General features: G+C 48.0%; 2 non-coding genes and 2 pseudogenes across 2 annotated transcripts; 2 read left to right on the top strand and 2 right to left on the bottom strand.

Annotated features, from left to right (window-relative positions):
• Nucleotides 1–23,681: 23,681 nt before the first annotated feature.
• Trnak-cuu (transfer RNA lysine (anticodon CUU)) lies at nt 23,682–23,754 on the bottom strand. The gene has a single exon. It is a non-coding gene; the product is annotated as a tRNA-Lys (tRNA).
• Nucleotides 23,755–23,834: 80 nt separating this feature from the next.
• On the bottom strand, nt 23,835–23,907 carry Trnak-cuu (transfer RNA lysine (anticodon CUU)). Its single transcript has one exon. It is a non-coding gene; the product is annotated as a tRNA-Lys (tRNA).
• Nucleotides 23,908–39,328: 15,421 nt separating this feature from the next.
• LOC144175513 (uncharacterized) lies at nt 39,329–45,462 on the top strand (annotated as a pseudogene).
• Nucleotides 45,463–49,404: 3,942 nt separating this feature from the next.
• On the top strand, nt 49,405–51,083 carry LOC144173506 (uncharacterized; annotated as a pseudogene).
• The last annotated feature ends 21,006 nt before the right edge of the window (nt 51,084–72,089 follow it).

Raw genomic sequence — 72,089 nt, 5'->3', positions numbered from 1 at the left:
GCATTCTTTTCGAAAATGAGGATAGTTTAGTATCTTTTGCGTCGGTTCAACCTATCAAAACGTTTACAAGTTCTTCTATTCTTCTTGTACAAAACGAAAAAGAGGAGAACGTGGAGTGCGCCTAGGCGTCCAGGTTTGTCAAAAGACGCCACCCCGGTCACGCGAAACGTTAAAACATCCCCGCAAGGAACTGTCACGCCCGGCGTGATAGCTAGCCTATGAGAAGCGGCGAGCTTCCAAACGAAACAATGTGAGATGTTGCCTACCTGGACACAACTTCTAGCACAGCGCGAGCGCAAGCGAGATGCCGGTGCAGTGCGCGAGTTGGCAAGAAAGCCGAAAACCACCCGTTACAGAAACCAGAGATTCGTACCGTCATGGCCTATTCTAGCCGAAATATGGCTTTGGTTTCGAGTCTGTTTACGGTTTTGTTTACGCAGGGGTCGGAAAGGTAGAGCTCTGACTAACGATTTTTTTTACATCCCTTGATTTGAAATCAACCAACTGCGAAGAATTCGTTTCGTTTAAGCGGTAGTTCCGTTTAACCGATTTCGGTTTATCGGGATTCTGCTGTACAGTCGGTATGCGTGCATGTTTCGCTTAAGCGGTAGTTCGGTTTAACCGATTTTGGTTTATGGATGTTCTGCTTTACTGTCGATATGCGTGCACGTGAGCTTGGCGTCTATTTACAGACCACTCGCCGAGACCGTTACAACTTGGCAATTCTAGCCCAATTGTCTGGGTTCGTTGTTAGAAGTGGGGAGAGCAGGATGACGCCCTTCAGTATACCCATTCCGAAAAAATTGGCCGTGCATCTGCTCCTTTCGTTGCAACTGTTGTCAAATAACGATAGTCTTTGTAGACATTTGCCAAGGCAATGCCCCCTTTTGCTTTCCCGCTCATCTCTCATGCTCTTCCTGCACCGTCAGGCTCATCCCCAGGTAAACACACTAAAGGTTTGCTCCAGGCGATTGGAATTTACCGCGTTGCACTGCTACAGGCCGGGTTCCTCGATTCCAGCGCTGCAGTACGACGGAGACGCGCTTGAATCGAGGCGGCCGACTACAAGGTTTATAGAACCACGTGGCCTTGCTCCATGTGCGTTCCATGCAGAACGTGTAACCTAGCTAGTGGAACCTTCAGTTACTGTTGCCGCGTGATTTTTCATTTGCCACCAGGAGGTGGCGCGGGCAACAGCAGGCGACGGTTTTCTGCAGTAGATGTAGAATATCATTTGCTATCGAAAAACCAAGCATCTGTAAATTTTTTAATAAAGGAACACTGCAAATATCCCTTGTGTACTAATTTCCTGTCTTATATTTGCGTAATTTCTTGTTCTTGTTCAACAAAGTTGACAAGTATAAACATATAAACCGGGCTTAGCCGATTACATTTCACTGTGAGTATATAAGACTATTGCGCAGTATTTATTTTACTGTGGCCGGGTGGCTGAATCGAGTCACAGACAGACCAAAGTTTCTGGGTTTAAGTAGCCCAAGAAAGACTATCGCCTTTAATAAGCCTTTCCTACGGCGAACGCTTACAGCTTTGAACAACAACCTGTACGGACGTGTAGGAACCACGGATTTTCAGTGGCGGGGAACTTTCCACGGCCTCCAGCACTGGCTTTCCTCGATAGCAATCACATCAAGTAGGGCTGTAAATGTTCCTCAATGAGAATATTTCGGTTGGCCCTCCTGATCCGTATTGCAACCTTCCTAAGGCTGCTCAGAAATAGTTGTTTACGCAATTCAGGGCACCTGCCCGTTCTGTATGCCCCGTTATCTGAATGAAATCTCCTGCCTCACTATGGAATCAATCGCCATTAAACGCTGTTTCTGGCAGTAGAACGTGCCTTTGTTTCTCGTTCAACTACTGCAAATCGATTGGTTCGGTATAACTACAACTAAAAGCTCAGAATTAGGCGACAGATTTGGTCACGCTTCCCAATGTACAGCAGAGGCAAAGATGCCCTCTTTAGACAGGTCTAATTTGTAAGGGGTCACTCACAAGAAGCGCTGTTGCGGATTGCTAAGAACCCCGACCGATTCACTTTACCGATGGCCCCCGTGCACTTCATACCGCTCATACCAAGATCTGCGCCATATGTCCACCAGGCTCCTCTCCACCTTCTCTGTGTTCGGGTAGTTCTCAGATCTGCCACCTCGGGGTTCGTAAAGTGATATAGAATTCACTAAGCTTACCCCCGGCGGCGAAGCATCTTACCTGCATTTTTTTGCGACAGTTCTTTTTAAACCCAGTGTTCTAGCATTGGGGCTTTTATCTTTGGGTCACCCATCGCGTGTCCACGAAATTCCGTCTACGCATTATTGTCTATTTTTAGCAGTAAGGGTCAAGCTGCATTTAGATACATGTTACGTAGACGGTACCCGAACGTAACGGTGCGGAAAGTTGGCTTTGCTGTGAAGCGAGCACTTGTGCTTCACCGCAAAGCATGCTGTTTGGTTGGGCTTCTTTGCGCTACTAAAGCGCCATGTTGCAAAGCCGAATCTGCAAAACCTGTATTGTTTGGCAATACTTCGGCCCATCACAAAAAAAAAAAAAAAAAAAAAAAAAAGATGGCGCAGTTTGCACTAGCGGGCAAGGCTCGAGAAACACCAGAGCTGGCGGCTCCTCTTCCTTCTTCGGACACTCAGCAGCTGCTCCTCACGAGGATTTCCGAACTTGCCGCTGAAAGTTCTCTATGACTGGCAGGCCCGGATCGTCGTTTTGTCTGCAGCCTTTCACGTCTCTCCCAAAGTGGACCGCGTTTGCACGCTCCAGAAGCAGCGGCAACCGACTTCGCGAACTCGGCGTCTGTGCTTCCACCTTCAGGCGCGAACGCGCTTGAACTGGAGAGGATAGCAGCAGCACGCGAGAAATCACGCCACGAACGCTCAGCAGAGTGTTCTCGGTGGTCCAGCTGCCGACGGCGGGTGGCTCTCACGAAGCGCACGCTCAAGTGTGCTCACTATTTTTCTTGGTATTTTTTGCGAGCTCCTCACGTGGCGCAAGCCAACGCGCAAGCTTGGGCGACGACGCCGGCTGCTCCTCCCGAGGCGCACGCTCATGTGCACTCGACTGGGCTTAGTTTTCTGGTAACGCTCGACGGCGGAACTAAAAATTATGCCCACCTTCCCTCGCGGGAACCCTGTCTAGATGCGACGCATCGTGGGTTTCCCTCGGCGTTTCCGTTGGGTTGATTCTCCCATCGCGTGAAACGTGCCGTGAACGCGTACGATGCATTTCCGTCTACTACGGGGTTCCCGCATCCCGTGCACGTCGCTTTGCAGCCTCATCGTCGATGGTGCCAGCAGTTCTGTTATTGGGCTGGCCGGTGCTTGTTGCGGTTGCGCCGACCATCGCGATAGCAGGCTTGTTAGTCTCCATTCAAAGCAGCGTTGGACATCGGAGCACCGGCGCTGGAACGACGGAGCGGAGCGCCGCAGGTACCGCGTTGTATACCGCCGCATAACGGTGAGGGGAATGAGAGAGAGCAGCGCATGCGCTTGCGTTAACCGAGCGCTAGCGCGCGCCGACGCACAGCTGGTATTGCGAGGAACGAGCGCTAACCCGCAGATAACGCTGCGGTGAGAGCGGCGGAGAGCGCATGCGCGGCTGGCGCGGACAACGACGACGCCGGATGGATGGAGGGATGCATGCATGCATGGACAAGGTGGGTGATTGAGATGCGTCGCATCTAAAAGCTTAAACAGTTCTGCAGTTAAATAAGTTGCCCAATGTACATCTCGCCCTACCCCACTCGTCCCCCGACCCGTCAGACGCTATTCTCTTTTGTCAGGCTGGAAATTCCTGCAGAGTAGTCGAAACATTCTACGCTATGGGCAACTTACCGTTTAGCAAACCCTTGAGCCTATTTGCCCTTACTTGAGCTCAAAGGGGTGATTGAATCGTAAGCCATTGAGCTTTACGGAGACCTTTTTTAGTTGTACGTGTAATAGATTGGCTGGCAAAGGCGGCAAGACATCGTAGTGGGCTGCCAGCTAGAACTATTACTGCTAACGTGCTCATTTGACAAGTTTTCGAAATTTTAGGTTATGCAAAAGGTATACTGCCAGTGTTCCGTGTATTTTTCATGTCCGTGAACAAAGCCCCTATGTCTCTAGGTGTCGTTTAAGCGTGAAACAGCGCGTATCAACATTATTCATAAACAATTGTCATAATTGAGGCAACGAATGAGCACATAACTGATATTAATAGACGTGGGATTGGTTATTCTGAAAGCAAATAAAAAAACACGGTAAAGGCCGCTCTGAAATACAGACGAGATAAATGTAAATACTAAAAATGATTTTTCCTGGAGCTTTTCCACCACCAATGGAAAGAAAAGTCCCAACATATGGCCCTGTGCTAACTGTGCGAACGCGGTAACATTGAATTGAAGAATTTAGCAAACTTCCGTTGTATCCATTAAGAAAACAGGGAGAGGGGTATAGGAGAACGCGAATGGGCGAAGAAAAAATGGGGTTACCAGGCCGAGGCTGCAAAAGACTACCGTCATTTTACATTTACAGCGAAGCAGGCAGACTAACGGCTAATCATTGAACCAACTTTTTTTCTGATGATTTTTTTCCCAACCCCTGTTTCAGCGCACGGCTTCTGCTACTATTTTCGCGGCCTTCAAAATATTCTACGGCTCACATCTAACTCCTGCTTCCTTACACGTGGAAGCTCTGAAACATATAAACACAGAACACTCTCTCACGGTGGTAAGAAAAGCAGGGGCAAAAAACCTTTTTTTCGTACCCCTGCACCGCTAGGGGTGAGACACCGGTTAGCAGTCCTACTAGGAGCGTGTTCTCTATGTGTCGAGGGAGGAGGACCTCCCAGTAGGCCTCTTCCATTAGTGTCAATGAGGTGGCCCCGTGTCCGCTTCCAGGTTAATCCCTCGAGGTTTTCTTCATGCGTGCGCGGGCCGCCTCTGGGGTCCTCGTGGTCGTCGAGCCACTTCTTTCAAGTGGCTGGGCGGAAGGGAAGGGTGGCGCTGTCGGGGGTGGTTGCTCGTAAAAAGCGCGCGCACTCGCACGTGTAGCGTTTCGCGTGGAGGATTCACCATTCCCTGCAGAGTTGGGAGAGGGAGGAGGTTTTCTTCTCATTCTTTTTATTGAGACGTCTGCTGCGCGGCACCTAGGACCTGCATTCCCAACTTGTTGATCGAAGCAACCAAAGAAATATATTGATGTGTGTGTTTGGTGTGGGGCGAGCACAGCAGCGAATTTTTTTGGTGTCTTGCTTATTTTTACACGAACTGGGGGTCGGTCGCATTCTTCCGGCAGCCGGGATTGAAGGTCGCGCTCGCAGAAGAGTGAGTGAACCGCCGCATTGCCTTGCATCCTTTGGCGGCCTGTGAAATATAGCGGAGTTAGGCGGATACGCATGACAGAAAGCTGAGGTGCTTTTCAAGGTCCGTTAGTGTGCATGTATAGATATTGTAACGAGAAGACAAGGAAGTGGACTGTGCAGCCTAGTGCGATGGGCATCTTACACCGACGAAGACGAAGATGGTTGGCGTGGGGTTATCGCTCGTGCTGTGATGGCCGAATTGTAAATAGCTTGCATCTCTTTCTATAAATAGATCACTTCAGCATCGTCCATGGTTCATGTCATCCGTCCTACCGCCACGTAACATGTTTTGGTGGCGGTTGCGCTTCTGATCCCCTTCGTAGACCTCAAGCTACGCCCGTCTCGGTTTCTGAAGCGACCACCTCAAAGATCAAGGATCGCGTCGGTCCGCCCCAGCCCCGGTGAGCCATTGGCTTGCGCATTCCCCAGCCGGGTGTCCCCTGCCCGTGATCCGACGAGACCAGCCGACCTGACTAGCCGCGACCAGACCAGAAGCCGACGACATTCCCCTGCCCAGTTCTCCGGCGCGATTCCAAGAGCTTGAGGTTTCTTCGTGGCGTCGGTGGCATCGCTGTTCTGGGGCCCATCTTCATGAACCGATCAGCGTCTACAGTGGCGGCAAGGACTTCACTGTTTATATTCATTTCATCTTCACCGCACGGGTTCATTGACTGTGACCTCGACCGGGACGGTCGTTTTTGATGGCGGGGGGATATGTAACGAGAAGACAAGGAAGCGGACTGTGCAGCCTACTGCGATGGGCATCTGACACCGACGAAGACGAAGATGGTTATCGCTCGTGCTGTGATGGCCGAATTGTAAATAGCTTGCATCTCTTTCTATAAATAGATCACTTCAGCATCGTCCATGGTTCATGTCATCCGTCCTACCGCCACGTAACAATATTGACGCACACAAAAAATGCAGATTAGCGATTGCAGCGCCACCGCTACCGAATACACCACCGGCTGCGGACTCGGTTTGAAGCATCCCTCTCCGCACGCAATCTGGTGTCCTCTGTTCTGAGGATCTGTCTCTGCGCATCGACAGCGCTTATTTCTAGCTGCCGACATGCCCGATCTATATTGCTCGCTCAATGTTAAGTATGAGCACGCAGCCCAAAAGGGTGGCCGTTGGGTTGTGTGCCACTAAACTGTGAACTTACCGCAAGGAGTGTGCTACGTCCCTATATAGAGTCCCGGAATCCAGACTCTTGTGCTCAACTACGCATGCAGTGCCTACGCGAAACACTGTACGTGATCCCATATGTCGGATCTCGTGTAATGAAGTCTGACTCGAGAGTTCCAGTGCAAATTTAATTGGTTTTCGACTCTAACGTACGGAAAACGTACCTTTTCAGATAGGTTGAGTCGCAGCTAAAGGGCTACATGCGTGATTCCTATGAATATTACCATTTAGTGTCAGTTCGGTAAGCTTAAGATTGGGTTCGGTTCATCAAGTAGGCCACCTTACACTGCAATCCATATCTCGCGTGCATGCCGTGATATCTTTTGCGGTTTATTGGTGCTCGTGAATCTGGTCCTACGGAGCACCAGGCCCCGTTAGGTTATAACAAAGCAACAACTACGTCTACAAATTTACGCTTTGAGACGTTGTTGGTGTAGGTACTGAAACAAATGTCAGCGGAGCTCTCAAACCCTAAGGAGAATCCTTGGGGACTCTGTTGAACAGGACCGGCGGGAAAATCGATCCTTGCAGTACTCCCATGTATGGTCCGAAGCGCCATCACCAGCGGCTATTATAGGGGCGAAGCCCCTTAGGGGCTGGGGCTTCTGACGTCTCATGTTTTCGTCGTCGTAATCGTTGTCTCACGCGGACACGGTACTGAAACACCGGGAAACTCGTTTTCGCCTCGCGCTAGAACATAACGCGTACTAAAAAAATCACCGGGACATTCGTTTACGCATCGCGCTAAAGAGCTTAATGCTTCAAAGACACCCAAAACGTTCCGCGTGTAATTATTGCCGCGCTTGCTTCGCGTTTTCTGCCCGCCTCCGTAGCTCAGTGGCTAAGGCGGTCGTGCTGCTGAGTCCAGAACGCGGATTCGATCCTGGTTACGGTGGCTTCCTTTCATCGGAGGCGGAAACCGAAAACGCTCGTCTGTCGAGGTTTCTGATCACTTTAAGGATCCCCAGGTGGTGAAAATTAATCGGGAATACCCACTGCAGACTACCTCAAAGCCCAGGTGTAGCCGAATTCGGACGGTTATTGATTGATTTCATTGATTGCTGGGTTTAACTCGCCGACGCAACGCAAGCGAAGGGGCGCGCCGTAGTGGTGGGCTCCGGATTAATTTTGACCACCTAGAGATCTTTAACGTGCGCCGAAACCTCGTATACACGGGCGTTTTTGCTTTTCGCCTCTATCAGAAATGCAGCCACCGTGGCCGGGAATCGAACCCGCGTTCTGGTGCTCAGCAGCGCAACGCCTTAGCCACTGAGCCGCCGTGGTGGGTCGGCCGGTTATATTCCAAAATTTCCTTTGTGTCTGCTGCTTGCTAGTTTCAGCAAGACAACTTCCCGGCTTGAGTTCTCAGATACCTTGTTTTCGGATACCTGGCTCTACACTTATCAGTTGTGCGCTGCTCTGGTAGTCATATGAGCATTTTGCTTGATCGGGAGCATGCAGTCGTCGTCATACCAATATGCACCGCCAAGCGCGCGTTGTTTCGGTGCAGCCCCTCACTGACGTTTATCGTTCCTATTATAAGGTGCTACACTACCATTGTCTCTGCTATTGGCCAAAGCATGACCTAAGGAATATCAGGTGGAGATGCTCAGGGTGGAGATGCTCAGGGGGGCGGTTTTCCCAATTTGGCATAGGCGTCGTGGTAGTTTCTTTTCCTTTATATCCTTAAGAATTTCTATGTGACCTCAACGAGAAAACCCGCGTGCCCGTCTGTAGAGCTTGGTGTGTCAGAATTTCGGGGCATGCAGAAATGCTGTTTGTGGAAATGCGCTGGGGCCTCCATACCTTCACACCAGATTTCTAATATTACCCCTGTGAAGATGTCTTCCCAGTAGCATATGTGTATAGTAGGGAGGCCACCTTTGGTGGGGCAAGGTGCATAACGCTCCGTAAGGATACGTGGGGACCTACAGAGGTAATTCATACAAGGCCCTAGGGTCCTCTAGGCTCCTACTCATGCTTAAATGGCGCCTGAAGGACCGCCTTGCCGGCAATGCTTGAGTGTAGGAGAAGGGGGCTCGGCGTATAGGAGAGGGGCTTAAGCATTTATCCGACCGCCTCCAATAGGGAGTTTCCGGAATTTTTAGGGGCGAAGCGCCGTATGACCTCCGGCTGTTGGCGCCTTGTCATCGTCGTCGTAATCGTCGCCGCAATCGTCGCCTCATGTAGTCACGGTACTAAAACACCGGGACACTCGTTTACACCTCGCGCTGGAGCGCTTCGCAACGCTTACTAAAAAAATGGCTCCAATCGACGCTGTGAAGGTGGTTGGAAATTGAAGCTTTAAATGACACCCACAACAAATTCCCATGCGACGTCACTTGAATTCACACACGTGTCTCTACAAAGAGTAAAACCAGAGATTCTGCCGGCCTTTACCTGGAATTCGCGGGCGCGGCGTCCCGAACGCAGCAGCAGCGTCGGCCACAGGCGGGCTAAAGCGGCGGACGCCGCCGCTGTAGCCCGGCCGTCAGTCGGGAAAAAGGTAAAATTGGCCGCGTATCTGCTCCTTTCAGTGCAAATGTCTTCAAAAGACGATAGTCTTTGTACACTTTTGCCAAGGAAATGCCCCCCCTTGATTTCCCGCTCCCCTCTCATGCTGTTCCTGATCTGTCGCGCTCGTCCCAAGGTAAACACACTAAACATTTTCTCTAGGCAATTTGAATTTACCGCGTTCCACTGCGACAGGCGGGGTTTCTCGATGCCAGCGCTGCAGTACGGCGGAGACGCGCGTGAATCGAGGCGGCCGACTTCAAGGTTTATAGAACCGCGTTGCCATGCTCCACGTGCGTTCCAAGCAGAACGTGAAACCTAGCTAGTGGAACCTTTCTTTGCTGTTGCCGCGTGATTTCTCATATGCCGCCATGAGGTGGCGCGGGCAACAGCAGGCGGTACGCGTTGTTGTGCATTAGATGTAGAATATCCTTTGCTATCGAAAAACCAAGCATCCATAATTTTTTTAATAAAGGAACACTGTAAATATCCCTTGTGTACTAATTTCCTGTCTTATATTTGCGTAATGTCTTGGTCTTGTTCAACAAAGTTGACAAGTATGAACATATAAACGTGGCTTAGGCGTTTACATTTGGCTGTGAGTATATAAGAATATTGCGCAGTAAGCATTTTACTTTCGCCGGGTGGCTGAGTCGAGTTACGTACATACATACAGACAGACAGACAGACCAAAATTTCTGGGTTTAGTAACCCAAGAAAGACAAAAACGGAGAAGAGCGCCTTTCGAAGGGTGAGACAGCGGAACCCTGTCATTCTGATGTGCTAGTTTGGTGCTATTCCACAGCACGACACAAGCGCAGACACCGAAGCGATTCGGCATGTGAGTTTAGTGATACCCATTTATAGCGATTTAAACTAGTCGCTTAAGTAAGTTTCAGAATTGCGAGAATCCTTAGGGAACTCTTATAATCGCTATTTATCAGAACCAGTTGCTCCTTTAGCCTTTTGTAATACCTCTTAAAACACAACCGAATTGGTATTCACCAATGTAGAAAACGGAGTGCCATTCGTGGCAAGTGGTGCGTAAAGGGTAGTGCTTGTTTAGCGGCCAGATGTCTGTATGTGGTCGCTACATTTTGTTTTCGTGACCTGCAAATCAATCTGTAACGTATCTTTGCCGTACGACCACTTAATTCCGTCGTGTCCCGGATACCCAGGAGGTGCTGTCGAACAATTTAATCAAGCCTTGCGAAGGAAGCGCGCAATGGAAGCGAAGCTGCGCCTAAACAGGCCCAAAACAACCGACGCAAAAGCATACACCGAAGCCGTACCGCCGACGCCACCGCCGGCGAGCAGGCACTTTCGCGCGGGGAACGCTGGGTAAATTCACCGCGCCATCTCTAGTGTGCCCCGCAAGTGAAACCCTCCGCCCACCCTTCGTCCCCCCGCCGCCGCCTCCGACGCGATGGGAGTTTGTTGTCCCGCACGCCACGAAAGAACCGTTGGCTGGTAGAGCTGGAAAGCTTTGCTTTGAAACACCGGGACACTCATTTACGTCTCGCACTAGAGAGCTTCCTGGTCCAAAGACAAAAGACGTTTATGGCAAAGCTGTATACCCGTACCCCCCCCCCCCCCCCCCCCAACGGTTTCCTCTCCGTTTGCAAAAGCGCCAAGGCGCCAAGAATACACTTATACGCTGTATGTTTCGCCCCTCACCATGCTTCGGTTTAGTGGAGATGGCCCGGAATTCTTTTTTAGAAAAAACTCCACGTGTCCTTCCCCTATATTGAAAACGTATGAGCGAAGGAAAGGGGAGGATTCTTCATGGTAGTGTACAGGTATACCCCGCGCGGTGCTAGGCTTTTCACTTTACATCCGACCTAAAACGCGATAATTATCGCGATAACTTCGCGAAGAAACAAAAGCACAAATAAAATTAAAACAATGCGCTAATAAAATGCACACAAAATGGTGTTGAACAGTCAAAGCATTGATTGATTGATTGTGGGGTTTAACGCGCCGACGCAACGCAGGCGATGAGGCGCGCCGTAGTGGAGGGCTCCGGATTAATTTTGACCACCTGGGGATCTTTATCGTGCGCCGAAATCTCGTACACACGGGCGTTTTTGCTTTTCGCCTCCATCAGAAAAAACAGTCAAAGCAGCTGTCCTGCCCAGTGACTCGTAGGAAAACAATTCTCAAACCCCGCCAAGTCGTTCGTGTGTCACGGGGCCTCAAATATTGCTCCCACATATGCATGCGGGAGTCCCAACAACCTTCGCGCTGTCCCTCGCGCTGTCGCAGACGCGCACAAGGCGCCCCCTCCCGAAGGCTACAAACAAAACATAAAGGCGATTCAGAATGCATGATATAAGGTCATATTTCTTGCGATATCGATCATCAGGAGCTGCCGATGTATTACTCACCCACTGTAGCACATTCGCAACAAGATTCCACCGCAAACTTCCGGGATGAAAAATCTGACTAACTGTGCCCAGTTACTTTTAGTAACAGAGGTAACCTGCCGTTTATTATTTGAATGCGCTTCGCTGTACCACAAACCATTGTGATTTCACATCTGATTTATTTTTTTGGTTTAGATAAGCAGTGATACCTTGACCAATATAATTGTATTCATGTATTTCATAAGCCTTAAGTGATTATGTAGCACATATGTACGGTAATCGAATAACTCTTCATGGTCACTGATCTCTCCGAGTTCGTCTTCGCAGCATATACTTACCTCGCGTTATAACCAATGTTTTGGTGTTTTGGTGATTTCGTTAAGGAAAATATCGTCCACTGCTTCTCGGCTAGTTACCATATCTCTGCATGACGACCGCAAATGTCCGGGTGTACTCCGAAGGTCACCCGTCCTGGTTTCTCGCCTTTCTAATGTAGAGAGTCCCATTCGAGCCTGTAGCTATACAATGATCTAGTAGGTATTTTAAGGTCTCTGTACTGAAGCATCTCCACAGAAAAGGCTTTCGTGTTGCTCAGATATCAACTGAGGGCTGTATGGGGTTGTGTTTGTTCTCATGAGGGGACACGTGTTGCTGCTATTCAGGTAGTGTCCTGCCTTACCGTCGTATCAGCTAATGCAGAGTCGTGATCAGTCATCATTTACGGAGTCACTGGTTTCCCAGGCTCCGACGTTTCTTTTATGTGGGGCGCTTGAGAGGATACAATGACACGCCTCTCATGAATGATTACTGTACGGTAATCAATATCAATATCACTAAGAAGCCTTTCGAGAATTGCTACTCAGGCATCCTCGGAAGCCTACAAAGCCCTTGGAGACTCAAACGGCTATGGTTTCAACGACAGTATTTACTGTGGTCTCGATGAGGCGATGCATGAGGTTACTATTGGCCGTGATTTCACGCTGAAAGTGCGGGACACGCGACAGCGCGATTATTTGACGCTTGTTTCTTTTAGCGGCATTGCTGGGAATGATGAATGCTTATTCATTAATGATTAATGAATAATAACGCAGCTCTCACACCCAAGCAAGCTCTGTAGACACAGTTTAGCGGCTGGAATGGTTTTTAGGCAGTACTGCAAGAAATCATATGCATCAGGATATTGAAATCTTTATATGTACCGCACATGCACGTTTTCTGGTTTAAACAACATGCCCACTTTTGCCCTTGCAGAAGAAGACCAAATTAATCACGAGCTTTCGATTAATTGATTGATTGATTGATTGATTGATTGATTGATTGATTGATTGATTGATTGATTGATTGATTGATTGATTGATTGATTGATTGATTGATTGATTGATTGATTGATTGATTGATTGTGGGGTTTAACGTGCCGACGCAACGCAGGCGATGAGACGCGCCGTAGTGGAGGGTTCCGGATTAATTTTGACCACCTCGGGATCTTTAATGTGCGCCGAAATCTCGTAAAAACGGGCGTTTTTCGCTTTTCGCCTTCATCAGAAAAGTGGCCGCCGCGGCCGGGAGACGAACCCGCGTTCTAGGGATGAGCAGCGCAATGCCATGGCCACTGAGCCATCGCGGCGGGTATAGTTCCAGCTTTTCAATCGTATTTTGCAAAATGGATTAGGCGCACACTGAAGCTCATTAAAGCAGGTTTTTTTTTTTATTACGCGGGCACTTTACAGAAAGCATGGAACAAATTTAAGGAATTATGAAATGCGTGAGAACATAAAGTAAAAAAATCACATTACACTAAAAAATATGCATAGAACTCGAGGGAATACAATTTCAGGAAACACAAAACAAAGTATTTAAAACAAATATCAGAAATTATGAAATGCCGCAAGAAAATTAAAAGTGGAAAAACCACATTGCACTCACAAATATAACTGGAACTTTGAGCACTACAATTTCAATAAACACAAAACACAGTAAAACTAAGAGGAAATGTACAGAAGGTATTAACGACAAGATTTATGAATTATGAAATGCCGCAAGAGCATGAAAAAATAAAAAAATCACAATCCACTCAAAAATATACATGGATGCAAATGAAATAAGTGAAACAAGAGTGCCTTGATTTCTGACGGTAACTGTCTGAGCAATTCTCTGCATTTAAATCAGTGCGGAAAAACAACTTGCGCCTCGCATATTATACAAACATGTGATTTCGCGCAGTCAAGCGACTACAGGACCACCACAACTACGAGCGAAAACATTCGCATATCTGCGTACACAAGCGCGTACGGTATACTCAGTAAGCGAACGGCAGGTGCTACGGCGTATTTTTCATTTACATCACGCACAAACGGCGGGCACGTGTGCACTTATAACGTTATAATAATAGTAATGCCTTCGAGACCCAAAACAGAGGCCCTCAGTACTTATAGATGAAAGGTGATCCCCGATGTCTTCGTCACGCGATTGGCGTAGCCGAACTCGACGCACGAGGAGACCATTCCTGCTTTCTATACCTATGGAGCATCCATCCGCTAACGACGATCGAACGAACACGAGTTCTGCTCTTTGGCAAGAGAGAACTCCGAAGAACGACACATGGGGCAGAAAAAAAATGTCATTGTGTCTGCTGCTTATTTTAGTTGCTTGCGCCCAAGAATGTAAATAATTACCAGATGTGTGCACTCACCGGCGCACGCACAAGAATTGTGTAGCGCTTAGCTAGAAACACGTAGAGGGGAGCATAACCGAAACCACATGCGTCGAAATGAAAGCGCGCACGAAAAGCTCGATATGCTTGAAGTTTGAAGCTAGCCGCTTGGGTGAATCAACTTGCAAAACAAAACAAAACAAAAGAAAAAAACTAACGGAAGCAAAAATATAACGTAATCCACCGCAAAAACAAGTACACGGTGCGACGGGTGCAATGCGTCTGCAACGACGAAACGAGTTTTCTGCCCATGGCAAGATGGCGGCCGTCAGCGTCAGTTTTTCAGCACCATCTCCACTCCAGAAGTTTTATAAAACCTTCTTGGTAACAAGGCATCAATACGCACCGCTTCATGCGATTGATCCCTAGTGCACCTTCAGAATGCCATCTGGATTTAGCAAGCGCGAGGAAGCCATTCTACATAGGCTGCGCTTGAATGTGGCCTACACGGTACATTGCTTGTACAAAATCCAACAGGCATCTTCACCTCTTTGTTCCAGATGTGACTCACGAGAAGACAATCATCATGTTATATGCGTGTGTCCAAAGCGCCCGGGCTCAAATCTGGATCCGCAACTTCCTGGACGCTCGTCCAATACGAATTCAAGGATCGCACCCAGGCTGGAGTCCTGGAGTCCTCGCTGGAGTCCTCGCTGGAGTCCTCGCACATACTACCTTGACCGCGGGGTACCTCAGGGATCCATACTTTCTCCGATCCTATTTAACCTCGCCATGGCGAGGGTAGCTCGAAATCTCGAGCGTGACTCTGCTGCCCGCTTCACAATATATGTTGATGACGTAACCATATGGACTGAATCAGCCGACTTTTTATGCCCGGAAGACATGCAAACCGAACTTCAAGCCGCATTAAATAGCCTTGAATGCTCCTTGGCCACTCTTGGTCTCGAATTGGCATTTGAAAAAACCGAATTCTTACCCGTATTTGGCCACAAACCCCCTCCGCACTATAATCCTCTAACTCTTTTTCTCGCCGGTACCCCTATAACCGCTAGTTTCCAACCCATGCGATTACTCGGAATCCCAATCGGACACAAAAGTAGCCCGTCAATATGGCTACAACAACTCAAACCTAAATGGAAAACAATTCAACATGCCATACGTCGTCTGTCGAACAAATTTGGTGGAGCAAGCCAGAAGGCGACCCAAACATTAGCACAAGCTGTCGCCATTGGTACTATAACTTACGCAGCCCAATCCTACGACCTTAACAAAACGCACATGAGAATACTTCAAAATCTGCACAGAGCCACCCTTCGCACCATCAGTGGACTACCCAAACATACTCGTCTTGAGAACCTGCAAGCTGCAGTTGCTCTTCCCCCTTTGGGAAATATCATTCAAGAGCAAGTACATCAATCCCTCCATAAACGCTCATTAACTCGTCAAGGTGTCTCCACTATCGCCTGGGACAATCTGAAGCCGTTACAACCCAACGACATCCCACCGCCTTTGGCTCCCTGGAACCGCCCTTCTGTCACGGACTCTACAGCCACCCATCCCGGCCCGCGTGACGCCCACCCCGTCCGCGCAGCCCGCATCAACGCCCTCCGGAACAGTAGACGCCCCCAAGAAATTGACATTTACACCGACGCAAGCATAGCTAATCCACTAGTTGGCATCGCATGAACATCACCTGATCTCCCCTCCATCCAAGGCAAACGAACCCTTAATATTCCATGCGCTACCATTCTGGAAGCGGAACTCCATGCCATCATTCAAGCCATCGACTTCCTCATGTTCGACTTTCACTCCTCCGTCCCTTCACAAATACGCATCCTGACGGACTCATTCGAAGCCCTAAAGACACTACAAAGTCCCACATCCACCAATCCCATCGCCAACAAAATCCTGCATCAGATCTCCATCCTAAAATCTAGCGGCATCCATCTTCGCATCGACTGGTCGCCTGGACACGAGGAGTCTTCACCGGGGAACCAGGCAGCTCACTCGGCTGCACGGGAGTGTATAACCTCCAGTCCTCCGCTGCTACCCGACTTGGCTCCTCCGCCTCCTGAGTCATTACCGCCAGCCATACAGATTCTACGGTACAAAAAAGACAAAAAAGACCGCCTCAAGACCCTCACTCCAACCGGCTTTTTATCTGCTCTACCCCCGCTTCCAAGATCAGCCGAAATTTTTATGAACAAATATTTTGCAAATGCTAGCTTAACCCCAGAGACATTCCGTAAATGGTACACCCCATCCCTGCCGCCTCGATGTCCCTTCTGCGCCTCCCTCACACCCGCCAATCTCCAGCACCTAATTTGGCACTGTCCAAAATTTACGCGTTACAGAAACTTCAAGCCTCCTCCAAATGCCTCCTCCTCATACATCGACCCTCGAACACTGGAACCCTCCACGCTGACTTTAATTGCGCACTACTCTCTAGAAAGCGGTCTAGCGCGAGCAGTTTAGAGCCGTGAGCCTGCTCTCCTCACCCCACGTGGCCTCTTCCGCCTTCGTAAGGAGCCAACCAGCTTCAACTTGAACGGTTTATTTTCAAGATGTCCCAAGCCTCAAATATCCCACCCTCTACTCCCACTTCCCCCACTTGACCTAGCGTCTTCCTAATGTAATAAAGGCTATCTCCTCCTCCTCCTTTCAAAGACAGAAACTCATATTATCTTTGTGCAGGCAGCTTGGTGCGGGACTTGAGCTGAGGGCTGTTTTGGGTCCTTGGTTGGGTCCCAGTCAGGCTGCACGTGCAATCAAAGCTCTCTTGGAGTTTCTTCGTAGCACAGAACTGGACAGAGTTTTGTGATTGAAAATTTTGGGCGCATCAAATGACACCTTTTCGTCTTCCCTTTTTTCTCTTTTTTTTTCTTTTTGATTTTCTTCTCTCATCTAGCGTCTAGCGTAGCAAGCCAGCCCGACAGCTCGGCTAACATCGCTGGTCTTCATTAAATTTATTCTCTCTCTCTGTGTGTAACGTTTACACAAATATTCCTACATCGTGCGTTTACAGCCTAAAGGGACGCTGAAGTGATTTTGTAAACGCTGCGGGATTACTAGCGCAAATTGTAGTCCGGAGTCCAAAGGCCATGTTTCGACCACTCTGAGTGGGTTTACGCAAATTAATCCGAGAATTCTGTCCTCCTCTCTGCATCCTCGCCCATTTTCTGTGGCGATTTCATGTGACGTCAGAAGGAAATGACCTGGCTTGACTGCACTACTGCACGGCTCGCTGACCTTCCGACAGAGTCAGTCGGCCCAGCGTTTAGTCTGCCGGCCGCCGACGGATCGTTGCAATGCGTTCGCTCAATTGAAAGTAAGCCACGACTTGTGAATGGAAGAATGTGCCTTTCTTTACTTTGTTAGTTTGTACACTGTATCAAGCTCCAAGTCCAAGTCGCTCCACACAAGCGCTGCAGAAGCGCACATGCGACGCTTCGTTAAGTGGTACGCTAGTTGGAAAATCTAAGGCCACTTGAAGGCGGGAGAAGAGTCAGCGAAGTCAATATAGGTACTAAGGAAATAAAATCAACTGAAACTTTTACCGTATAGCGTAAAACTACGGTGGAGGAAAAACTTTTTTGCGCTGTGTGAACAAGCACAGCGGTCACCAGCACGACCACACATTTGGAACGCTTTTCCGTTCAAGAAATGCCATTGCTAGACCTGAGATATTGTGGAAATTTGGTTGACGCTTACTGCACGGGCGCTATACAACGAATAGTCACCTATGCTGCGTAAAATGCTATAACTAAATAAAAGTGTAAACTGATTATACATTATATACCTTATATTTCCGGCGCCGGCAGTGCTGGCCCGTGCCCGAGTGGTCTGGCGAATCTCCGAGGGTGTATTCGTTTTTTTTTTTTAAGTTGATTTTTTTTTTCGTTCGATATTTTCTATACTGAGTTCACCATTTTTTGGGCCGTAGGCGTTCACTGCTCCACAAACTAATTCACAGAACGCGCGCAAGCTGACACGGACGCGCTAGCAAGTTCTCGTTGGCGTGCTGTTGCCATAAGCACCGACTGCTTGCGGGCAGCGGGCACAGGCCAGAATCAGCAGACCCTTGGCCTGGTGCGAACACGCTTTTTACGATACAGGCATGAGTGAGGCAAGCTCCAAATATGGGGGAAAAGAACATGGCATTTGAGCGTCTGCGGTGACGCGGAGGGCGTTCATCCACTGCGTAGGCCTCGGTTAGTGATTGCTACGCTTCCAAGCCGTCCTGGGAGGCTTAGGCATTTTACAGCCGACAAAAGGGCAGAAGCACGGTATGGCGATGATTGAGATATCGAGAATGCCCATCCAACGATAACGTAGGATGTCAAGCACGTTGTTTTACCCAACCAAAACCGAAACTTGTTTGAATGCTAATCTTGGACATCGTCCAGTCACGGTGCACCTCCTCCCTACGTCACAGCCTTTAGTTTCTGCCGCCTATGCATACCCCGCATGATGGTTTTAAAAACGATAGTCTTTCTTGGGCTACTCAAACCCAGAAATTTTGGTCTGTCTGTATGTCTGTCCGTCTGTCTGTCTGTGACTCGATTCAGCCACCCGGCCAAAGCAAAATAATGCCTGCGCAATAGTCTTATATAGTCACAGATAAATCTATACCCGTCTATGTCCGGTGTAATGTTCATACTTGTCAACATTGTTGAAGAAGAACAAGACATTACGCAAATATGAGACAACAAATCAATACAGAAGTGATATTTCCAGTGTTCCTTTATAAAAAAATCAAACATGCTTGACTTCTGCGAAATTAAATACTTAATCAACTGCAGAAAAAGAATTCACTCCGCCGTCGCCTGCTGTCGCCCGCGCCACTATAGCTTCTGGCGCCATTTTAAGAAATCAACCGGCAAAAGTTGCGCAAGGTTCCACTAGATAGGTTCCACGTTCTGCTTGCAACGCACGTGGAGTAGGGAAACGCGGTTCTATAAACGCTGAAGTAGGGCGCCTCGATTAACGCACGTCTTCGCCGTACGGCAGCGTTCGCATCGAGACACCCGGTTTGGAGCAGTGGAACGCGGGAAATTTAAAATTATTTAAGCAAATCTTTGGCGTCCTTACCTTCGGAGGAGCGCGACGCAAGAGGAACAACACGAGGGGTGAGCGGGAAAGCGAAGAGAGGCATTTACTTCGCAAAAGCCGATAAAGACTATCGTCTTTTGACGACATTTGCAACGAAAGGTACAGATACGCGGCCAATTTTTTTATTCTTTCGGGCTTTATAAAGTCAACTGGAGAAATGATGAAAGGTGTGTTAATTTGAGCCCGTCTATGCAGTGCAAGCAAAAACGGGAGCTTGACTAATTCACTTCAGTGTCACTTTAACGGGGCCCTGAAAGGCGTTTTGAGCGCACTAAATGAACTAGCGCAATCGTTATATTGGGTCGTCAACGTCACCTGTGCCAAGTATTACTCTTTTACGCGCAGCGGAAAGCTCACACTTCTGTGGCAAAGTTTGTCGCTGTTTCGTCACCCTTCCCTTCGTGTTTTTGGACGCCGCCATCTTCACATGTCTACGTCATCGATTCCCAGATGTTCGTCATGAGCTAGACATCCTGCTATTGGGCGGCTTCTTCACGCACTTCCGGCAAAGGATGAGTCGTCTGCTCAGCGTCGGCTCGCCGGCTGATCTGCCAGCGTAGTTCCGGAGTGCTTGGACATTTTACGACAAACGAAACAAGTGTAAACAAACGCTTAACCGTTTGTATTGAATGCATCACGGCCACAACACGACATGGATATTCTCTTACCTGAGTAAATTCCATATAAAAAGCGTTGAAGCCTCGTGGCACTTCTTTCGTGCAATCGCAGCGAACTTCCTGAGCCGAATGCCCCGGTTCGACGCACACATTTTATTCAACTTCAAAACAATCCAGAGATGCGTTTCGAACGAACACAACGCAACAACATGCGTTGCAAGTCTGAACCGCGATTGAAAGACGATGGGTTGCCTCCTCCTGCCCGTCGTAAATTCGGCACTCACCTCGCGCGCGGTTTGCGGGGACCTTTTCTTTCCTCCATGGCGGGGACGAACACCAAATCACTTAACTCTGGCGCACAAGCCGAGATGGCTTTTGGCCACGCACACTGCGCATACCCCATGCGAGGTTGAGTCGTACGTCGCTCGAGAAAGATAATCCAGAACATGGGAAGCACTATCCACCCGCAGAAGCACAACGTCGCTTTTCATCGCGAAACAAAGGCGTCCACAACACACACACCATCGCCTCCTGTAATGCCAAACGCATCTCGCACTTTCCAATGGGGGTGAGTGGTACGCCTGCAGTGCCCACATGTCGCGAGGTGGGGCCCCGAGCCGAACCGGGATCACAGAACCGTAACGGACTTCTAGAGTGGTTTGTGCCTTGATGCCAAGGCAACCGATGTTTGAGATTGTCAAAGAAATGGCGCTCGCTCCAGCTTTAGAAAGCTCAGAGGCACGGCGGAGCATGTTTTGCCAACGTTGACCCTCTCGACCACGCGTCGCCCCAAGCTGAACTGGTCACATGATTGAAGCGTTTTGTGCACGGGTTCTGTATCGGTTTAATATGACTTTTTCACATGCCGCCGGCAGGAATTACCACCGCCGCAAAATAAGACCCGGCACCAGCGGGGCCACATCTGATACGGCGCTTTTTGGATGAACAGTGCGCGGTGCATCAAAGAGAACGAGCGCACGATCCTCTCCATGCGGCTGCGAGTTCACCGCCGATAAAAAGTCACGTGTCGCCGATAGCAACTGCACCAACGTACACCGCGAAAGGGCAAGGCCAGGCCGCCGCACACATGAGGCCAGATTTTTCGTTCGCTTTTCCAGCCTTGAGCGGAGTGCGGGATTCATGGTGTCAACAAAGCTTGCCCGTAGCAGACGGCAGTGTGAGCAGCGCAATAACGGAAGTACGTCACCGCTGAGGAGCGCAGCATCATGGGAGGCAAGGCTCTCGCGCCGTCAACAGCGGAGAGTAAGTCGAAAGGAGGAGGAAACGCGGAGCGACGATAACGCGCGGTTTTTGATTTACGATTTCTCAGCTAATACTCACCGTTTTAACAAAATTCTTGCGGGAGGAGATTGCTAATACATTGCTTTATTTGGTTACATGTACATCCATGCATCGGCGGAAGGTATTTCAGGACCCCTTTAAGTGTGGACTAACAAATCATGACAATTAAATAAAATTAAACTCAGCATAGTAGTAGAGTTATCTTACCTGCTAATTGCCATATAATTTGTTGCGGGATAACAGAAGAGGTACATAACAGAAGAGTTGTAGCGGTTTTCTGTAATCATACTACCTCCATAGATGGCCAGGCTTTACTGCGCAACACACAACGTGGGAAAGCCAGCTTACGAACACCAAGCTTACAGCTGATCTCCTTAAAGCGGCTTCCCCTGTAAGTACAATTGCATAAGGGGGAAGTCAGATTTTCAGGGCAATATCACGTCTTGCATCCTATGATGAAGGCCACAGGACCTTTTTCATTCTTTGTCGAGTATACCCCCACAGCCACGACCGTGTAACACCCTGCATTTCTTCAAAAATGCTGAGTTGGCGGAGGTCCAACCTGTAATATGTAATAGCGTAAATGGAGATAATGATCGAACAGAGTTTTGAACAACCAAAAGATAAAAAAATAGCGGAAAGTGCCCAACCGTGTACAGTCCTACATTGCCATAAAAATGCAGATTTTGTAAAATTTCCACCTGTTATCATTGTAATAGTGCAAATGGAGATAATTGGTCCAACAGAATTCTGAAAAACCAAGAGTAAGAAAGGAAGAAAAAATAGCGAAATGCGGTCTAACCGTGTAGCGCCCTGCATTTCTCCAAAATGCAGATTTGGCGGAAGTTTCAACTGTAATCGTTGCAATAGCGGAAATGCAGATGATTGGTCGAACAGAATTTTTATGCAACAAAAGATGAGAAAAAGAGAAAAAAATGGAAAAAGGTGCGAACCATGCGGCGAACAGCTTTGCATTTTCCCAGAAATGCAAATTTGTTGAAAGTTCGACCTGTAATCATTATAATAGCGTGAATGGAGATAATTCGTCGAACAGAATTTTGAAAAAACCCAAAAATAAGACAAACATAAAAAATAGCGAAAAGTGGCGAAGCGTGTAACGCCCTACATTTCAACAAAAAATACAGATTTGGCGAAAGTTCCACCTGCAATCGCTATAATAGCGTAAATGGGGATAATTGGTCGAACAGGACTTCGAAAAAAACTAAATATTTGGCTGTGAAGAACTCCCGCTCTAGACAAGCGGCATAATAATGCTAGGCATTAGTGGACAATTCTCTGAATTTACGCGGATTTTTTAATTATGTTAGGATTTTTTTTTCAACACTGGGAGCCGGGTTTTGCGTAGTGCGGAAACCTGCTCCATAGAAAGCGTGACATTGTACCAGCTGAGGCTGTCGTCAGGTCCAGCCCTAGAACAGTACCCCTGTTAAACAGTGAACAGCTTATGTACTGTTCGAGGCATTTTATGCCGATTATTCTGGGTAGTGGCATTTGGACGAGGCCGGTCTAACGCTGGCGCTCGGTGGACTTTCAGGACCCTTACACAAGCTAACAGTCACTTACTGTATTTGCACGATTCTAACGCGCCCCACAATCGTAACGCCCAGGTAAGTTTACTTTACAAGATTCAAGAAAATATTTCGACGCCGATTCTACCACGCAGGTGTAAAAGACATGGCACCACGTACCCGGCAGAAGACATTTTATTTGACGCACGCCAGATGGCATCAACAATCCCTCGTACTTCATAAACTTGCTTGCACAGTTCCTGCTGGCATTTAAACTAAAACCGGAAATATTTAAAGCCGATTTCGGTTTTGAGCGCGATTGTAACGCGCCAGCAAATTTTAAGGTTACTTTAAGCGAAAGAAAAGATGCGCGTTAGAATCGTGCAAATACAGTATTTGCATTGTAGGTGGAATTCTCAGATCTCTATATGTTTTATAGAATGCACTTTGACGTACAGAAAATCGTTGTGAGGTACAGAAAATAGGAGCGCCAGTCGCGGGAGTGCGCGCCAGGAAAAGGAAACAGCAGCGCCGGAACATGGTTTGAGAAAGGGCGACGGAGCGCGCACTGGGAAAGGGAAACACAAGCACCGGGGGAGGGTAAGCCACCGCTTTTGTGTAATACGATCCGGCTTGAGAGGTGACGGTACCAACGGGGTAAACAGGAGGCTCCTGCTGAAGTGAAGGCCAATGAACGGAACACTCTTCGTAGGGCGCTGTCCAGGGGGCTGAGTTAACTGGTGACGGGCGTGGCCCCAAAGTTCGCCAGAAGGTTCAAGAAAAGGTGCAACTAGGTTTTCGCCTTCACATTCTTAGAAAATTCGAAGCATAGCCTGTAATTTTTCGACATTTCCCGTTAAACAACCCGAACGTACACAGACGCCTCAAAAGAAAAAAAAAAAACGAAAGCGGGCACGTAACTTGAAAAGCTATTCGAGCGAATGGCTATTTATTTTATGCAGGAATTCCCGAACGTCTGGGAGCATCGAACGAGTGAAATTTAAAAAAAAAAGAAACCCGCCCAACGTGGGGCTCGAACCCACGAACCTGAGATTAAGAGTCTCATGCTCTACCGACTGAGCTAGCCGGGCGACGCCAAATGCATTTTATGCAGGAATTCCCGAACGTCTGGGAGCATCGAACAAGTGAAATTAAAAAAAAAAGAGAAACCCGCCCAACGTGGGGCTCGAACCCACGAACCTGAGATTAAGAGTCTCATGCTCTACCGACTGAGCTAGCCGGGCGACGCCAAATGCATTTGCAAAGTTCGATTCTGGGGTTGGGTAGGACTCCCCTAAGTGATGGAGCGGTGAGGTGACCCAGAGGATGGGGCATGAAACAGTTGAAGATTCGTTGGCGGCCTTCATAATGCGTGACTATCTCGTCCCCCGCCTTCATGAGCAACAGGCTCGGCCCGATGCTTTTTTTTTTTTTTTTCTTTATTGCCGACTGGGCAGAACAAAACAAGTACTACAGAATCAGCCCAAAGAGCTGAAAAAGGAGAGGAACATACATAAAACCGCCGTGCTTTTAGCTGGCGGTTCCGTTTTTGTGAACTTTTAAAACAGCAAGTTCATTCATAACCGATATCACTTCGTCTTCGTATTCCAGCTTCAAATACACTTCGCGGAGCTTACACAAGTGTTCAACAAAGTGGTTTCCAACCGACTTTGCATTGACATCTGAATTCCGTACTTCCATTCTACTCTTCCATATTCTGTGTAAACCAAAAACAAAAAACAAGTCGTATGGTAGAACATCTGGTTTAACATCTAGGAAACGAATTCCATGTGGGCTTAGGGGGAGGTCTTTTTTCACGGTACGCTGCAAGACATCCCAAAAAATAGAGCGTCCCAACATTCGATACAGACATGTTTGACACTTTCCGGTTTTTTACATAGTGTACAGTCGGCACCCCATGGCAAAAATAAACATTTTTCTAACATCCAAGTTTTTACCGTTAGCGTATTAATGTGCAATCGCTTCGGCGTGAGTGTGTGTTTGCTTCGTGTGTCTTTGCTTCGACGTCTGTGTCTCTACTCCTCTTGCGAAAAAATCACGCACCCCTCCGTCTAACGATGACGATGGTTGAACGTGAAGCTTTCTCGCGATGGATTTTCAGGTTGGCCACTCCCACACTGCGAGTATGTGCTACCGTGGCGGTACACATCACTTTTTTGGAATACCCACAACAACTCCGTAGGCCTAACGTTTGGGTTTGGCGTGGACGGCGCAAATCTGTACCTGCTGCTTGGGGGCGCTGCGAGCGCGCCATCGTATCGGATGTGCAGCTCACCGGCTCCGACAATTTTCGTTCGGCACCCCAGAGTACCTCTTCTAACGTCCTAAAAAATCTCTCCACCGTCACCGGAAGGCGATCCGGTTCATCTGGATACCACATTTCGGCAGGTGGGCCCCTCCAACATTTTTTACGGGCGATTTACGTCTCGACCACGCCGGAGGCGTCTCTAGGCCTAACGGCCATGGCGCCTCCCGGTAGAAAGGACGGCCGGCCCAGCACCGCAGCCGCAACCGTGGCGGACACCCAAACTGGATATGATCCTCACAGCATGGTTTGCACCTCCATCCCGACTTCGGGCAGCCCACCGGAGTTGCCTCAATCCTTCAAAAGCGCCGCGCTTGCTGCCGCGGTCGCTCGTCGAGAACAGGCGAGCAACGCGCTTTGGGCGGCCTCCACCGACGCTGCGTCCCTGGCCACGGCTGCCGACCCGGACGCTGACGCCTGCTCCTCAACAATTTCGCCGCCTGCGACGCGCTCCGCGGGCCCGCAGCGGGGGAACAAGAGGTTTTTGTGGCATCCTCAACCCCTGCCGAAGCCGAAAGCAACGGACTTCGTCGTTGTGCTCAAACCCCGGACTCAGCTGTCCCTCGCCAACGCTTTCCCCGAGAACGGGGCCGGTCGCGCGCTCATCGCCCACCTCGGAGCGACCGCGACACGGCTAGTCACTGTTGTGATGGTGCGGGAACAAAATCTCATCTTAGTTTACACCTCGCACCCGCACATAGCGGACAAACTTATCGGTGAGTTTGCAGTTCCCTCACCCGCCGGACCGGTGCCCTTGTTCGGGTACTTGCGCGCGGACACTCATGACTCCTGTTATGGAGTAGTGACGGTGCGCAGCTCCGACACCGAAGCCGCACTTCGTGAGAGCCTTTACTGGCCTGAAGGCGAGATTCTACACGTCCGGCGACTGGGCACCTCTAATAAGGTGCGCCTCACCTTTTCCGGCAAGGTGAAGCCCAGGTACACACTAAACTTTTTTACACCCTTTTTGGCCGAAAAGGGTGTAAAAACCTTGTCCCATGGCTAACACCTTTAAAAGGTGTTTTCGCCAAAAAAGGGTGTATGGACGAAAAAAGGGTGTAAGAACAAAAAAAAGGTGTTGAGGATGCTCAACACCCTTAAAGGGTGGTGAGGACGCTCAACACCCTAAATAAAGGGTGTTGAGCATCCTCACACCGTTTTTTAAAGGTGATGGCATGCGCAGTACCATGGTGTTGCGCATGTCATCACCATAGCCTTGGAGGCTTGCGACCTATCACCATGGTGTCCTAATGCAATTCATGGCGACAGGTGTATGTCTGGAGGCTCTGTAAGTAAATGAACTGCAACTATTTATGACTAATGGCACAATTTTAAGTTATATATACAGTGATCCCTCGTGGCATCAAACTCGGATATCTTGAAATATCGGTTAACTTGACATGACACACAAAAAAACGTAGTAGTCTGAACCAAAAAAGAAGAAATAATAGAACTTCCCAATTTCATGCACGTGACGATCACAACATTGGTGCACTAGAGGGACCACTGAAAACCGTTATCAGTGTGCTCACTACACATTAGCATTCAAGTGATACAACTAGACAGAACTGGACCCCCACTACAATTGCAATCATGTTTTCTGGTGGTAGCTTCCAAAAACAATATCCCATGTGATGTGCACCCGTAGAGAACTTGTATTGGTATTTGTCGTCACAACTTTTTTAAAAGGCAGACAACCACATTTATAAGTTCTATTGACCATAAATTGCACAATTTCTTTTGTGTCAAAAATCTTGACTCAAGCCGAATGAAACCACGTTTTCCGAACAAACTTTTACAATCGACAGTAAAAGTTGCAACACAAAAAAAGAAACAAGAATGTTTGCAAAATTCTGTGCATGAATCCTGAGACTAAAACTTATTCACAACCATAAACTATGATTGAGGTGTCTTAATAAACATTTTGGCAACTTCTCTTAAAACTTTACAGCCAAGCACATACCAAATATTAAGATACAAGCAATTATGAACTTCCTTCCCTCCGAATGCAATGAGGTGGACACAGCAGTCTGAACTATAAAGAACATTTACCTTTGACCCATCCTATAGCCGGTATTCATTGAAAAGTTTAGCTGTCAATTTCTTCGTTTGGCAACACTGAAATAGCCACGAACATGGCTGATCGCACGGCTCGTGCCACTGCGGCCGCACGCCGAAGAAAAATATAACACCGACGTGCGTCGCCTGCTCCGTTTCAACCGATTCTCAACAGTGGTGTCATCAAAGTTGTTATTAAAAGCACTCGCGTTGGAGTCAAGGCATTACTTTGCGTTCGGCGGGCTAGAGCTTGGAATGTCCAAACCATATCATGCGCTTAGCACGGACAAGTACCGCCAGAATCCAAGCACACCCTTTAGGGTGCTTGGATTCTTTCGCCGCAGGACCACCCTTTTCTGCCCAAAATATCATAGGTAGGAGCTTTTCCTGCAAAAGCACCCACCTAAAGGGGTACAAAAAGGGTGCATCATCCTCGGTTCACAAATGGCGCTGCAGGTGTGCAGCCACATATGGCACAGTATGACACACAATTACGGTATGAAACATTCGTGCTTTCCAAGCTCCGTTCTATGAGACATTCCATTAAAGCTCAATGTCAGCTGATAATTTACTTGAACTTTTTGACCCACCGATTTTTGAAACATCCATTTATAAAGTCTAATATTACAGCCAAATCGCAGTACAGAAGTTGTATCATTAGAGGATGTTGATTATTCGAAACGGTGTTAAAAATTCAATTTTATGTTCATTTTGCTATACTGCAGCGCACATCCTTCGAGCTTCACTGCACAGCATAAACGTGTTATGCAGTGAAAGCAAGAAGGCGTGCAACAAATCAACTGCACAAAAGTTCTTCGAACCTTAAAACCCTTGGCTTCTCAGCATTTCATCAAACTTCCAATCACGGTAGCTACTCGCAATGTTTAGTGCCTTATTCTTGAGCTGAGCAGAAAAGCTCAATATTAAGGCAGACCAAATACAATATGTATACTTCCCTACGTACTGTGACTTTATTCTACCCATAAAAGTTGGGTCCCCACTGCCACTTATTTTATTTTACATTATTCTTTTTGCTTCATGAAAAATGACCCCACATAGCAATACCAAGAACTGTAAACATCACAGAACACTGCATATGGGTTCCCTGGTTGAAATGTGATGACATTGTTGTTATAGCGGTATTTTATCATGAGTCTAGCTTGTGCATGGTGCCTTGCATTATGTCCCTGCTGGTGGATGTGGGGTCATTTTTCGATGTTGCAAATGAAAAGCCAACAGCCAGTGCCCATTAGTTTCGTCTAGTATTACGAGGTGCGTCATGGGAACCATCAAACCCGTCTATAGCCCTTTTAAGAGTTGACTAGAAGTAAAATCAGCAATATTATCAATAAAACGTTTAGCATCTTTTTTATTAGCAGCTTTACTGTTGCTACTTGCCATATTTAGGTTTTTTCTGCTTTTCTTAATGACATTTTTGTTTCGCTGAGAAGGTGCATAACCAATGAAAGCTTTTCTGCAAACCTTTGGTAGCTATGCAATTGTTAGAAAATATTTTACTAAATAAGGCAGCTTAAACTTAGAATACTTGCATTTAGAAACATTAAAATCAATTTAAATTGATCATACATTTCTGGCTGTTTTTACACAAAGCTGCACATGGGATATTAAGTGCACCGCGAGGAGGGCTCTGGATTAGCTTTGGCAACTTTGGGATATTTATTGTGGACTTAAATCTCCACACATGGGTATTTTCACTTTCTGCCTCCACCACGAAAATGGCCACCAATTTAGAGAGCTATTCTTACTAGTATTTGATGTACATTTTAAAATAATCTCAAGTATTATAGCCACAAAATTATTCTCTACAACAGCACCCAGCGGGTGCTGTTATAGAGAGATTGTGCACTACACCAGACAATGTACTACACTGTCGAGAGCTTTGACATCTACAAAGCAAGCTAATACTGGTAAAATGTTTCATACCATAATTACTGTGTGTTCAAAGCTCACGTGTGAAGTACAGATACTGGTGCTTCAGCAAGAACCGAGGATGAGCACCCTTCCTGGTTCTGAAAAAAAATAAACATGGAAAAATGCTTTAAGCAGGATTAAGAAACAGGGTTGAAAGAAAGTGAGCAAGCAATCCTTTCAAAATATGCAAAGCAATGCAAACAAATATTTATTTCAACTTCATGTCTACAAAAGACAATCTCATTAAGGCTGGTAATGGGGTCTTGGGTAAAAAAAGAGCAGAGAGCACTTATATAAATGCTACAGGGAACCTTCAAGCCAAAAATTGCTTGAGCACTTAAACTAATCACTGTTGAACAAATTCATGAAAATTGAATGGATGAAAAACCAGCGGTAAACACAGGACACAGTTACACAGGACACAGTTACACAGGACAAGCTTATCCCGTCGTTCTCTTCCGTACCCTGTGTTTTCCACTGGTTTTTCATCCATTCAAACGTGTACCAACTAGCACAGTTCGATGCCTTGGTATCATAAAAAGACGAATTGTCACTCCTTAGACAGTTGAAAAAAAAGAAAGTATAAAGCAGGTGACAAAATTAAAATGACAGCAGATTGGTTAACTTTTAATTTTAAGTGATAATATAAAAAATAATGGCATGAATGAAAGTGAGCAGCAACCACAGGACCATGATGCTAGGCCAACATTCCACTTTGAAGCAAAATATCCGCTTTCAACGCTACATAAGCCAAACATGCAATGCGGCAACCCTTTAGGCCCACAAAACCTTCCATAATCTTTAAAAAAGCTACAATTTAGTTGAGAAAAACTGACCACAACAAATTGGAATTGACAACTAGATACAGTTGTCACACCAAAGCAAGCCGGCGAAAGATGAACAGATATCTAGCTGTTCTACCCCCTATTTGTGCCCTAGCCTCTGATCCGCTGCAGCAAACAAAAAAATTGTTTATATGTAGAACTATGGCTCTTGGTCAAACATAGACAGTTCTAATGAAGGAGCCAAGTAGGTTCCGAAACGTTGGGAACGCTTCGGATAAAGTCCTTGGTTAGAGTATTATATTTGTTTCCATCAAACACAAAAAAAAATGCATGGTAAAGCGCTAACATTAACTTTGTCTACTGCGGTTCCTTCATGGTGACATCACTACAGGAACCAAAAATACAATACAGTGCATTAAAGGGGCCATTCGGACAACATAGAAGTTCGCTTCGTTCGAAATATTTCCTGTTTTATAGTGCCCCACCGCTTCAGCAAATGATGCTGCATTCACTGAGAAATTAATTTAGGTTAAAAGTCTGATTCTCCCACCATATCGTGTGTTTTTGGGATGTCAGCAATGAAGCCATAAGTGCATGTAATCAAACAAACTACTGCGTCACTCGGGTCTGCAGCCTTGCTAGCCATCAGTCCTCCCAGGTGGAGCTACCATACTCATCCCCAAACCGTTGTTTGCCATTGCTTTGTTTTTGACCGCGTCTGCACCTGGCTTGTTTTCGTTACTGTAGAAAGTAATGGTTTTGTGAAACATGAGGTATCCTCGACAAACAGGGTCACGTAAGACAACATCACCTATGCCAATCGGCCAGGGCCGTGCAAGCCAACTCCAAAGCGGCGGAGTCCTGTGCAGCTAAAACAAGCATAGTGCACGCCGTACAACAGCAGTGCGCATCGGTACTTGTATGTGTACGCGTATTTTCGTAACTTTCATTGTTTACTGCCCCATTTTTACTGCTGTAAAATGAATATGCATTACATTTAAGCGCAAATAGCTCATTCGGCATGCTTATAAGGCCTGCCCAATTTGCGTTTGCTTTTGCCGGCCTCAGCCAATCGCACAGCTGGGGACATATGACATCATAGGTACTGCTGTGGGAAATGAGCTAGTGGGTCGCATGGCCATTCCCTTTTTCCTAATTATATAGCTTATTCGAGTGAAGCGCAGCTAAAAATGGTGTCAGTATGATTCTAACGAGGCAATCTGTCGAATGAATCAAACTTGTGTGTTGTCTGCATGGCCCCTCTAAGCAAAGACAAGGCAGCCAATTTTTTTATTTAGGCTGCCTTCATGCACACAGTACGGGACTCCTGACATATTTACAGTTGCAATAAAAATCAGAAATAGAACGAATATACATTGGACACTCCACAATGTCCAAAAACAAAGGAATAATGTGCGAGTGAGCTACCTAAAACACTGCGACAGAAGATCATATACATCAAGGCAACTAATAAAAACCATGGCTAGTGCATAGCCACTACGCAGCTCATTTGTTAAGAGCTTATGTGCGTCCCCACAAGTTGGCTGTGTAAACCCACTGACACCTAACAGAGTCCAAGGTTCGACGAAAACTCGTCAGGGGAGGGTGATTCATTGATGAAATACAAGCAGGCACTAGCCTGGTCAAAAACAAATAAATAAAGACGCCTTGGGGCCCCTACTGGCCCCTTGTTCACAATGAAGAGGGGGTGAAAGGTCGCGACTATCTATAGGTTCGGTGGCGCAGATTGCGCATGTATATCTCGGGGAGATTACCCCGCTACCGGTTAATCGTGTTTTTAGTTGGTTGAATATGCTCTGATCCTAAAAGTAGTCGTGTTGACAGGCGCTTCTCTGATGCGATTATGCTTGCGGAATCCTAATCGATGGAGTGGTCAGTAGCCAGGTGATGATCCGCCGAGGCAATTCAACTTGCATTGCCTTTTTTGACATCGTTCTGGTGCTATTGAATTCTTTTAAAAATTTCCAGTTTCACCTATGTAGGATTAGGAACGAAAAAGAGACGCCGACCAGTCCAAACAAAACGTACTGACGTTTGGGCTTCCAGCCCGGAAGCCTTGTTCACAATAAATGCATCACCAGAAGTGGGTCGTTTAAGTGGGCTTAAATAATCGCTGCAAAGAGCGTGCGTAGATCGGGTTTAGATATCCGTCGTTACGATTGACTGTGTTAGATGTGGTCTGAATGATTAGTGATTCCAGATGTAGCCGTGATGCTGTCACTTTTTCTGTAGCGACGATTCTTGCATTGTCCCAATCAATCTTGTGGTCATTCACGACGGCGTGTTCGGCTAAAGCATTGTTGCGGACGCTTTTATTCTTTACGTCAACGTGCGTACTGCTGCAGACGATTCTTATAATTTTCTGATTCCCCGATATACACGCCACTGCAGTCTGCACAAGGTATCTCGTATACCACACCGGGGAAGCGCTCCTTGGGCAAGCGGTCCTTGACTCTCACGAGCTCATGGCGCATCTTTTTGGCTGGAACGTGGGCCACCTGCACGTCATATTCCCGTAGGATACGTGCCAAACATTCACTTGTTCCTGGAAGGTAGGGCACAGGAGCTCACTTCATCGGGGCAGTTGGCGTTCTATTGCGTTTTTAAAGTGCCTAGGGTAACCGCAGCTAGCCAGGTCGTCCCGTACCTTTGCCGTGTCCACCGCCGCATCCTCGGGCTTCGAGCACAATCTTTTCGCACGCTGCAGTAGCGTGCTAACAACAGCCGTCTTGCGGGAAGCGGGGTGCACGGAGTTGAAGTTCAGGTAGCGGCCTGTGTGCGTTTCCTTGCGGTACACGCTGAAACGTAGCCTCTGGCCCTGCCGAGACACGAGGACGTCCAGGAAGGGAAGTTTGCCATTGGCCCCCTCTTCTGACGTGAACTGAATGGCACGTTCCATACTGTTGAGGTGGGCCAGCAAGCTGTTCGCCGCGTCTTTCTGAACGACGCCGAAACAATCGTCGACATAACGCAAGAACACTTTTGGTTGAGGGGCAAAGGAGGCTAGCGCGCGTGCTTCCAGCGCTTCCATAGTCAGGTTCGCCGCCGTGACCGAAATAGCGGCACCCATTGGAGTCTCCTGCCTTTGCTTGTAAAAATGGCCTATAAAGACGAAGTACGTATTGTTGAGGCAAAAATCTAGAAGCCTACGTAGTTCTGGCACATCCATCGGTGATCTCTTGGGCAACGTCTGATCAGCCTTGAGAGCAGCGGTGCATAGGTTGACAGCCAGGTCAATCGGAATGCTCATGAAAAGGGACTTCACGTCGAAGGACACCATCAAGTCGTCTTTCTCGATCACGGTGTTGCGAGTCTTCTCGACAAAATCGAAAGAATTACGAATGTGAGTGGTCCCTTTACCGACGAGCGGCGCCAGAACTTGGTGCAGGAACTTCGACAGGTGGCCCTGCACCAAGTTCTGGCTCCGCTCGTCGGTAAAGGGACCACTCACATTCGTAATTCTTTCGATTTTGTCGAGAAGACTCGCAACACCGTGATCGAGAAAGACGACTTGATGGTGTCCTTCGACGTGAAGTCCCTTTTCACGAGCATTCCGATTGACCTGGCTGTCAACCTATGCACCGCTGCTCTCGAGGCTGATCAAACGCCCAAGAGATCACCGATGGATGAGCCAGAACTACGCAGGCTTCTAGATTTTTGCCTGAACAATACGTACTTCGTCTTTATAGGCCATTTTTACAAGCAAAGGCAGGAGACTCCAATGGGTGCCACTATTTCGGTCACGGCGGCGAACCTGACCATGGAAGCGCTGGAAGCACGCGCGCTAGCCTCCTTTGCCCCTCAACCAAAAGTGTTCTTGCGTTATGTCGACGATTGTTTCGGCGTCGTTCAGAAAGACGCGGCGAACAGCTTGCTGGCCCACCTCAACAGTATGGAACGTGCCATTCAGTTCACGTCAGAAGAGGGGGCCAATGACAAACTTCCCTTCCTGGACGTCCTCGTGTCTCGGCAGGGCCAGAGGCTACGTTTCAGCGTGTACCGCAAGGAAACGCACACAGGCCGCTACCTGAACTTCAACTCCGTGCACCCCGCTTCCCGCAAGACGGCTGTTGTTAGCACGCTACTGCAGCGTGCGAAAAGATTGTGCTCGAAGCCCGAGGATGCGGCGGTGGACACGGCAAAGGTACGGGACGACCTGGCTAGCTGCGGTTACCCTAGGCACTTTAAAAACGCAATAGAACGCCAACTGCCCCGATGAAGTGAGCTCCTGTGCCCTACCTTCCAGGAACAAGTGAATGTTTGGCACGTATCCTACGGGAATATGACGTGCAGGTGGCCCACGTTCCAGCCAAAAAGATGCGCCATGAGCTCGTGAGAGTCAAGGACCGCTTGCCCAAGGAGCGCTTCCCCGGTGTGGTATACGAGATACCTTGTGCAGACTGCAGTGGCGTGTATATCGGGGAATCAGAAAATTATAAGAATCGTCTGCAGCAGTACGCACGTTGACGTAAAGAATAAAAGCGTCCGCAACAATGCTTTAGCCGAACACGCCGTCGTGAATGACCACAAGATTGATTGGGACAATGCAAGAATCGTCGCTACAGAAAAAGTGACAGCATCACGGCTACATCTGGAATCACTAATCATTCAGACCACATCTAACACAGTCAATCGTAACGACGGAAATCTAAACCCGATCTACTCACGCTCTTTGCAGCGATTATAGAAGCCCACTTAAACGATCCACTTCTGGTGATGCATTTATTGTGAACAAGGCTTCGGTGCTGGAAGCCCAAACGTCAGTACGTTTTTTTTGGACTGGTCGGCGTCTCTTTTTCGTTCCTAATGTACCCTCCCGGCCAGACGGGATTCCATCATGCTCTCGATTTCACCTATGTAGGATGCGTCGCAATCCTTGCATGGAATTTTGTAGGCAACACCGGGGAATCTTGATTTTTCTAAAGGGTCCTTCACGCGTACCAGCTTCTGATTAAGCCTGTTCGTTGGCACGTGTGCAATTTTAACGCCATATGTGCCAGACACCCTTGCAAGCGCTTCACTGATGCCTTGCGTGTAGAGGACGGCAGTGCGGTTTTGCCTGTATTTTTCAGGAACCCTTTCGGGGGAGGCAACTGAAGCCCGCAATTGTTGCGTCCTCACAAGCTTTGAAGGGTAGCCATTGCTGCGAAGGTCCTTCCTTACCACGGCTAGCTCTTGCTTGCGCAGACCAGGCTCAGAGCAGATTCGTGATGCGCGTGAGAAGAGTGCAGCGGCGACGGAGCGTTTTTGGCCTATAGGATGCGCAGAGTCGAACCCCAGGTATCTACTCGTGTGGGTCGGCTTTCGATACACACTGGTTGTAAATCCTTTGGCCGACCGTCTCACAAGTACGTCGAAGAAGGTGATCTGTCCATTATTTTCCTGTTCCATGGTGAACTGGATGCTTGGAACACAAGAGTTTAGATGCTCAAATAAAGGCATTACGTCTCGGCGGTGGATCACACAAAAACAGTCGTCTACGTAGCAGACAAACATCTTGGGGCCGTCTTGTACGAGTATAGCGCAGAATTTTCTAGAGCCTCTAAGGCAATATTCGCACAGACTGCTGAAACGGAAGCTCCCATCCCTGTTCAAAACCGCTGGTCCGTTGAAAACAAAATATATGTGTTCTGCAGGCCAAATTCCAGGAGACAATATAAGTCTTGCGTCTCAATTGGCGAACGTGAAGGCAGAGATGCATCGTTCTCGAGTAGATCCTTGCAACTCCGGACCGCGTAATTTTGCCTGGAATTTGGCCTGCAGAACACGTTTTGTTTTCAACGTATAATGTTACAAGCAGCAGTTTGGAACAGCGATGGGAGATTCCATTTCAGCAGTCTGTGCGAATATTGCCTTAGAGGCTCTAGAAAATTCTGCGCTATGCTCGTACAAGACGGCCCCAAGATCTTTGTCTGCTAAGTAGACGACTGTTTTTGTGTGATCCACCGCCGAGACGTAATGCCTTTAATTGAGCATCTAAACTCTTGTGTTCCAAGCAACCAGTTCACCATGGAACAGGAAAATAATGGACAGATCGCCTTCCTCGACGTACTTGTGAGACGGTCGGCCAAAGGATTTACAACCACTGTGTATCGAAAGCCGACCCACACGGGTAGATACCTGGGGTTCGACTCTGCGCATCCTATAGGCCAAAAACGCTCCGTCGCCGCTGCACTCTTCTCACGCGCATCACGAATCTGCTCTGAGCCTGGTCTGCGCAAGCAAGAGCTAGCCGTGGTAAGGAAGGACCTTCGCAGTAACGGCTACCCTTCAAAGCTTGTGAGGACGCAACAATTGCGGGCTTCAGTTGCCTCCTCCGAAAGGGTTCCTGAAGAAGACAGGCAAAAACGCGCTGCCGTCCCCTACACGCAAGGCATCAGTGAAGCTCTTGCAAGGGTGTTTGGCACATATGGCGTTAAAACTGCACACGTGCCAACGAACAGGCTTAAGCAGAAGCTGGTACGCGTGAAGGACCCTTTAGAAAAATCAAGATTCCCTGGAGTTGCCTACAAAATTCCATGCAAGGATAGCGATGCATCCTACATAGTTCACTGGAAATTTTTAAAAGAAGAATTCAATAGCACCAGAACGATGTCAAAAAGGGCAATGTAAGCTGAAATGCCTTGGCGGATCATCACCTGGCTACTGACCACGTCATCAATTGGGATTCCGCAAGCATAATCGCATCAGAGAAGCGCCTGTCGACACTACTTTTAGAATCAGTGCATATTCAACCAACTAAAAACACGATTAACCGGTCGCGGGGTAATCTCCCCGAGATACACATGCGCACTCTGCGCCACCGAACCTATAAATAAACGAGACCTTTCACCCCCCTTTCATTGTGATCAAGGGACCAGTAGGGGCCCCAAAATGTCTTTATTTGTTTATTTGTTTTTGACCAGGCGAGTGCCTGCTTGTATTTCATCAACACCGAACTAACCCGCCTGAATCACCACTTTATAGACATTGAGCAATTCTTTGAATTGGTTTATTGTAGCAAGCAACCACTTTACGGACATTGAGCAATTCTTTGAATTGGTTTATTGTAGCAAGCTGTCTTGTTTATTTCCTTATTTTTTTTGCATTTCCTGTCTCATTTGAAATTGGGAGACCAGATAGCTTTTACTACGGGTCATGCACTGGTGACAACAAATATTTGATTTCACTTTAAACAATTTTGAGTTCTGTTTTATTGCTCACCAGCCAATGACCTGAAATATAAGAGGCTCTTAAAACATGTGCTGGCATTTCTTTCCTGCACTGTAGTACAACTAATCATGACTTTTATCATATTTTGTTCACAAATTGTAATATTTAGAAAGTATTCAGCTGAATGAAAACGTTATTTCAGAAGCATGCGCAATCAACAAGGCCTCAATGACTCTCCCCACGTGGTTCACTTGTTTCTGTCACAAATAACCTGATTGCAGCCACATTCCACCCAAGACGAAGGTAACATACCCTCTGGGATGATGAATATTTAAAATGCCTTACGAGTAAGTGCTCAGCACATGAAATTGTGGCATTAAAACAGAAGATCCATCTGCGGCATCCTTCACTTGGGGCACCGCTTGATCACAAACTTCGAGAAGCTGAAAAATGCTCCATGCGCCGCTCCAGCCAGCAGAAACAATGGAGGACGCAAGTTGGTAGGTGGACCGTTGGCATCCTGCGATTGTGAAGATTTTTATTTAGTAGATGCTCTTCTTTTTGTACCATTGTTCATTTTTCCTTTAACAAGCAGCTGAACTCCTGCAGGTTCTACGAATCATACAAGCATAATAAAATGCAGCAATGCAGAACAATTGGCAGGTTACCTCAATTTTTCTTTTCTAGGAATGAAAACAATGTAGGTAATCTATACACAACTACAATCAAACCTTTCAATTTTTACCTACTTCACTCCTAACAAGCCCGCATACACGTTAGACATGTGAGAAAGCTGCTACATTTATGCCCACAAACTTAATCAGGCATCAGAAATCGGCAGGGAACGACGTGTTACCTTTAAATGGCACTTTTTTTGTTCAAAACACGTAAATGGGCGAGAAAGGCCCATAACTATGATTTCGTACCCTTATCTGGAATGGTTTTCAGGCAATGCTTACATCTCACTTCAGTACCTTCAGGTGGTGGAGATCTTTGAAAACTCATTGCGGGCAAGTGGGTTGTGTTCAAGCTCTCGTATCTTGCCAGCATATGCTGGATTCCAGCATTCCCAATTCAACGTGACGACTCGAATGTGGTGGATGCAAGAAAGAATAAGCACACGCCAAGGGCGTAGCCGGGGGGGGGGGGGGGGTCCAGGTGCTCCCCCCCCCCCCTTCTTCATAATGTTTTATGCCAAGGCTGGGGTGCGGTTTAGGCAGCCTGAAAAACCGCCTGAAGTTACCTGCAGTTTTAAGGACATTCTTGCTCACATAAAGCTGAAAACAAGGGCTATGTCAACGTCTGATCCCTGCGCCCGCTCCAGATGCTGTACCTGTCAATATATACAGCCCGGCTGCATTTCGCGCCGGATACACCGACAAGCACCGGGAACCTGCCGCGAGCCGATCAAAACAGCCCCACTGTTTCAATGGCGGAACAGCACGGCCGGGGAATGGCAGAACAGCAGGAAAAGCCGCATATAGGCTTACATGTGGTCGGGAGCGTGTCATTCCTTGTCTTTACACTGGTACAAAGTATAATCACATGACAGAGCATATCGCTGTATTTTGTTCAGTCAACTATCAATCCTTGATATGTTTATTTTTCTACTGACATCGCATTTCATTGACTATTGCAGATCCATAATTTCTGCTGCATAAAAAGCATTGCTCTGCCCATGTTGTATTTCCTCCACATCAACAAAACTACACAATTCTCCTTATTGCGGAGCTTTGTTTTTTTGGCACTATTCCACTGTTTCCTTGACCTCCCTCTTGGTTAGAATCAGCATTCTGTATTTGCTTAACCGGAATTTTACTGAAGCCATGTCTGTTTCGATTTAACAGATAGAAATATGATGAAATTTAAGAAACGTGCAACAAGCTCAACATTCAACAGCAGTGCAATAAGGTGTTCTGCTTAGCGCAAGTGTACTACTCACGTTACTAGCACAAAAAATAACAAAAGGCGATTACTTAAGGACGAAGACGCACGTTTGCTAGCTTCACCGCCATAATATACGAATGCGCCGCATGTACAGTCCACTGCGATTCGATGGTTGTTGCGGGAAAGCTACTCTTTCAAACGAAGCAGAAAGAACACCAGCTTTAGCAAATATTCCATGCAAGTTTCGTTATCGTCGGCGTAATAAAGGGCAACCAAGTCCAAGTCTGTGGTTGATAACAACGAATGTACAGCTTGAAACCCAAAGGGTGGCAAGTCAGTCGTGCGGGCCATTGTTGTATCATGGAACAGCCAACAAGGGAGCGAAGAGTGCGAAATCTCGATTTTCATGGTTCCGAAACGAAACCGTGGGCTGGTGGCACGCTTGGCCGCTCGATGCTGGCGCGATAACCTTCAAATCGTGCTCGACTGTACTTCATAGCTGACAAGAAAACTTAATAGTCCCTTTTCTAAAGGAAAATCTAAAACACGAGAATCTTGATAGCAAACATTCAGTGTTGGCCTCCACTTCCTCCCGACGAACTTCGGGGACCGCGCGCCACTCACGAGCGCACTCATGATCACGCTCACGAGCGCGGGTCCGCCTAACCACCTGCTCTGCGGACGAATGATTCGCCCGTGGTCTGCACATAGACCAGCGAACGGGAATTTAGGTGATCCTAATTATCATCACCATCTAAGCTCCTTAAAGGGGCACTGACACAAAAATTTTGCATCTTGTTTTTTTTGTTGCGATAAGTAGCTAGTGACCTACTTATAACCTGTAGAAACCTCATTTGCTTCAGCGTGCGACGGTTGTTTAATTAGAGGCATTTTCAATGCGGCCAGTCGCAGTTTCGGTTTCAGCGAGTGCCGCGAAACGATGGATTTTGTGGATTTTGTGTGAACAAAGCTGACCACGTGACCGTCGGAGGGATATCACAGTTACAGAGCAGAGCCGCCGTAGCACTGTCGAATCCGCATCGACGGCAGTTTCTGCGAATGCCCCCCCGTACTGATCTCGTGAGGCGCCTAATTAAAAAGCGACCGTGGATGTGACGCAGGCGCTGCGAGTGCAAATGCTACCGCGGCTAACGAACGACGCGCGACGCTCGAGACGGTGGGTGGCAAGACGCGCGCTGGGAGCAGCCGGCCGGTCTGCCTACAGGTCCGCCTACAGATGTGTTCGGCTTAGCACTGCGGCGGATATTCGAGTGCCGCTCTCGTAAGCGGTGCAGATGACAATTTTTAATGCAACCCGCCATGACATCATTAACTCCTTTCTCATGTAAGCCACCATGGTCGGGACTTGGGGACAATTTCGTGCAGCGGTAACAAGCTATCACTCGAGCTACCTGCGCCGGCGTGGGCCACTTCGCGGCCGTGGCCGCCGTCTGCACAGCGACCGTGCGGCTTGCTCAGTGGGCTTTTCGTGCCTCCGGCGCGTTTCCGCATCCAATGGTAATAAACAGTAATCGAAACAGAGTGCCTGGAATCGCTGTAGAACTTTGGTCGCGGCCCAGCTGCCCGATGAGCTGACGAAATCACGGCGCCTCCGCCGCCAACGATCGGGTCGTTCGTTCTCGAGAGCAGAAGCTCCGCCCTCCGGCCCTCCGATTGGAGCGGCGAGCCGGCAGTGCGGAAGCGGCAAACACAAACTCGTGACGTGTTTGGATGTTGTTTATTTACACTTGCGCGTGGTCCTCTGCTGGCCGCTCGGTTGCGTTTCGCACACTTCAAAATTGATTTTAAATATGTTCTAGGCTGTATTCACCGCTGGTATTTTGCAGATGATGTATATGTGTTCCCACCAATCTATCTCCGAAGTTATCTCGCCTTCAAAATTTTGTGTCAGTGCCCCTTTAAAGGAGCCATGAAGAGAAAACACAAGTTTGGTTCATTCAAAAGATTGTCTCGTTAGAATCATACTGACACCACTTTTAACGTAAACTTCGCTCAAATAAGCTACATAATTAGGAAAAACGGGAATGGTCATGCGACCCACCAGCTCATTTCCCGCAACAGAACCTATAATGTCACATGAGCTAAGCTCTGCGATTGGCGGAGGCTGGCAGAAGCAGACGCCAATTAGGTAGAGCTTACAAACTAGACGAATGAGCGATTTGCGCTTAAATTTAGGGCACATTCTTTACAAAGCAATAAGAATGATGGGACAAACAGTGGAAGTTACGAAAGCACATGTAAACATAGAAGTACTGATGCGTTCTGCTGTTCGTACTGCGCACAGCATGCTTGGTTTAGCTGTGCACAGCACTGCGGGGCTTGGGGTTGTCTCAGACGACACTGGCCGATTGACGCAAGCAACGGTGTCTTACGTGACCCCATTTGTCGAGCGAGCACTGTTTCAGGGAACGAATATTTTCTCCCAGAACAAAAACAAGCCAGATTTAAATGCGGGCAAAAACAAACCAAACGCTTGCCACGGTATGGTGGCGCCATCTAGGTTACAGAACGTAAAAAAAACGCGGGAACAAACCAACACCGCTGTACAGGGTGGAGACAACCTTTGAACGGTCCCGTGCCGCCGCAATTGGGCCAACAGGCTCAACGCGTTATTCTTTTCATTTCCCACGAGACCCAGCAACGCGAAACAGACAATATGATTCAAACTTCTTCAGTAAACCGCGTTGCGGCGATAATTTTAGCGCGGTTTTGACACAATGACTTGCTTCGGCGGCGAGCGAGCAACCGAAAATGGTGGCGCCAGCGTATACGTGCCTCTGCCCTGTACGGCGGATGCGTGAATGAAGGTACTCTAGGCTGCAGAGCGGTCGGTTCCTGTGATGTCATTTGGGACCATGAAAACGCACGATTGAGCGGGAAAATCAAAATTTTAACCTAAATTGTTTAATTTCTCAGTGAATAAAGCACCGTTTGTATCCAGACAAGTGCTGGGGGCACTATAAAACACGAAATCTTTCGAATAAAACCAACTTGCATTTTCTCTTCATGGCTCCTTTAAGGTGGGCTTTACAGTTAGCGTTGAGCATACACAAATCGCATGTTAAAGTCAGTTATTTCAAGCATCGTTTGCAAAACAACGCGCAAGATGCCTTGCCAACATATTTCCCCGTCCCATCTTTTGGTCGACCACGGCTCCCCCCCCCCCCTCCCGAAAAAAAATTCCTTGCGCCTGGCAAACGCCCAATCAGGAGTACGTTCAGCATGCACGTCGGTTGTTTAAAAAAAAGGGTGTAATGTATTGCTCAGAAGACTCAATGCTTGCACGCATCTTGGAATCTTGGAGCAGCAACGGCCTTGGCAGATGTGTTTGAGTGGTTTTCCTCTCTCATAACATCCACAGTGCTTTCAGGAAAAGCCCCAGGCCTAACAATTAGCATGTTCCAGTTAAGAATAATGCTGCGGATACTTTACATTTTTCAAATCTTTTTCTTTGTGGAAGGATGTTTGTTTATTGGCGGTACAGCACTAGCGTGCGTAAATCGCAGCCTTCAGAACCCCAATCAGGCATGTTTAAATGGTACAGGCAGTTACATAACTATTTGAAAAAGTGGACTGCAAGGACTGTCAATTCACATGATAGACATCCAAAAAATAGCTGAAAACAGAACTGGTAAGGCTTTATCGAAGACTAAACTACAAAGGTAATAACATTTTTGTGTCACCACCTAAGAAATATGGCTTCACCGTAAACATGACTAACACCAGGAAGTTCGTATACATGGTGATTAACTGCTACGCCCACATTATGATTTTGGGTGAAACTTTGAGTTTTCCGAAATTAACAATAAAGGTTGCCATTGAGCGCCTACATGTTAGGTTATGCATGAAACACCAATAATTGTTACGGGGGAGAGAACTTGTACATACAAGTGATCGAACAATATTCAAGTATGATAGCCCACTGTGCTACCAAAACTGTGTTTGAAAACTTACGTTCTGGCGGCCAAACACTGTTGACAATGCTTGTGGCTCTTGTCCGGTTGAATGGAGGGACGTGATGCGCTCAGACCGTCCAGAGGTCTAAAACGGGATGACACATGATTACCACACATGCAAGAATGGAAATGATTAGGTGCACGAATGTTACGTCTCGGGCAACACAACATTCAGCCAAAATCACTGCCCGCGTACCGCGGCACCGTACGCATGGTGAGGTGGCTCGCCGCAAACGCAACGAAGCTTGCGAGGCGCGCACATTCGCTCGCAAACGATTCTCCCTCGCAATTCCCAACACGGCACAAACGACTGCGGTGATCAACGAAGCCGAAAACGCTGCGCAGCACAGTTTAGAGGAGTAGCCGCCCGTGTTCTGATAAACTACGCATAAGACGTGGTTCGCAGTGGTGAACTCTGAAGCTGTTCAATATAGTGCTGCGGAATGGGAAACGTTACTGAGTTACTGAGCGCCACGGCGTTACTGAGCGCCAGTGTGTTTAGCGGTCAATGCAAGCACCACAATCTTTCGCACATCGCCTTTCTAGAGACGAGCCCCTAGGTTCAACCTCGCCAGTTCAGTTAAACAATTCACACACGCGTGCTCCTGTTAACGAATCCTTAAAGCGGCGATGACAGCTACAAACGACATCCAGTGACAAGAAAGGCGGCAAATGTGACGAGACAGCTTACCGAGAGGAGCCGACGCAGAAGAGCGAGCGACGTTCAGAGGCAAGCGCCAACGAAATTAGCCGTCTTCAGGTGGCAAAGTTGTTCTCAAATACTCCATCGCGAAGTCGAACACGACAGACACAACCGAAGACGACGAGGTGCCCAATTAATCATAATAACTGCGCTTGTTTAACCGCACACCACTGTAAACACGTAAGACGGGTCACGGGGTATCTGTTCCGGAATCCGGCCACGCCGCCGCGCGCCGTACTCAGGGAATCGGCCGTTGGCAGGGAGGTGCGTAAACAAATTAAAACGACAACAATAAATAATTGCCTCTTTTACTGAATATAACATAATCTTTAGGTTTATTATTTATTGTGTGTATTATAATAAAGAAGCTTAGATATTTAAAGTTTACAAACACAAAACGCGAACTGAAGCTTTTGGCGCTCGATTTGAACGTTAAAAAAAGCAGCAGATAGTAAGATAACACTGCGCAATGAAATTTGGCAGTGTTCTAGTGTAAGTAATCGTATTATTATTTGGCGTCTGTTTATTTAGCGCCCGATTTCATGCCCCTACCTCCCCAACTTTTGTTTTCTTTTGATATCTGCCTTGTTCTCCAACGTTGTTTCTGCAGGAGAAACTATGTGGTCTGTTTATTGCATTTGTACACAATATTTACGGTCGCTAACAATAAGAATTGAATAAAATTGTGATTGCTAGTACGTTATAACTCCACTGAGTGACGAGAATGACTGTTGTCAGAGAGGGCTATGATTGTGCTGGTGGGGCAGGAGAGGAACAGGGAACGACGGAATGATGATACAGATGTCACAGTTCAAGGCTGTGCTGTGCTCCGTGCAAGGCTGTAGAAAACAAAAAGTGGGAGGGGGAGTGTTATTCTGTCGAAGTCGTAACAAGCAAGGGCTGATATTTTTTCCTGTTTCAACGTCGGTGCTGCCGATGCTTTTTATTGAATTTGGCAGCTTTTTTTTTTCTTTTGAACATTTTTGACGAGGTTGGGAGGATGGTGCAATGGGATGTCTTTTTGAAATTATATTGCATGCATGGCCTCAATCAATGAAGAGTTGAACACCTTTCCCACACCTTTTCAACACCCTTCCTAAAAACAGGGTGTTGAGGTTGGTCAACACCCTTTTTTTCACGCAAAAAGGGTGGAGAGCTACGAAAAAGGGTGTGGAGATTCAAGAAAAAGGGTGTGAGGGCCTCCCAACACCCTTTTTTCAATTATTTTACACCTTTTTTGGCCAAAAGGGCGTAAAAAAGTTTAGTGTGTACGTCTCCTATGACGCCCTGCTGATCCCGGTGCAGCCGTACAAAAAAACTGTGCCAGCCTGCGGTAGGTGTGGCTCTGTTGGACATCGACCCGACGCCTGTCCCGGCCCCAAACCTGACCTTTGTGGCATCTGCGGAAAGGCGGTGCCGCTCACGGATGGCGCCCGTGCCCCACATGAGTGTACGCCCAGGTGTGCTCTGTGCGCTGGTTCCCACGTCACCGGGGACCGGTGCTGTAAGGAACGCTACAGGGCGCCGCCACCCAAGCCGTCCACTCCTCCATCGGAAGGTCAAGCCGGTCGCAAGAAGCGAAAGCGTCGTCGCCCACGGAAGCCGCGGAAGTCGGGCTCTCGGGAATCGCCGCAGGGGGCTCAGCCTCCTGCCACCAACACTGACCCGCCCCCGCGCCCTGGAGCGGTGGCTATCGGGCCTTCCCGGCGAGGCCCAACTCCGGACGGACCTACGGCCAAGAAGCCTAACACAGGGCAGGCTCCTCCCGCCCCATCCAAACCGAACCAGCCATCACCTCAGCTCAAACCCGCTGCCCTGGGGGATTCATCGTGGGCGGCCCGCGTTCGGAAGGGATCCCAGGTGAGCGGCTCGGGCGGGGCAGCCTTTTCGCCCACACCCTACGTGATCTCCCAACCCAAACCGCCAACCCCTTCCACTCCCACACGGGAACAAATTGAATTCCGCAGGTTACAGGCCCAAGTTGCCTCGTTAACACAGACGGTGGAGGCGCTTGTGAACCGTTCGTCCTCACCTAATTCGACACCTCTCGGGCAGGCGCCGGAGGCGATGGATAGTTCCCCCTCCGAACACAGGGAAACCGCTGCGAACCTCGGCCCGCTTGAGGAGCGCCTAAGCAACCTAGAGGCCCAGATGGCGTCCATAGGGACCATGATCGAGAATCGATTGGCTGCCGCCCTCCAAACCGCTTTTGACCGCATCCCGGGCAAGATAGCGGCCCAGATGTCCCAACTCACTGTTAGCACCCGCCGTCCTAAGCTTAAGCGAGGGTCTCGTTCTCAAGCATCCCGGCCCCTTTCCAAGGTGACGAAGGTAGACGAGCAGTCTAACAGTTCGACTGCGACCTCGGAAGTGAGTACCGGATCGAGCAGCGGAGCCCCTATGCAGCCCTTTGCTCTCCTGGAGGCCCCCCACACGTTTAGTTCTAGCGATGGCGGGCAACGGCCCTAGATCACGCTGCGACCGTGCAAATTCGGCTATTTTTACAATCCTACAGTGGAATTGCCGCGGATTTAAGGCACGCAATAAGCGGGCTGCTCTCCGGCTCCACTTAGAAACCTATCCGCAGTTGCCCGCGGTAGTGGCCCTTCAGGAGACGGGCGAGCACGTAGCTCTCACAAATTATACCGTGTACCAAAGGGATTCACAAACCGCACTCTGCGTACATCGAAATTACACCGCCAAACTGGCGGATCTCGACTGCGATCCGCTTTATTCGTACGTTATGGTGACTCTCCTCCCGCTTAGGAAGCAGGATCAGTCCCTACACATCCTCAACATCTACAGTTCTCCCAAACTGCCTAACGTAACTTACGCTGATGTGTTTACCAAAGCCCTTACGGTGGCAGGTAGGGAGCCGCTTGTCATTGTAGGGGACTTTAATGCCCCTAGTCCTCACTGGGGTTACCGTAAAGCGGGATTCACACGACGGAGAAACCCTCTCACGGAGGCGGACGGATATGTGACGTCAACAGCACGTGACCGGATTATCCGGCCTGGCGGCGCATCCACACGTGCGGAGCTACGCGGAGTGCCTAGCAGACGACAGCGCCGAGGAACAGGTTCCATTCCCCGCCGAGGGCCACCGCCGTCGAGCGAAAACACGCGGAGGCATTTTCTTTCGCGGAGCCACCGCGGGCTATCCCCACCGAGGGGCGGAGCCTAAAATCGGTCACGGGAGCGGGTCCCGCGGGCCAAAAAGAGAGGGTTTCTCCGTCGTGTGAATCCCGCTTAAGGAGGAACGGCGTGGTAGAAAGTTGGCGGAACTTATTTCCACCTTGGGCCTCACTATCCAAACCGACCCCGCACACCCAACCCGCATTGGCAACTCTGTAACTCGGGACACATGTCCTGATCTCACACTTACCAAGCACATCAGGCATGCAGAATGGCTCAACACCGATGAAACCCTCGGCAGCGACCACTGCATTCTTCTCACAACAATTCGGACGCATCCCCTTACCCGTCCCCATCAACAAGCGAAACTTCCGGACTGGGACAAGTTCCGTTCGGAGTACACGACTTCGGTCCCCATAGCTCAACAAGGCTACGCCACTTGCTCTCAACACCTTCTGACGTCGCTTCGCCAAACTGAGCAGGCGGTTCAGCTCTCAGAGGCCACGCCGGCGGTGGATAAACATCTACTGCATATCTTGGAGGCTCGGCGTAGCCTTGTCCGCCGTTGGCGCCGACAGAAGCATAACCGTAAGCTCAAACTCCGCATAGCAGCCCTCACTCAGGAAGCGGCTGAGTACGCGGCCCAGCTCGCTGGCTCCAATTGGGTAGAACGCTGCAACAATGCCGCCAAGCATATGTCCAACCGCAGCACGTGGCGTTTCTTCAGGGCTCTCATCGACCCTAGCCAAACGCGCACAGAAACGCAAAAACATCTTCAACGTGCGCTCCACGCTTACGCGGGTGACGCAGATAAATTGGCACAGGCTCTTAGGGATAAATATATTTGTGGCCCGCAGGACTCCATCGAACCGGCGTTCTCATATGCAGGCTCGGAGAACGCAGACGGATCGTTGCTTTGAACTCCATGATCTGAAGGCGGCCCTGTCGAAAATGAAGCGAGGAACGGCGCCGGGTCGGGATCAAGTGACTGTTAAGCTTCTAGCCAACCTCCCAGACCCAGCATACCTTCACCTCCTCGACTACTTCAATCAAATTTGGGGGGGGGGGGGGGGGGGCGAACCGCTACCAATTGATTGGAAAACGGCTCTGCTAACTGTTATTCCCAAACCGGGCTAGTCTATCAACATCGAAAATGTACGCCCCATTTCGTTAACCTCGTGTGTGGGGAAGCTTATTGAAACAATGGTTAGGGATAGGCTTTCCGATTACCTCGAGGTCCAGCGCACTTTTGCTGACACTATGCACGGATTTCGTCCACATCGCTCTGCTCAGGACATTCTCCTACAACTCCATCGTGACGTCATTGAGCCGATCGAGCATCCAAGTAACGATAAGGTAGTCCTCGCCTTAGATCTTAAGGGGAGGGGCACTGACACAAAAATTTAGCATCTTGTTTTTTTTGTTGCGATAAGTAGCTAGTGACCTACTTATAACCTGTAGAAACCTCATTTGCTTCAGCGTGCGACGGTTGTTTAATTAGAGGGATTTTAAATGCGGCCAGTCGCAGTTTCGGTTTCAGCGAGTGCCGCGAAACGATGGATTTTGTGGATTTTGTGTGAACAAAGCTGACCACGTCACCGTCGGAGGGATATCACAGAGCAGAGCCGCCGTAGCACTGTCGAATCCGCATCGACGGCAGTTTCTGCGAACGCCCCCACGTACTGATCTCGTGAGGCACTTAATTAAAAAGCGACCGTGGATGTGACGCAGGCGCTGCGAGTGCAAATGCTACCGCGGCTAAAGAACGACGCGCGACGCTCGAGACGGTGGGTGGCAAGACGCGCGCTGGGAGCAGCCGGCCGGTCTGCCTACAGGTCCGCCTACAGATGTGTTCGGCTCAGCACTGCGGCGGATATTCGAGTGCCGCTCTCGTAAGCGGTGCAGATGACAATTTTTAATGCAACCCGCCATCGCATCATTAACTCCTTTCTCATTTAAGCCACTATGGTCGGGACTTGGGGACAATTTCGTGCAGCGGTAACAAGCTATCACTCGAGCTACCTGCGCCGGCCTGGGCCACTTCGCGGCCGTGGCCGCCGCCTGCACAGCGACCGTGCGGCTAGCTCAGTGAGCTTTTCGTGCCTCCGCCGCGTTTTCGCATCCAATGGTAATAAACAGTAATAAAAACAGAGTGTCTGGAATTGCTGTAGAACTTTGGTCGCGGCCAGCTGCCCGATTAGCTGACGAAATCACGGCGCCTCCGCCGCCAACGATCGGGTCGTTCGTTCTCGAGAGCAGAAGCTCCGCCCTCCGGCCCTCCGATTGGAGCGGCGAGCCGGGCGAGCCCGCGTAAAACGCCGGTAGTGCGGAAGCGGCAAACACAAACTCGTGACGTGTTTGGATGTTGTTTATTTACAATTGCGCGTGGTCCTCTGCTGGCTGCTCGGTTGCGTTTCGCACACTTCAAAATTGATTTTAAATATGTTCTAGGCTGTATTCGCCGCTGATATTTTGCAGATGATGTATATGTGTTCCCACCAATCTATCTCCGACGTTATCTCGCCTTCAAAATTTTGTGTCAGTGCCCCTTTAAGGGGGCTTTTGATAACGTTACCCACGAAATCATTCTTACCCATCTTTCCCAAACGAACTGTGGGTATAATGCTTTCAGGTACATCCGTCAGTTCCTGACTGAACGGCAGTCGTACCTCCGCATTCAAGGCAAGGAGCATGGCCCATACCCTCTCGGTACTCGAGGAACACCACAGGGAGCGGTCCTCTCCCCTCTTTTGTTCAATCTCGCCATGGCTCATCTCCCCCCACTGCTGAAGGATATCCCCGGCGTACGCCACGCTCTGTACGCCGACGATATCACGCTGTGGGCAACCCAGGGTTCCCTTGGCAGCATTGAGGCCAGCCTGCAGCATGCAGCATCGGTCGTAGATGAATACGCGCGCCGCTGCGGCCTCGAATGTTCCCCTGAAAAATCGGAGTACGTGCATCTTCGCCCCAAACCAAAAGATGCGACTCAAATCGCACTTTCCTTGCGAACCGGGCCAATCCCGGAACGCGAAGAAATCCGCGTCTTGGGACTCTTCATACACAAGAGCAGGAAAGTCGACACAACCCTGCGCAAGTTACGTATGGTTGGGGATCAAAAGTGGGCCGCATGGTCCGTCGGGTCTCGAACAAGCGGGGGGGTCTCAGAAGCCGCGATGCTTTGCGCCTCGCCAACGCTTTCGTGACCAGTCGGATCTTATATTCGACACCCTACCTACGTTTACGCAAATGTGATGTGCACACGCTCGAAGGCATTCTCCGCAAGATATACAAGCGCGCCCTCGACCTCCCGATCTCGACGTCTAACCAGCGTCTTGCAGATTTGGGCATGACCAACACGTACGGAGAACTCAAAGAGGCCCATCTCCATAACCAGTACCTGCGGCTTACCAAGTCGCACGCTGGGAGATGCCTCTTACAACGCCTCCACATCTCCTACACATATCAGGCAGAAGAGCGAACCACGATCCCAGAGGACTGGCGTGGTGCGTTGGATATCCAGCCTCTACCCCAAAACATGGCTAGCGGTACTCACGAAGGCAGGCGAACTGCGCGGGTTACAGCCTTGCAAGGACGCTATGGGTCCCGGCCTGGAGTATTCTACACGGACGCGTCTGGCCCTCACCACGGGGGGTGGTACACGGCAGCCGTAATCCATCAAAACGTGCCTGTTCAAGGGCTCACTTTCCGAGCACAGGACATTTCTCATGCGGAGGAAGTCGCCATAGCTCTCGCCGCAGCGGACCCCGCATCTCGGATCATTATTACCGATTGGCGGAGTGCGTGCCAAAATCTTACCAAAGGTCGCATCACCATTCGCGCTGCTCAAATCCTCAAGGGATGTTATTATATGGACCGCCCAAATACACGTTCCGTCATCTGGACTCCAGCTCACGCAGGACTAGGTGGTAACGAGGCTGCCGATGCCTCAGCCCGCGCGCTTGATTCCCGGGACCCTCCTCGCCCTCCATCTCTTGACGATCCAGAACCTAACCCGGTCAGCTCATTTCGCGACATCACAGCGATGTACAAGTCGAACAGGCTCCGATTTCCGCCTCCGGCGCCGGGCCTGACTAAGGCTGACGAGCGCTGGCTCTTACGGCTATACACTAACACGGTATTGTGCCCGGCTATACTAAAGCACTTCAATCCGGCCTTCTCCGGGGAATGCCCACACTGTGATCATCCGTTTGCGGATACTTTTCACATGGTGTGGGCATGCCCATCCAACCCGGCGGTCCCCCCAATCACGTCCCCTTCCCCCCCTACCCGTGAGAGCTGGGAGGCTGCCCTGCTCGGCTGCTCGACCTTGGAGGGCCAACGAGCCCTCGTGGCCAGGGCGCGCGCCGCCGCAGAAGCCACAGGGGTCCCGGACTAGGGACTCCTCCTAGAGTTTGTACAGGGTCGGCCCTTAAGGCCGCCCCTATCTCTCACTTGTATCAATAAATGTTTTTCACCACCACCACCACCACCTGCTGCTTGGCGTTCGCTTCGACCAATGGAGCAATCGCATAGACGCTAACTTCATGACGCGAGGGAACGAGGTTCGATTCCGGCCGCGCGAAGCGTTTTATTTTTTTATTTCCCTGCACCCACGATCATTCATCGTCATTATCATAATCGGAGAAAGTTGACTTTCCTGTAGGACGTATTAGCGTATAACGGCATCAGTGAGGACATTAAACGCTTCGCTTTAAAAAATCATTTCCCATGGTTTCCGCGAACTAGCGTTGCCTGGCGGACACTGCCCAAGCACGTGCGAAGACTATCGGTCGAGGAAGGGGAGGCAAGAGCAAGGGCAAAGCGGCTGTTTCGCAATTTTCGGCTGGTGCCTCGCAGGCAGCCCTTTCCGCGCGCTCTGTCTACCTTTTTGTTTTGTGTTCTTCTGTCACCGGTCTGTTGACGGGGGGCGCGAAAATTTTTCTGACGTGCCGATATATTGGACGCTCTATCAGATGTGGTGTAGTAAAGACTTGGGGCAGCAATGATGCCTCCGAAAATTGGCCCCTGTGAATTAGGAACCCGCTCGAATTGCCTGGAGAGAGAGAGAGCGCGAGAGAAACCGAAAGAGAGAAAACGTTTATTGAAACAATAGGGAAAGGGTAAAAAAAACAGACTAACACATGTGCAGACTGAGGCCTTTACAGACACTTTCACCCTGAAATTCGTGACGGTAAATGTTAATTACCCTGCCCCCCGTTTGCGAGTTCGGCACACATGCTAAGGAACGCCCTGCTACACAAAGAACAGACATTACAATACAAAAGGAACGCCTATTGTCGACTGCAGAGAGAAGACCGTGCTGCTATGCGACGACCCTGCGATCCAGCCCTGGTCCGTCCAGACGGCTGAAGACGCCGCTGGGAGCCAAGGCATCCTGGTCGTCGTCTGAAGCACACCGGCCCTAAACAGTGTCGTGCGGAACGGCGTTCCTGTAACTAGTTACTTTTTGGAGTAACGGAGGAACGCCCCCGTTCTATTAAGGGTCGGTGGAACTGTAAGGGTAACTCGTTAGGTTTATTAAGGAACGCAATTGTTCTGCTGAGTTTTGTTACTCGCAAATTTGTGCTGTATTATCCGCAAAGCTTCCCTTTTGTAACCCCCTGACTCGATTCCCTGCAAAGGGCCTGTAAAGTAATTTAAATAAACTGCAATGTTGAATAATCATTCATTAAACGCCTATGTATTGTTTCTTTCGACACATTTTCTTAAGCAAGAAATTTAATGATGTTCCGCATGGGAGTAACTTTCTATCTGCACATCTGAAGCGCACTAACCTAACTGCGCATTTGTAAGACCGAAGTGGAAAGTGGCATATGTGCTCCTCCCATAATAGACGAGCACCAAAATCGCAGTCAGATATCTTGGAGTTTGTCCGGTGCTCCCTGACAAAAAATCGTCTAGGAGCGTTTCTCTGGATTCTTTTTATCTCGAGGTAATCTGCTGCCAGCGGTGTTACTATTCGTATAATATACACACGTAGTTCAGTGTGAGTTCTAAATTTCTCACTTTATTTCGCCTCACGATTATCCGAAACCATATTTTAATTTTAAAAAATGAAATGTAACGTTAATGTAACGACACGTTCCAATGTTCCAAGTGGAACTGGAACGCGTTCCTTTCGCAATAAAGGAACTTGTAACGGGAACTTGTTTCATAATTGGGAAGGAACGAGGAGCGAGCTTTCGTTCCTGTTTTAGACAAACGTGTACAACGCTGTCCCTAACTAGGTCTTTCCTCTGGACACAATAAAGAGTCTTCCTCCTCCTCTCTCTCACAGAAGTTTGAATATCGTTGCTGTGACCAAAACCTAGGTTGCGAAAAAAATTCGCGAAAACAAAATAATATTTGGAAAGCGGCAAAAACAATTCCAGGTGGTAGAAAACGAAGCACGCTTCCTTGTTGCGAGTATTCACGGCTGCTAGTGCGTCTAAAAATGTACTTTGCGGGAAAGCAATGCGGCCTTTCTCGGCCATATTTAGACAGGTACAGCTGTTACAACTTTTTCAGAGACACTACAGCTTCATATATTTTTCATATTGTTGACGGTTAGTGCGGCGGAAAATGTGGCAGTCGGGAAAAAAACAAGGTTTGAAGCGCTAAAAATATATTTTGAAAAAATTGCAATATTGCTCATTTTCGAGAGCTTTTCACAGTGTGTTGTGTTCTGTGTAGAAATACAGACTGGGGCCCATTTGAAAAAGTGTAGAAAGGGAATGTATATCTGAAAACGTGTTCGGAGTACCTTTTTACGTTGAGCGGCCACCGCGGCCTAGTTGGCGGGCCCAAGTTCGCTTTAATGCAGTGATGATACCTCGGCGGCGACGAGAGGTGCGCTGGCCGCGCGTTTTGGGTTGTTGCATAACAAGCTGTTTTACAGAAGTGCGCCTGTCTCGTACTGGATTTCCGGAAGGCGTCATCGGCAGATCATCAGTTATATGAGCGCTTGAATCAGTTCCGCGACGCTGCGTTCGTGCAGACAGATGCAGTGGAGCATCTATGTCGACTGGCGAGATTATGGGCATTTAGGAGATTGCAGTTTTCACCGTGGTCGCCGACGTACGTAGGCGCTTTGCCGCATGAAAATCCTGGATGGCAGGGATGAATATGCATTTGATGTTCTTTTCGGACCATGTAAAAAACTGGTGGCCCTAAGTATCTGTCCCTGGTAAGTTCTCTGAAAACTGGCCTGCAGCTGTGAATCGCTTCACGGTACTGCGCTGCCAACCCCGTCTCGAGTGCTCTTCCATTTGACGTCGCAAAAAAGCTCCACTCGGCCGATAAATTGAACCATTTTATGGTAGCATAAATCAACAAAACATTTTTGTTATTGTGGCACTGTGATGACTCACCGACGGAAAATGGTAGATTTTCTGGGCAGCCGAAAATACGAGTTTCCAAACCTTCGACACCTCATGTTAAAAATAATCCATGGCTTTTGCCGCGTGGACAAGGCAGTTCGAAGTCACGGCATTCATCTTTGCACAAATGGGCCAGTTCCTTTGGAACAATATACTATGCCACGAAGGGTTTTATTATGACTGGCCAATTTATCCAGTGGTACAACTAAGGAGCATCTTGCACGATAAAACTATCATTTTTCGCGAAGTCTATAATAAGAGTCATCTCATAATATTCCAGGCTGCTTTTCATCATCATCATCATCACCATCGTCATCATCTTTATTTCTACGTGCCCACCAACAGCCAATGGCCTTAAGCGGTGGTGCACAGGATGAAACACAAAATTTGATACAAACACAAACCACTAAATATGTAGCCTGAAACGAGGAAAAATAAATAGAAGGAGAAAGAAAGAAAAATACGATCAGTGCACACTTCAGTCAAAGCAAGCTTAAACAAATGCAAATTGTTGTTAAAAATATCAAGGTGACTTGCCTTTTCATTGTACAGCCTAAGCTATCTTTCCATTGGAGAACAAGTATAACTGGTTCGAAATAAAAGAAATTCACGAAAAGACTTACAGGGAACTCAACTGATGACATAATCTCAACTGACATAATCTCAACTGATGACGTAAGGTCTTCACAATCAATGATGCTGTGTAAAGGCTTAAACAAACAATTCAAATCCGCGTCAAGCCTCTTTTTAGACAATGTAGCCAATTTCAATTTCTCCAATATGTTTTCATACTGATAGTAAACTCGGCGACCGAAATGCCTGTCGTATACAATTCTAATAAAACGTCTTTGTACATTTTCAAGCTTAGCGCTACTTGTTATGCCCAACCTGTTCCAAACAACAGATACAAAATGAAGCTTTGGAATCACCATAGTTAAGAATAGTCGAACAAAACACAAAGGGTTAGAAAAAGATCTCGTAATTCGCGACACAATTCCCAAGAGGCTGTAGGCCTTGTTCACAACAGAATCAACATGTGAATGAAAATGCAGTTCAGAATCTACAACAATGCCTAGATCACGTCTTTCTTTAACCCATTTGAGCACTGTTCCATTCAGTGTGTAATCATGTAGCACAGCAAGACTTTTTCTAGTGAAAGTCAATACATAAGTTTTGCTGACATTAATCAACAGCTTATTTTCAGCACACCAATTAACTATATTTAAGATGTCAGACTGAAGTAGGACGCAGTCATAATGCGTGCTAATTTCTCGAAACAATTTGATATCATCTCCATACAAAAGGGTGCGGGAATTTTCGACACAGCATGTAATATCGTTAATAAATACATTAAACAAGAGAGGGCCCAAAATAGATCCTTGTGGAACGCCAGAAGTAGAAATAAAAGGCTTGGACAGCACACCGTTAACGCGCACGTAATTACATCTACCGGACAAATAATCCATAATGAAAGTACAAAGTTGATTGCCCATGCCATATGCTCCTAACTTTTCAACCAGTCTCTGGTGAACTAAGTCAAACGCTTTGGACAGGTCAAAGTACACGGCATCAACCTGACCACGATTTTCAATATAATGACTTGTGTACTCCAAAAATGTCATTAGATTAGTTTCTACGGATCGGCCTTTATAGAACCCATGTTGTGCATTCCCGATCTGACGTTTAAAAAAGAATCATAGGTGATGAAACAGGGCAATTTCAAAAACTTTCGCGAAAGGGCTCTGCAAAGTTATAGGTCGGTATTTAGTGACGTCACATGAATCACCAGATTTATGTACAGGAACAATTACGCCGTTTTTCAGTAACTCAGGAAAGATTCCGTTCGAAAGAGAAACGTTGAAGATATGAGTCAAAACGGTCACAAATATCGTGCTGCATCCTTTAACTATGAAGCTAGGAATCCCATCGAAAGCGAGCGAGAACTTTGGTTTCAGTGCTGATATCGCCCTTTCGATATCACATTCGGAAAAAGAAAACGTGTGCAACACATTACCGCTGTCGTTTGAAGGAAAAAAGGTACAATGCGAGTTCGAATGAAAGGTGTTTGCAGACAGGACAGAATGAAAATAATCCTGAAAGCAGTCAGCTACATCCTTAGGTTTGTCCATCACCGTTCCATTCTGGGCTAACGTGATGCTCATTCGAGGTGTTGAAATATCTTTCACATATCTCCAAAATAGTTTTGGCTCACGATTTAAATTAGATTCAACTGAATGTATATGTACTTTTTTATCACGTTTGTAGGCTACTTTTACTAGAGCGCGGGCTTCACGGAATTTTTGACGCCAATATTCGCCTCGCGTGACCTTATACTTTCGGTGATACCGTAATTTTTTGCGTAGCAAGTGTTTCAGTTCACGTGAAAACCATGGAGGATAGCTACTTCTAAAACATCTATGTTTAGGTATAAATAACCGCATTGCTTCATGTACAACGCTTGTGAGGGCATGAAAATCTTCGTTTGCATCACTGATGTTAAGAACACGTGACCAATCATGATCACGTAAATACTGAAACAGGCCTAAATAATCACCTTTAGAAAACAAGAATTTTTCACATTCAAGATAGTTCCTCTGCGGACGATGAATTATAAAGGTGAAAGAGAAGGAAACATGCCATGCATCAGGCGCGACGAGTGGGTCTGCACTCGTCAAACATTCGCTGAAAGGAAAGTTTGACAATACAAGATCAAGTATATTGCCCGCTGGATTTTCTATGTTGTTGCGTTGAGTAAGATTTAGCAAGTGCATGAACTGTAGTAGCGATTTCCCTTTAAAGTCTCCACTCTGCAATGAGGTCTCAGTAGAATTCCATGTCTTTCAGGTGCGTTGCTTGCTGGTTGCTTATGAAGCGGGGCAGCTTGAGCTTTCCCATTGCGTCTGGGAGCTTCTCCTAAATTCGGCAGAACCTAAAATTTCTCTTTCTGTGCAGCCAGCACCTTCGATACGGTGGGTACGCCTGTTCCCTCCCTGTCACACAGCACCATGCCGTAACCTCACTAACTGAAAAATGGCGCAGTCCTCGGTCTTTCTCGCTTTCGGTTTTACTGCCTCACTTCGTCTGCGGCACCGCGGAAGGACGGAAGATGCATGTGGAATCACTTTTACCAAGCGGACAAAGCCGTTAGAACCAAACGAAACATGAGGTTTCTCGAACTGCGTGATCGCCCCACCTCTAACCTGCCGCTGGGGAAATGTTCGTGCAGTAAAGCAGACTTACAGCCCACCGAATGGGGCTGTGGGGGCCGCTCAATATACAAAAAAAAATTTCCCGCTTAAAACAAGAAGTACTCCGAAAAAACTACCAGAAGTAAATTTCCATCTTACGCCCTTCCAAATTGGCCTAAGTCTGTATTCTTGCATGTTCTGCCACGCACTGCTGTAAGCTCCTCAACATTAGCAAAATTGCAATTTCTTTCAAAATTAATGGGTGATTTCAGAAAAGACAGAACAAAGGGTGGCTGGTCGATCACTTCAATTTGCTTGAAAATTTTCTATATCATTCCCTGATTATTCTAATGTCGAGGTTCACCAATATCTTTTCGGAACAAAATTTTGTCTAACTGTAAAAAGGTTGGAGCGCGCCAAGGTGGGCCTCCGCCGCTACCAGCCCGTGCAAGTCGGCCAACTTTAGCGACATCTATCTACGAAAATATTTATGAGGGGTAATTCGTGAATATTATGTGGAATTTAAGCCTTGCGTACATTTCTATAAAAAAATTTATTGCTGAAAAGAATATAAATTTTTCGCAATGAAATCTCAAATTCGGCTTAGAGACCAGTTTTTTTATTTGAGCATAAATATTACAAAAAATACTCAAGTTAGAACCTTCACATTTTACCCCCGTGTGCTGCTTGCTTTCCTAAACAAACACACCACAATATCTGAAACTGTATAAACTACGGTTAAGACACAGCGGGCATGTAAGTTTGAAGAAAAACTGCTAAATGCGAAGTTCAGGTGCTCGTATATAAAAACAAAAAACACCTTCCATCTTTCTTAGATTCCCCCCAGATGTAAACATTTACATGTACTTGCTGTATCATCAGAAACATGTTGCACCATTTTGTTCCTGAAGTGCGTACAGCGCGAGAGAGGAGCCCTATCCGCCCGGCTCTCCACGACGTACTGTAGTGATAGCGACTCCCCTGAGATTTTCATAAATCATATTGATATTGCGTAAAGGACAAATGATCCTCCCACAGATACTATATCGAGAATGCAACAGAAAAAAATGCATTTTTAATGTCCACAATGACACTATAACAACCCATCTCTGTTGAATTTAACGTGTATAGAGGCTGGGGGGAAAAACGACAAAACTCGTAGGTTTAACCCCAGAATTTAAGAAAGTGGTCTCTCAATCTTTGTGGAACTCTCCCAAGATGTTGACCGCTTAATTTACTTTGGTTACAAGTAGAAACACCTTGCATCATATGGAAAGTCTGGGCCGTTTCGAGTGGAATGACCCAACAACATGGCGCGGTATGGACTCCCGATTAGTGTTACGCGTATGCAGGAGTCACCGAGGCAGCCGCAATCACTCGAAGCATGAGAAATCATCTGGCGTTGGCCACTTTAAGTAGCCCGGCGTCAGCCATTGCGACGTCGTCTTTCTGTGTCTCCGCATACGTGTCGATGTTTTCGTGGTGTGCGGAGCTCTTCTCGCGTCGTGATTCCAAATTCGATTTTTTTTTTTTCAAGGGGGGGGGGGGGGGGGGGGGAGGCTCCACCGTGTTTACTCCTTTATAAATTTCGGACTTCGCGTGCTTTTTGTTAAGACATACTTCTATGGAGTGGTTTAGCCCAAGGAGTTCCGATTGGAAGGTTTATCATTCGGCTAGGAAACCGCGTTGCCGTACCGGGTCCATCTCCCAGTACCGCGCACTTGTATACAATAGCCAGTCGCGCAGGGAGATCACCATCCGCACTATTTCGAATCCTGTTCGAGTCACGCAACCACGGCGTCTATTCGACCGGGGAACCTGCGTAGAAGCAGTAGCAGCCTGTACCCTGCATGGTAAATAATAGGTGCGCACCTGTGGGAGCTAGGCGACGTTACGGAGAGCTCTCGCCCTGTTTATATCCTGCAGCCGCCGAACTCAGTTGCCACTCAGAACTCGTCCATCCCTGACTTTCTTACAACTATTCCGCTCCACTTATTCATTGCGCGAAATTCTTGCGCACATATATTTCAGCGGAAAAAAGAAATTTGGCGATTTGGAAGTCCCGCAAGGATTGAACCATAGCGAAGCTGCAGGATTTGTTTATACGTGAGCACTGAAGTACACATCACCAAGCATTCGTGCAAGTTTGAAATTGTTTGAAATAACTTGAGTACCTTTGCTTTTATGTCATGAAGATATGTCCTTACCCTTAGTTTGTAATTATTATACATGTTTTTTTTTATAATTTCCAGACAACATTCATTTTTTTGTTGTTTTACTCTCTTTTTGAGTTCGGTCCTGGTTTCTGTGCGTTTTCTTTTGCTTTTTTGTGCGTTATTTTGAACGTTGCGGTGTACCTCGTCAATTTTTCTCCCTTATATAATACCTTCTGGCCCTTAAAGGAGCCATGAAGACAAAATACAAGTTTGTTTTCTTCGAAAGATTTCGTGTTTTATAGTGTCCCAGCGCTTGTCCGGATACAAACGATGTTTTATTCGCTGACAAATTAATCAATTTACGTTAAAATTTTGATTTTCTCACTTAATCATGTGTTTTCGTGGTGCGCAATGACATCACAGGAACCGACCGCTCTGCAGCCGATTGGAAAGCCTTGTTTACCGTTAGTGAACCAAGATGGCGCCACCATACCGTGGCAAGCCGGTTTCTGCCTCTGGTTTGTTTTTGACCGTATTTGAACCTGGCTTGTTTTTGTCCAGGGAGAAAATAATCGCTTCGTGAAACAGAGTGCTCGCTCGACAAACACGGTCACATAATACACCGCTGCTTGCGTGAACCGGCAAGTGTCGTCTAAAACTACCCCAAAGCCCCGCAGTCCTGTGCAACTGAACCGAGCAGTGTTCGCGCAGTACCAACAGCAGTACGCATCGGTACTTCTATGTTTACGTGTTCTTTCGTAACTTCCGCTGTCGGTCTCGTCATTCTTACTGCTTTAAAAAGAATGTGGCCTAAATTTAAGCGCAAATGGCCCGCCCGGCAAGCGTATAAGCTCTGCCTAATTTGTGTTTGCTTTTGCCGCCCTCCGCCAGTCGCAGAGCTGGCTGGTATGACTCATAGGTTCTGTTGCGGGAAATGAGCGAGTGGGTCGCATAGCCATTCCCTGTTTTCCTAATTATACAGCTTATTAGAGCGAAGTTTGAGTTAAAAGTGGTGTCAGTATGATTCTAACGACGCAATATTTTGAATGAACCAAACTTGTGATTTGTCTTCATGCCTCCTTTAAGGATTAAATAAATGAAATGAAATGCGATGGTCCGTCGTCGCTTTGCGCTCTGCTGGTAGTGGTCATCCTCACATGCATCGATGTCGTCGTGTTGTCAAGCGCTACCGCATTACATGTGCGGTAGCGCTTGACAACAGTTGCGGCGCAACGGAGGCGCGTATACGTGTACGGCGCATGCGCGGCGTTCCTGCAGTCGCGTCGAGGGTGCGTGTAGCAACTGTTGCGCAATCTGTGGAGTTCTTGGTTGCTAGGCAACGCAAGGCGCTTCTCGAGGTTTTCGCAAGTTTTGTTGTTGTTGTTGCTAAAACCACTGCGCCAGCCGGGGAAGCTCTTCGGTCACCGCAAGATGGAGAGATAACAATTTTATTTCTGGCTTGGCTCGCCACGTGCTCACGAGCGCTCCGCATTTTCACGCTACTCGAAGTTTTCACTTTTTTTTTTTTTTTTTTGCTAAAGCCACTACGCGAGCCGGGGACGCTCGTCGATGACAGCGAGAGAGAGAGAGAGAGAGAGTAGCCTTTTCTGGCGAGGCTCGGCACGTGCTCACGAGCGCTCGGCATTTTCTCGCTACCCGGAGTTTTCGCCTTCTCTTTAAAGGAGCCATGAAGAGAAAATACAACTTCGTGTAATTTGAAAGAACTAGGATTCAGTATCTCACTCACCTCATTACAGCCACAAAAGATGTTTTTTAACGAAAAAAAAGCAAGAAGTATTTAAAAACATTCAAATTTTGCGCCACGGTGACGTGTTATGAGCAAGGATGACGTCATACGGGCCAACAATATAACATAATTTTCAGTGCGTTAACTGCACGTTAGCATTCAAGTGATGCGGTCAAATGGAACTAGAGGCCCCATTACAGACGTCCAGTCATATGTCGTCGCGACAGGTCAGTTAGGCGGCCGCCAATCGCACAAACAAGGTTCCGTGACGTCATAGAAAAGTTGCGGGAAATTGGCTAGGGGGTCGCGACTGCTTCAGACGTTTTCTTTAATATCTCCGTTATTTTTTTGAAGATTGCAATGATATTGGTATCATTGTTATCGGGCCTAAGCAGTCTTTCTAATAAACCCAACTTGTATTTTGTCTTCATGGCTCCTTTAATAAAGCCACTGCGCGTGCCGGGGATCGTCGGCGGTCGCCGCGAGGCACGCGCTCACGAGCGCTCGGCATGTTCTTGGTATTTTTAACGCATAATGCGTTACGCGTTATTCGCCACACATTCCGGCCAGCCACAATAGCTCCGCTGTTGAAAGATGATTTGCGTGGAAAGCACAGCCTAGAAGAACCCACGCATTTTTCCTGTCGCTTTTAGAGGCCATTGCAGGAAGAAATTTATTAGACAGCAGGTGTCAATTACCCGCAGTAGTTAACTACTCACGTCGTCAAAGGAACAATGTAAGTATAAGTTCACATCCCAAACCGAACAACAAACGCACAGTTTTCGGGAAAAGTTCCCAGCCGCGGCGACCTTTGGCGAGCGTCTGCCCGACCCTTGGATTGCAGCGCCGCGATAACGGAGCGCGGTTGTCCCGGGTGCGTTTTCTGTGGCCTGGGAACTTCTCGGCAGGACTGTACATCTCCCATCCAAAGCGCAGGCTAATTTTATCAGCGTTTTAGCAGAGCGGGTACCGTACGCTAACCCTACGGCAGCGGGCAGCGGGGCCGGACTGGGCGGGTGCAAATTCGTTACGGTAGGGTGGATTAGTTCCGCGGGCCGGCCTTTGCTACGCCTGCGCATGCGCTCCGGTGAGGGGCAACCTCGTCGCCCTCCCCGCGCGGGCCGGCGCAGTCAGGTGTCGGTAACCCGCCGCCGTAGCGGCAGCCTCCGATAGCCGCTATGCTAAAACTCTGTATTCGAACGGAATAAGAGGCATGACGTTTTGGCCGCGCCAATTACGTAATCCCGTATGGAAGAAGCGTGCGCTCCGGCTTACAAAGCGTTTAGCAATATACAACTGCGGGTATATGCCACTCTGTGGGTACGTGACACTTTTTCAGACTTGATACCGTAGGCACACAGGATCCCTAGTATACGGCAGCAGATTTCTTATTGTGTAAGGCAACAAAAGCCCCTCTGCGTTTTATGAAGGACACAGGTTTAGCTGAGAGACTCTAGTGCCCACAAAGGGACTAAAGTGTGTGCGCGACCCCGCTCCTATCCCCCCTTTTTCGCCTGCCATCTCTTTTATCCCCTGAACACCCCTTCCCCAGTGCCGAGTAGCAATCCGGGCTCTAAGCCTGGATAACCTCTCGGCCTTTCCTTTCGCTTTTCTCCTCCTCTCCTCCTTCTTATTGTGTACCCTCCTAGTGATTGTGTTCCAGGTGTTCAAGCGATTGCTTGATTGATTGATTGATTGATTGATTGATTGATTGATTGATTGATTGATTGATTGATTGATTGATTGATTGATTGATCGATCGATCGATCGATCGATTTAACAACATGAACCACTAACGTGCGTGCGTGTATGTGGCTGCGTGTGTGTGTATGTGTGACAACAATGAAGGGTCGCGTATCTTCACGGCCAACCAAGCGTCGACAAGGACGCGGCGACTGCTTATGGGTATTAACTAATTACTGGCGACTCCAAGACCTGAAACGTGCCACTGACGGCCGACTCTGTAATAACAACGGAGGCCCTCACTCACAGGACTGCGTTGGCTGCCTGCGCTGACGGAAAGATACAACAATTAGTGCAGCAGTACCTACGTGTTGACCAAGAGGAAAAATTGGCCGCGTATCTGCTTCTTTCGTTGCAAATGTCGTCAAAAGACGATAGTCTTTATCGACTTTTGCCAAGTAAACTCCTCCAATCGCTTTCCCGCCCACCTCTCATGTTGTTCCTCTTGCGTCGCGCTCCTCCCAAGGTAAAGACGCCAAAGTTTTGCTTAAATAATTTTAGATTTCCCGCGTTCCACTGCTCCAAACCGGGTGTCGCGATGCCAAAGCTGCCGTACGGCGAAGACGCGCGTGAATCGAGGCGCCCTACTTCAACATTTATAGAACCGTGTTTCCCTACCCCACGTGCGTTTCAAGCAGAACGTGGAACCTATCTAGTGGAAACTTTCGTAACTGTTGCCAGTTGATTTCTTAGAATGCCGCAAGAAGCTATAGTGGCGCGGGCGACAGCAGGCGACGGCGAAGTGAATTTTTTTTCTGCAGTTGATGAAGTATTTAATCTCGCAAAAGTCAAGCATGTTTGATTTTTTTTATAAAGGAACACTGCCAATATCACTTCTGTATTAATTTGTTGTCTTATATTTGCGTAATGTCTTGTTCTTATTCAACAATATTGACAAGTATGAACATTACGCCGGACTTAGACGGCTAGATTTAGCTGTGACTATATAAGACTATTGCGCAGGTGTTGTTTTGCTTTGGCCGGGTGGCTGAATCGACTCACAGACAGACAGGTGGACAGACAGACATACAGACAGACCAAAATTTCCGGGTTTAAGTAGCCCAAGAAAGACTATCGTCTTTAAAAAAAACCAAGAAAGAAACATCCCCCTCGCGAGGGGCACGATCAAATGCAGAGCATTTCCGCGGGGGGCGCGCCTGCAAGTCGTATGGATTACGTATTGGTTGTTGTTGTAATTGTTGTCTTCCAGCGAAGACATTGTCGATGAAGTCGATGGTGAAACGTTAAACGTGCCGTGAACCCCCTGCCGCGGCTATGACGCAACGTGGCGCGGCTATGACGCAACACAATCCAACACAATCCACTTTAATCCAATCCAATCCAAACCAATCCAAGCCAAGCCAAGTCAATCCAATCGAATCCAATCCAAGGCCAGCGCGAACCCAACGCGGCGAGAGAGGGTGTTGCGCACATCCCCACCTGTTGTGCGCCCGAACCGAACGCGGCGAGAGAGGGTGTTGCGAGCGGAGAGAAGGCGAGGAGGATGCGGGGGAGAGGGCGCACCTGTGGCCGAGGGTTGAATAAGTCAAGGATATAAGGCGCGTTCGTAACCTTCCGTTCTGTGTCGGCTTTGCGGCCCAGTGGGTTGAGCATCATGTACCCAGTGTTGTACGGAACGGCGTTACAAGGAACGGCGTTCCTGGAACTAGTTCCTTTTTGGAGGAACGGAGGAACGCCACCGTTCCATTAAGAGTCGGTGGAACTGCAACGGTAACTCGTTAGGTTTTTGAAGGAACGGCAGGAACGGCGTTTCTGCCGTTACATCGCTAGGATTTGGCTGTTTTTGATGCCAAGGCTCGAGTACAAAAATCCACAAGTCGCTACTGTGATTCTCTTCCTATAAGCTGGTCAATTTGCCCGCCCTTCAGCCGTAAGTGCTTCCTCGTAAATCAGAGGCAGAAGAATGACCACGCAGCAGGCCGCAGCTTGTGCTTGCATTCATGCTGGTTGAACTTACGCGGCGTTCCACGGGTGAATAGCGTAACCGCGAGAATGCTTTTCACCTTTCATCGTTTGCCTGGGGACGCCAGGACGCGCGTCTGGCCGATAGAATTGGTCCCTGGCGGGGAAAGATTGTTTAATACGGGATCCGGAGATTTCGGTGTCGGACGTTTAGGTGCAGGACGTTTCGGTGCGCACATTTCTGGGCACGGACATTTTGGTGCACCACGTCTTGGCCCAGACAATTTGAGCCACGGGATGTCCCAGGCATTCTTTGAACATTTTAGCTTTAATATTGTAATTTCGTGACTTGATATGATTTTACGTTCGAGACTTGTGCTTGCGCCGCGTGCGTGGAAACTAACGCCCAATTTCTGTAGTAGATGGTAAAAATTAACGTTGTTAATTTGCATCCGTTCAACCTTCTTTTTATTTTAACATTTACGGGAACAACCCTTCTAATTTATGTGTTACCAAAGCGCTTTGCTTTCACTTCACCCAACGGTGCAAGACGCCGCTGCTTTTAGTCCATCCTCCCCCCCCCCCCCCCCACACACACACACACAGTAAAACTTCCGAGAAAAAAACAACAACAGAAAAACGAGGTAGATTAAGCGCGTGTGCATACCGTTTTAATTATTTTCTCAATAATTTGTTGCATTCGGTGTCGGTTCTACTTAAAACTAACCAACCAACGATCGCACTTCCGGTGGCGTTACTTAGGGGAGGGGAAGGCTGAGCCCCGCCGGCTACCAGCACCCTTTGTGGTTCACCATTGCGTCAACTGAACTTCGAAACTTGAAGACGACTGTTGCCGCTCTCGTCCCACTAGCATATTCAATTTTTTGCTCCTTACAAATGTATACCTGGGGTGTTCGTGCTATGCGCGACTTGAAGAGTTAATTCTCAATGGGGAGTCTGAAGGCGAAGACAGAGCGATTCCTGGAGTGGGGGTGCCATCGGTATGACCGCGACGCCCGGAAGGGCGTAGCCAGCAAACGGTAGGGGCCATTGTGTTCTCAACGGCTTTTTGGGTGGCTTTTTGTTGCACATTATAGAGGTTTTGTGAGCTCCTGGTGAATGTAAAGCTTTTCCTGTATCACTGCGGTGAGGATTCGGAGACCGAGAACTCCGCCACGCCTGTAGGATTTTCAGAGGAAACCGAAAATACTATGACTGAAAAAGAAATCGGTTCGAGAATCGAACGTGCAGGCGGGGAGGGGGGCGCTAGGACAAAGGATTAAAATGTGGTGAATGTAGGCATGTAAACATGCAATGAAGGTTGGTTTTCCCGAACAGGATGGGTGGAATTTGTATGCACAACCCGTGCGCACTTAATCAACATTTAGGACATTAGAAGCTGCTGCTGTTTTCAAAAAGGCCCGTTCTTCCTCCACGACAATATCCTAGACCAGTGTTCGCAAATTCATTTTAGCAAGGCAGCCCAGCCTACCTAATACCCTTCAAAAGATTTTCTGCATTCTGGGGGGCTAGCTAATGTTGACTTTTTGGATATTGAGAGTGTGCATGTAATTTATGTAATTTGAGGGTGTGTGATTTTTTTAAAGTATAAAAAAGGCGTCGGACCATCGTAAACACCGGTTCATTGTCTTAGCTAAAAAAGAACGAATTTAAATTAACAACCTGTCGTAAATGAAAAACAAAACGTGTGCTAAAGAATTCAATCGGCTGCATAACAGGTGTCCCCAGGAATAGGTATAAACAAAAATATATAAATGTAGAATTTCTAAAAATACCTGGCAAAGATCAAACATGGCATCAATCAAAAAATAAATTCACTGCTCCAGATTGTTGTCCATAACCCACGTTAAGCGGAAATAAAAATATAACGGCTGTCCCAAACAGGCAAGCACCGGATAATTTGGTCGCCGAAAAGTTTGTGCAGCGAAATGTCCGCACACCGAAATGTCCGTGCACCGAAACGCCCGTACACTGATATGTCCGTACACCGAAATTTCCGCACCGAAACATCTTGCACCGAAATGTCCTAGAGCCGTCTGGAGTTTGTCCGGTGCTCCCTGAAAAAATTCGCCTAGGGGGTTTTCTTTTAATTATTTTTATCTCCTGATAATCTGCTGCTGGCGCTGTTAATATTCGTGTAATATACGTAGTTCGATGTGAGTTTTAAATTTCTCACTTAATTTCGCCACAGGATTATCCAACACTATATTTTAATTTAAAAAACTAATTGTAACGTTAATGTAACGACACGTTCCAATTTTCGAAGTGGAACTGGAACGCGTTCCTTTTGCAATAAAGTAACTTGTAACGGGAACTCGTTTCAAAATTGGGAAGGAACGAGGAACGAGCTTTCGTTCCTATTTTAGAGGAACGTGTACAACACTGCATGTACCTTGCGTTCCGCCCGCAGAGTCGTGGGATCGAAACCTGGCGCCGGTAAGTATTATTTTTTTATATAGTGTGGGGGGAGCGATGCGGACTACGGACGCCATTAGCGGGTGACATCGTGAGTAACTGAAATGCTCTGCATTTAAAATCGATTAGTGCTTTTCTTATAAGACCGTAATTTGTTGCGAATTGCGGAGCACAATTTCTGTGCCTTTCCCCGCGTTTACTTTTTTCTTAAGAGAGAAATTTTCGTCGCTCCCTTGCGAAATTGGCGGCGCCATGCTGATGAAAAATATTCAAAAATGTTTCGCAACTTGCCTCCGGCGTCAAAATCGTGCTTCGCCGTCGAGAACGAACGTCGCTAAGCATCGTTGAACACGCCATCGGGGTGTCGAAATCAGCCGTGTTTGGAGCAGGGCACCAGGACAACGGTACCCCGGTGCCTGCCTTATCGGATAAACATGTATAGCAAATGTAAGTGGGGCAAGCTCTCATCGCCAGTTCTTTTCAGCCAGCAGCGTTAAAGCGAGCTGGAATTCCGACATCGTATGCATAGTACACTGTGCGCGTGCCACGTTTCATTACCACCGCTAAAAGAAGGAGCTGGCTTGCGAAAGGCGAGAGGCCGAATTTTAAATTAAAATGCATCGTCCACTTCTCAGAAGGCCAAATGACGCGGGTTCGATCCCGGATGTGGTGGCTGCTTTTTGGATGGAGGAAAAAAGGCGAAAACGCCCGTGTGTCGAAATATTGGGCGCATAATAAAGATGCCCAGCTGGTCGAAATCAATCCGGAGCCCTTCACTAAAGGACACCTCGAAGCTCAAGCGTAACTTGGTCGCGTTAAACACCTCAATCAATCAATCAATCAATCAATCAATCAATCAATCAATCAATCAATCAATCAATCAATCAATCAATCAATCAATCACTTTTCAGGGTCACTATTGCAGTAAGCTAAAACCGCTAAAGGCTCCGAAACGTTCGGTCTTTCTTGGCCTGCCTCCCTTCGCGTCCACGCAAAGCAATCTATTCCGCCAACCGGCCACTTTCGGTTAAAGGGGTCACGAAGAAAAAATAAAACTTCGTTCAGTTTCAAAGAACTACCTTTTGGTAGCTCACTCAGCTCCATTCTAGACACAAACGACGCTTCTGTAAACAAAAAAAAAAAGACGAGAAATTTTGAATAAAAAAGTCAAATGTCGCGCTACGTGACGCACGTAACATGCAGTCAGTACTAAAAATATAGCTATCAGCGCGTTATCTGCCCATTAGCATTCTGACACTATGCAAAGGAACTGCGGCCCAACTGCAGAGTGTTAGAGGGAAAAATACTCCCTCGCTGCACCAGAGGCCCCACTACAATAGCCTATGCCATGCTCCTTAATGGTGGCTTCGGTGGCGGCTGCAAATCGCACATGAAAAAAAAAAATATTCTTTGCCGTCATGGAAATATCGTCGGAAAGCCTTGGGGCGTAGAGTTTCATACTAGAGGGAAATATACTAGAGGGAAATCTGTCGCTGCAGTCGCGGGTCGCGGTGGGCGGCGCCATTGCCGCTAGCGACGTTCCTCGCCTACTTGGCTTAGCTAGCCATATGGCTTCTTTTTTGTGTCGAAGCCAAAACCAACAAAAAAGGGTAACGTTTTTTAAATGCAGAGCATTTCTTTAACTCACGATGTCACCCGGCGTTGTCGGCGTCCGCAACAGCCGTTCCAGTTGCGCCCTCTCCCCCACTCCTCCTCTCCCGCATCACGCTACCCTCCTCGCTCTCAACAACAGGTCCGCACCCCTCCGCCTACACTATAAAAAAAAATAATACTTACCGGCGCCTGGTTTCGATCCCACGACCCTGCGGGCGGAAAGCAAGGTACATGGTGCTCTACCCACTGCGCCACAAAGCCGACACAGAATGGAAGGCTACGAACGCGCCTTATATCCTTGACTCATTCAAACTACGTCAAGAAGCTGCTGATACAACGCATTCACTACCTGTGGGCGGAACGCGAGGTACATGGTGCTCTTACCACTGCGCCACAAAACCGACACAGAATGAAAGGCTACGAACGCGCCTTATATCCTTGACTCATTCAAACTACGTCAAGAAGCTGCTGATACAACGCATTCACTACCACCAACTCACCAAACACTAAACGTTAACGCAATACACCCACCCCCTATGCGACGCATTTACTCGAGTCCCCCTCGCGGGGAGATGGGGCCAATTTTTTTCTTGTTCGTCGAGCATGAAGCTTCTACATAATCACTGCCAAATTAATCTTTTTGGAGGCTCAATTTTATAATAACGAAACACATTTCATTGACCTTGTACAGTAATATTGTTGCTTTTTCGCAGCTGGGGCCAACTTTTCAGTGTGTTCATGAGCCATGCCAAGGACAAGTGGAACGTGCCCGCCCGGAACGCTCGCCGAAGCGCGACTCCCCTAGACAGTGGCGCCAGATTTCCCTCTAGTGTATATTAGTATGAAACTCTATGCCTGTGAGTCGCTACTGTTTCATATCGTTCCATTACATCTCAACTACTTTTCTTAAGTTTGCAATAAAATTGGTATTGTTACTATCGAGACAAGGCAGTCCTTTATACTGAAGCAAACTTGTATTTTGTCTGCACGGTCATTTAAGCGAAATGATATGGTGTTCAGCATCCCGCTCCGGGACGCTTGTGTCTCTGCGCAGCGGCGGAATTTTGAATTTTGTCCACTGGATATCCTGTTGATAGTGTTCACTCCGAGCGAGCTCTGATGAGTCTGAGAGGACTAGACCCGCAAGTTCCGCAAGACAGCAGAGGCACAAATTAAAGGCGTCGATAGTGTAACCAGTTCACGTCTTGAAACGGTCGCCAAATGAACATTTTTTTCAAACACACAATTGAGAATTCCGCCACCAGACTTTGTTCTCCACCAGCGTGGGAGAGATTCACCCGCTATGGCTGCACCGACACTAGGCCTTGCGGCGATGGAACAACGGGGATGGACAGCGCGGTTCTTAATTCCATGACTTCGTGTAGCGCAGAAAAACAGACAAGGACAGATGGAGGCGACGGGCACAAGCGCTAACTTCCAACTGAGCTTTATTGAAAAAATGCACGAATATAAACGCTGAGGCGGGACATTATTGTAAACAAAAGTAGAGAAGAAAAGAACAGAAGCAGCATAAAATTTGCTCACAAAGTTATTCGCACAGCGATGTGACGTCGACAAAAGGCAGCACGAGACATTGGCTAAGGTCGCACCCACCCCCTTTTGGATAGCCGATCTCCTTACCGGACAAGGGCTCACCTTATCTTACGTTATCTTACAAGGACAAGGTCTTATCCTCGTCGTAAATTAATTCTGTATGTTTCAGCATTTCTGTATAAACAGGACGAGGAAGCCCGTCTTTCCATGCGTAACGCGTCACAGTTTCGCCGCACATGGAAATGCAATAAATAAAGGACTTCTCATGCATCACCTGAAAGAAATTGTCCGCGCAGCAGTGCACTCATGTATACTAGTGAAGCCGACTTTATAGGGGCTTGGTGCATTACGCCCCGTTTAATAATATACCCGCGGGTCATCATACTTCGATATCAGATTTCTTACGCTGCCATCAAAAGAATGTCTTCCCAGCAGAGCAGTTGTGTTTAGTAGTGAAGCGAACCTTAGAGGAGCCCTATATATAGAGCCTTATGAGGATACATACAGTCTCACGGAGATCGTTTTAAAACAAGGCCCTCGAGCCTCCTTTGGTTCAAATTGCTTCTACGGCGCCTTGAAAATGTCTTCCGAGCGATACGTCCGTATATTGTTGTGAAGCCGACTTTAAAGTATCTCGGTGTATAAAACACTGGCTCGCGCCCTTTATCCGGCCGCCACCCCCCCCCCCCAATCCCTCTGCAAATTCTGCAGTTTCTATAAAAAGCCTAAATCCTTCCTTGTTTTCTCACGTGGAAAAATGGAGGCAGTGCGAGTTATAGATGTTCCTAAAATAAGCTGGTCTTATACAAAGAAAAAAAAATGTAGGAGATGGCATGACGTCACGCAACTAGCCTTCGCAAGCCCACTTCCAATGATGCGGCTTCTTCGCTGTTTCCCCCTCCTGAGCCGCTGGAGGGGGCCGAATACATGACCCACCGTACGTTTTTCTTGTAGCGTCATGCTAGCGGTTGTTTGGTTGGAGGTAGTTTTTAGGAGACCACGATGTATTCCGAGGCAAATAAATCCCACTGCAGGATTTTACATGGCGGGGTCACGTGCCCAGTGACATCTGGGTCGACTTTGATTCTAGTTTTTATCACTATAGGCTTCACGCTTTTCTAGTGGCGCCGTCTCCTAACTTTTTTAACACGAAAGTGTTTTATTCCCGGATACACGAAGATTTCAGTGACGTCATATCCGTCACGGAAGTGACGCCAGTAACAACGAAGCGAGTGGCCTGTAAAGAGTGCACCCCTGCACGAAGGGTCTTTTTGCGGGGAAGCAACCTTTAGTGCTAAAGAGTACGTAATGTTTAGGGTTGTTCGTTTTAGGGTTTGTTATTTTAACACGAAAGTGGTTTATGCAGGGATACATCAAGATTTCACTGACGTCATATCCGTCATGGGAATGACGCCAGTACACCTTTGCCGAAGCGGCCCACCAGCAGGACGTCGCTCGCCAAGCGCACCCACAAGACAGCCGCCGACCCGCAAATTATGCTCAGCAGCAGATTTCGCTGCCCATTTCACGTTGGTGCTTTACCGATTCCTATGAGAGAGAAATCAAGCAAGATTTTTAGATTTTTCTTCCTTATGCATACATGCGTCATCAAGGATAACGAATAATAGTACCACGGAGAACAAAGAGCGCTCGAGGTTTGTCACGTCTGCGCCGTGGGGCAGAGCTCACCACCCCGCCGACCCGGCA

The sequence above is a fragment of the Haemaphysalis longicornis genome, unplaced genomic scaffold, assembly GCF_048455015.1.
Source record: "Haemaphysalis longicornis isolate Haplotype H1 unplaced genomic scaffold, Haemaphysalis longicornis Haplotype H1 scaffold_3, whole genome shotgun sequence".
Lineage (NCBI taxonomy): Eukaryota > Metazoa > Arthropoda > Arachnida > Ixodida > Ixodidae > Haemaphysalis > Haemaphysalis longicornis.
Note: the sequence above shows the minus strand (reverse complement) of the source record. Positions and strands in the feature narration are given on the sequence as shown.